Source organism: Hibiscus syriacus, unplaced genomic scaffold, assembly GCF_006381635.1.
Source record: "Hibiscus syriacus cultivar Baekdansim isolate YM2019G1 unplaced genomic scaffold, ASM638163v2 tig00110177_pilon, whole genome shotgun sequence".
In the NCBI taxonomy this organism is placed as follows: domain Eukaryota; kingdom Viridiplantae; phylum Streptophyta; class Magnoliopsida; order Malvales; family Malvaceae; genus Hibiscus; species Hibiscus syriacus.
In genome coordinates, this window is record NW_024062613.1 from 47,314 (window position 1) to 119,402 (window position 72,089).

The 72,089-nt window shown below is 34.7% G+C and overlaps 1 protein-coding gene and 2 pseudogenes across 2 annotated transcripts; 2 read left to right on the forward strand and 1 right to left on the reverse strand.

Annotated features, from left to right (window-relative positions):
* Positions 1 to 12,602: 12,602 nt before the first annotated feature.
* On the forward strand, positions 12,603 to 20,185 carry LOC120217044 (trihelix transcription factor GT-2-like). 2 transcript variants are annotated; one of them, XM_039214270.1, is made up of 3 exons: positions 12,603 to 13,062; positions 18,203 to 18,326; positions 18,769 to 20,185. In XM_039214270.1, exons 1-3 carry the CDS (start codon positions 12,825 to 12,827, stop codon positions 20,174 to 20,176), a joined length of 1,770 nt encoding a protein of 589 aa, XP_039070201.1. In that variant the 5' UTR covers positions 12,603 to 12,824; the 3' UTR covers positions 20,177 to 20,185. The 2 variants fall into 2 exon arrangements, with proteins under 2 accessions (XP_039070201.1, XP_039070200.1); XM_039214269.1 differs by lacking the exon at positions 12,603 to 13,062 and having other exon boundaries at positions 18,214 to 18,318.
* Positions 20,186 to 25,185: 5,000 nt separating this feature from the next.
* On the reverse strand, positions 25,186 to 36,004 carry LOC120217045 (annotated as a pseudogene).
* Positions 36,005 to 47,306: 11,302 nt separating this feature from the next.
* On the forward strand, positions 47,307 to 64,763 carry LOC120217046 (annotated as a pseudogene).
* Positions 64,764 to 72,089: the final 7,326 nt, after the last annotated feature.

Consider the following 72,089-nt stretch of genomic DNA (forward strand, 5'->3'; position numbering starts at 1 on the left):
GAAATTAGTGAAGGAAAGGCTATGACGAAGTATGGGGGACACACGACCCTCTACCAGGGTATTTATTGAGGGAGACGTAGGCTATTGTTTTATTATTATTATTAATATTGTTTGAAGATAATTCTCAAACATTGAATGATCACACACCTCTAGTATTTTTTGTGCTCGAACTAAGAACTTCAAGAAATAATAACAATTTCTTTACCACGTCGCTCTCACTTCGTGCTAGACATAGGCTATTGAGGATGCAAATGTGGGGTACAATAAGCACTAGCGAACAAAGTAGCAAAAAATATTTCACATACGGATGTTTAAGGATGCCTACCTGGTTGAATATTTAGCCAAAAACTGGAAGCTCTTCCGCTCACCACAATACTCAGTCGAGTCCTCAAATTTGTTGGTAAAAAGAAACTACTTTGGTGCCAGATTCTACATGGGATAGTGCTTCTGCGTCAAATTGTTTGAAAAGCCAAAGGAAAATAGAAAAGATTATAAAGTAAATGGACGTTTGTCATGTAGGAAATTAAAGAGCGATGACACATTGCGTCCCGGAAGAAATTGTTATTTCAGGGATGCAGTTACACAGGAACACAAATTCATGAATAAAGCAAGACTTTTGAACCACACAGAAACAAAGTAGTAAGCGTTTCCATCCCTTCGGTTATCCATTTCTATTTCTGTTTTCTTCCTTTACTACCAATTTTCCTCTTTCTTTACTCTACTCCATAGCAAAAATGTGATTTTCAATAGAAAAATTATTCTTATAGTTTTCAAAAACACGAAAAATAAATGACATTTAAAGGGAGAAAACTATATGATTGTTTTAAATTATATATATGTTCTCTCTCAATCTATTCTAATTTAATTATATTGAAGATACTACCAAACATGTAGTATTGGGAACATCTTTTTTCATTTTTGTTTCTTTTTAAAGTACTGTTTGGAATCAAAGTCCAATACCTTTCAAGAAAGCTCCACGTACAAAGGTTGGGCTCATAGCCATATAATTATAAATACAATCAAAGCACCTATCATTTTATTTAATATACATATATGTGGGGATCAACTTGAGAAAAAGTCCATTTAGACAATGAAGTTCTTTGGCTATTTAGAATTAAAGTTTATTAATTTTTTAATAATCTAAAATGATGATAAAATGATATATATTTAAGAAAAAACAGTTAATAACTCTAAACAAAGATAGATTGATGAAAATTTTATATGTTAATCATAAACATGCAATATCCAAGTTTAGTGTTTTTAATATGTTAATAATTTATATAATATTTTTATGTATACCACAACATAAAAAGTAATACATGAGACACTTATAATTATCAAATTAATATATTAAACATATTCAAAAGGTAACCCTAAATTAATAGATTACTGAATGCGAGAGTACTGAGTCGTGGTGGGGGAGGGGGAAGAAGAGTGGGAATCAGATAATAGTATTTTAGATAAAGGAGTGTGCTGTCCACGCGACTACCACTTTCTCCATTAATTTTATTCATATATGAGAAGTTACATATTTTCATATCCTATATTTTATTATTAATAGGTGAAAAGTTATAAATAAAATTAAGATGATAGTATATATTATATTTATTTATTCCATAATTTAGTAAGAATATGTGTCATCTTCTCAATAAAATTTATTTGATTTTTCTTTCAACTAATAGTAATACCAAATATTACTTATAAAAGAATAATATACTAACTATTAATCATTATATTATATGGTAAAATATCTTATACTTAAATATATTTTATTAAAAGCATTTATGAAAAATTTAATACATTTATAATTGATATTTATATAATTATATATCCATAACATATTGGTGTTATTATTTCTCCTTCAATGCTTTTTTTTTTCCTTTTTCAACTTTCCACTCAAACACTAAATGATTATCAGTTCGGTCATAACAACAATATATGTTGTAAAGTGGAGGTCTAAAAAGAGACAATGGCACACGATAATATTATTAATGGTCTCAATATCGTTCCTTTGCGACGATAAATAATTGCCTTTTTGTGGCACGTTTTACGTGTACGTCTCTCTTTCCTTCTATTCATTTGTCTATCGTCCGGTTAGTCTCCCGGATCCACCTCATCGTTTGTTATTTGTATTTTTAGTTTTTATTTGTTGGAATTTAAATCTAATAACTGTTCTTTTAGATAATTGATTTTTGAATTCTAAAGGCTGAAATTTGTTAAGTTTTTCTACTTTTAATTTTTTTAATTTGAAGGAGTACATTTTTTTTATTAATATGAGATAAATACAATATCTGTTCATATATAATTCTTTATTATTTGACATTGAATAACTCACACTATTGACATTCTTGATGCTCGGATCCATGATATTAAGAAGGTGGGGTTGACTCACCTCTATTTTGCGGATGATTTATTGATTTTCTGCAAGGGGACTTTAGACTCAGTTTCTGATGTTCATAGTGTTCTGGATAGGTTCTATTTGATGTATGGATTGTACCTTAATGCTTCCAAGAGTGAGGTTTGTGCGTCTGGAGTTGCAGCCGAGAAAGTGGATGCCATCAGATCTTTCTCGGGATTTAAGATTAGGTCACTCTCAGTTCGCTATTTGGGGGTGCCACTGGTTAGAAGGAAGCTGACTAAAAGGGATTGTCAGCCCCTTATTGACAAAATTAAAAGCAAGTTAGGTTGTTAGGCTAATAGGCGTCTTAGCTATGCAAGAAGATTGCAGTTAATTAGATCGATTTTGATAAGTATTACTACTTATTGGTGTAGACAGCTTATCTTGCCCCAATCTGTCATTAAAAGGGTTGATCAGCTTTGTACTCAATACTTTTGGAAAGGGGAAGACTCGACTACTGGTGGGGCTCAGGTCAGCTGGAAGCAAGTATGTTTGATAAAGTCGGAGGGTAGCCTTTGTTTAAAGGACATCAGGTGCTGGAATAAGGCTTGCATGTGATGGTTCCTTGTGGGTTGCATGGATTAAGGCGTATGTTCTTAAGGAGAATGATTTTTGGAATGCTGGAAAGAAGGCTAATTTGAGCTGGAGCTTACGCAAACTGATGGATTTGAGGAGTACAACGCATGGTCTATTTGCTTCTACTCCTACCTTGTAGGGTGTTACCTTGAGGTAGGTTAGTGAGTCCATTCGTCCTAAGGAGACAAGGAGGACTGGCACAAAACGCTCTGGTTCCCCTTGCACGTTCCTAAGAACTCCATGATTAGGTGGATGGCCTTCCTAGGGAGGCTCCTACCAAGATGGGCTTGTGAGAATGGGGATTGTTGTGGAAGATAAATGTGTTTTTGTGATGAGATGGAGACCAGGAATCACTTTTTTTTTTAATTCTATTTTGCTCGAAGCATTTGGGAGTCTATTTTGGCAATTTGCAACCTCCACAGGTCGGTGATGAGTTGGGAGGAGGAATTGGAATGAGCCTCTTTGCATCTTAAAGGTAAATCTTTAATCTCTTTTATCCTTATGATAGCTAGGCATGCACTTGTGTATTGTGTTTGGGAGGAGAGGAATGGTAGACAGTTTATAAATGTTGCTCGGGATTAGCAGGTTATCTTGGGAATTATTTGTGGGATTGTGCAAATGATACTTGTTTATAGAAGGATTGATAGAGAGGATGTAGTTAAAAGGAATATATGTGCTTGTTTTGGTTTTGATTTGTAGGGTTCTATTTTTTTTTTGATTTGTAGGATGTAGCAGGCCCTTCCTGTTTTTTCCTTGGATAATATACAAAACAGTTTATTAAAAAAAAAGTTAAATTTATAAATAAAGATTGAGGTCTAATTTATTTAACTTTGGAATTATAAGATTTTAAAAAATATTTAAATTTAAGAAAGAATTAATGCTTAATTTAACTAATTATAAAATTTATAGAAACTTAATAAATATTTTAGAAAAATGAAAGGGAAAAGGATTAATCTTTTAACTCTAACATTCATAAGATAAGAACCACGTTAACTAAAACAGAAACTTTGATCCCCTCCCACCCGGGCCTTAGAAAAACAAGGTTATAGAGATGAGAAAAGCCCAACAGTTCAACATTTCAGTGATCTGCTCTGTCTGTACTTGTCTCTTTACTTTTTTTTCTTGGTTAAAATTCAATGAGTAAACGCTACACGTTTATTATAATAAAATTGATATAATATACATGAAAACTAACATTAAGATGATATAAATATAAAACTATGTCAAAATTAACCTATTAATATTTAATATTAATTGAAATTAGTATTTAAACACAAAAAAATAGGAACACAATATGTACCATTTTATGTTAAAGTTTATTACGTCCGTATATTCGTGGGTATGATATTTGTGTGTTTAATTAGAATATTATAAATATATTTTTTTTTATATTTTAGATAGCGTCAAATAATAACATTTTACTGAAAATAATATTTTACCGAAAGTAATAACATTTCTAGTAAAAAATAATAATATTTTAGATAATGTTTTACCAAAAATATTAAAAAAATAATAATAATTTCGATAACATCGTTCTTTAATCTTATATTGCGTTGCCGTACTAAAGAACTGCCCAATGATGGTATACTTCCCATGTTAGTGTTAATCTCTTGTGATTAGTGCATTAAATGGTATATTGATTGAATGGGCCCCACTTTATTGATTTATTATTAAATATATTTTTTACAATCGAATTCTTCTCTTTAAGAATTCACTTCCCACTCTTTATGTTTTGGACTGAACATCAAATGTATTAAAAGAAGAAGAATAAGCAACAATTGAGTTACTAAATTTGATGGCAATGACTATTTTTCCCAAGTCTTGCTCAGTTGGAGGTTTTTTTAATCATCTTTTAATAGATATTCTTTTCAAATTTAATTGGAGCTAAAAAATAGTATTAGATATGACTACATTTTATTTGGGTTCACTGTCGAAATGTCATTTTAGTTTAATTTTGTTTATTTTTTTATTATTGATTTTGAAAACAAAATTGATCACTCATGTTTTTTATTTATTAAATTTTTATCACTTATATTATCGATTGTTATATTTTTTATTTATGAATTATCATTAACACTTATTAGTTTAATGACCGATTGTTATATATTTTTTATTTATGAATCATCATTAACACTTATTAGTTTAATGACGTGATATATTAGTATAGTAAATTATTTTTTTAATATGATCATTGAACTGTAGATGAAATATTATTTTGACCTTAAATTTTAGATAAAATATTAATTGAACCCATAAATTCGATCAAAATTTCATACCACCAACTCACTCACCACCTTTGCTTCTAATAACCACCGGCTACCGTTATCGATGATCATTGTTTCCTAAAAATTTTAGTTCACTCATTTTTTTGCAATATTGATGTGAATCAAGTGTATATTTTCATCGGAAAATGCCTCTAAATCAATAAATTTAACCTATAACTTTTTGACTTCCTTTAAAATTAAATCATAATAATAATATATCATTAATATTCTTTTAAAAATAAGGACCCCAAATTTAGATTTACATCATAATCAAATCCATACTTTTATTTATAATATTGTTAAGTTATAATTTTTTTGTTATATTTACAATATTAGTTATAATTTTTAATAATATTAATTATTATATTAATTAATAAATTTTTAATATTTAAAATAATTGTATCATTCATGCTTATATATTTTTGCTATGTATTTCAATAGATATTGCTCATGGCAAGTGTTCAATGTTTTAGGAAATCTAAAAAAACAATTTCATTACTTTATAGCTACAATTGTTAAGTTTAGGGTATTTTTCAATGAAACAAATATAAAATTCATATTTATGAGACGAAAAGGAGTGAATTAAACATTTTAGGGTCCAACAATCTTCAACGATGATAGTGAGTAGTGGCCGACGATGGAAGATTTTTGTTGAATACAATAGTGAAATTGATATTTTATCTAAAGTTTATGGTAAATATAATATTTCATCTAAAACTTATGGGTCAAATTAAAATTAACCCCTTTTACTAATGTATCATATTATCGAATTAACGAAAGTTATCGGTTAAATGACCAAAATTTAACGATCTATAATATAAGTGACTAAAATTTAATAAATCAATAATATAAATGATTACATTATAAGCTTTCTAAAATAGATGATCAAAAGTGAACAAAATTGTTTAATTTTTATTGAATTGAGAAAAATATCACCTATTTCACTAACGCTACGTTCATCTTTTCACCAACATACCTTATCGATTTCCTGTGTAACAGGTTAGCTTAGCAAGTCTTTTAGATTTGATCTAAAACTTTTCTATTTTTAAATGTAAGATGTATTTATTGACTTTATACATTTCATCTGATATTTGATTATTATATAAATAATAATTATATTTAAAGTTAAATTGAATAATCTTTTAAATTATGATAAATTGTTTTAACATTTTTTTTGAAATAACCATGATATTTATTTATCGAAGCCGTATCAACAAACGTCTTATCAAATACCGACTTAACAAATACAGTCGTGACTATTGAAAATAACATATAACAATGATCACTTAGAGATAGCCTAAAAACAAAACCATTAACAAGTGAAGCAACAACATACAAAAATTGAACACACCAACGGCTCTGAGCATTAAACATGGAGGAGAGAAACTTGAAGAAGCATCAAATGGCCAACGAAAAACACGATCTCCCCTTAACAGCAATCCCATCTGACACCTTTATGTGATAATCAACGAACCGTCTTGAAAAAATGATAAAAGGAACCATGCATCGAGAAATCAACAAACATGAATTCAGATAAAATAAAAAACTGAGAAGAAAATTACCAAATAAAAAACCTAGACCGGGAGTCTAAAAACACCGGTAACCATGATATCATTTACTAGAGAAAGGGTCAGGAGTATTATTATAATAAATACGAGAAAACATAACTAAAGATGATAGGATGGTGGCCAGAGAAGATCGCCATCGCTGCCGAACGAAAAACAATTGAAAATTGCCTAAGGGGGTGTTTGGATGGGGTGGAATCCACATTCCCCCGTTTGGTTAGATCGGGAATCTCATTTCCGGTAATGTAAGATTATCAATAGTGAATTTTTTGGGGTATATTACTGGGAATGTCATTACCTCCATTTCCTTAGGTATTGTTGGATTCCCGATATTTTGGATTAAAATGCCCTTAAATTTTTTTAAAATATCATTTTTCTATCATTGAATAATAAAAATTATACGAATGTTAAATTATATAAATTTTATGAATTTAAATTTTTTAAAGAAAATATATAAATATTTTCCAACTTGTTAAAAAAACAAATATATAATAAGGACAATTTGGTCAAATATACATTCCAATAATCTTTTATACTTTTAACCAAACACAGTAATCTTATATTCCTGCTAAGTCAACCAAATACAAAATACAACATTCTCAGTAATCCTATTCCCTGGTAATCTTATATTCCCACTGGTAATTTTCCATTCCGTGAACCAAACGCACCTAAGGGGGTGTTTGGATTGGGGAATGTGGGATTCCCATGGGAATGGAATCCACATTCCCCCGTTTGGTTAGCCCGGGAATCCTATTCCCGGTAATGTAAGATTACCAATAGTGGATTTTTTGGGGTATATTACCGGGAATGTCATTACCTCCCTTTCCTTAGGTATTGTTGGATTACCGGCGTTTTGGACTAAAATGCCCTTAAATTTTTATTTTTTTTCAAAAATATATTTATTCTGTCATCGAATAATAAAAATTTTACGAATGTTAAATTACAAATTTATCCTTAAATTATTTTAGATTTACAAAAAAAATCTATAATTAAAATTTTATATAAAGTTCAAGGGTTTAAATAAAATTTTACCCTTTCATTAAACCTTTTTTTATTTTTAATTTTGTAAAAAATATATAAATATTATGAATTTAATTTTTTTAAATAAAATATATAAATATTTTCCAACTTGTAATATTACACAAATATATAATTAGGACAATTTGGTCAAATATACATTCTAATAATCTTTTATTCCTTTAACCAAACACGGTAATCTTACATTCCTGCTAAGCCAACCAAACACAAAATACAACATTCCCAGTAATGCTATTCCTTGGTAATCTTACATTCCCACTGGTAATCTTATATTCCGTGAACCAAACGCACCCTAAGAGTATTAGTAACTGCCGCAAAGAGTTTGTGAGTGAGTGAGTTGAGTTTTTTTTTAACATAATTTTATACACAACTAGGAAATATATGAAAAAAAATAGAGATGCCCCTAAAACACATTAGAAATATTCAATTCTAAATCTCAGTTTTTTTATTAAAATAAGATAAATTAATAAATTTAATAAAACTTGAATTGTGGCACTTGAAACAAGGTAAGAAACATGTCTCATAAACGTTATTTTTTAATAGAGATTAAGTAAATAAATAAAATTGAACGTGAAATGAAAAATCTTATTCCAAAAGTAATGTTGGAAAATAGCTATCAATAATCTTATCACACCAACTCATTGGGCATTTGCACTAAATAAAAAGGGGCCGTTGAATTTGAAAACTACGTAACAGAAAAATAATGTAACGTTACATTCTACAGGGGGTCATGCGAGTCGATGTTTTTAAAAAATAAAATTTAAATATTAATAGAATAAATTAAATAAAAATCATAATTTAATTTATGTATTCGAAAATCAATTTTTATAATTTTTCCAATATTGAAACATTTAATATTTTTTATCGTATTGAAAGTATTTGAATTCAAGAAATTATCAAGTTATTTTTAAATTATTGATATGGACGGGTAGGAATGGGAGTCACATCCCACACTAATTGTATGGTACAAGTCACCTCTCTCAAGACAGAATTAATGAAACGATCCAATTGACCCAACCAAGTTAAATGGTCCCAAAAATTCACAATTAGTTGAATATGTTTTTAAAAAAAAATCCAAACCATGGACAGAATTGATAGAATTAAGATCGATTTATAGGCATGAAAATATAAAATAATAATTACGGTAGGTTGAAAACTAACAGAAAATGGACACCAATTCACTTCAATTCATAAATGGTTTGGCCCTAATAACATGACCTACAACGTCTAACATGTTTTATTCCAAAAATTGATCCCACTAATGTCTTATTTTTTAAATTATTACTATTATTATTATTATTATTATTCCTTTAATTATAAAATTCTAACACAACCTACACTGTAGCCAATAAATTTCAATGATTATGCTAAAAAAATTCCCCAATATTTTGTCACCATCTCCACAGACCCTTTTGGCCACGATTTTAATTTATTTTCAATTTCTCAAAAAGAATTATTTTAGCGGTTATTTGAGATAATATATATATATATATATATATATATATATATATATATATATATATATATATATATATGAAGGAGTAAAGTGAAAACAACAATATTAATAAAATTATGTAAATATTTTATTATTATAATAAACTACTTGTCTATCTTTTTTTCATTTTATAATCAAGTAATCGATTTGTATTCTAAAACACTTTAATCAATTAATTGTTAGAATAACTTTTTGTCTTTTTCAACAATTAAATTGGGTTATATATATATATATATTTGATTAATATGGGGTAAATACAAGGCATTATCTGTTTTAAAATAACTCTCAACTTTTTGATATTGAACGTTCATACCCCTGGCATTTATGGTGCTCGAATCGGATACTCAAGAATAATAACAATTCATTTATCACGGGGGCCACTTGATTCGTGTTGGTTTTTTTTATATGTTTAAATTGTTTAAAATATATAGGAAAATATTTTTACATATATTTTTAAATGTTATTATAATAACGATGTAAATTAAATTAAGATTTATTAATTTTTTTTATTAAATTATAATCTATATTAAAATTAAACTTCTAATTAAATTGATAGCACGAGCAAGGTAACATGTTTAAGAAATAAAAAAAAATAAAAAAAATAATATTTGATGCATCAATAGTGTATAATTTTATGCATATTCAATTAAACAAATGATTATATAATCTTGTAAAATTTTAAAATTAAATTAAATCTTAATGATCTGCGCCACTTTTACTGACAATGCATAAAATTGTATTTTAGTAATATATTAAATAATAATAATTATAAATCAAGAGATGATAATTATTTTTAATATTTCCAAACAAATTTAGAGATGCTTGATTCAACCGCAAGTCTTCAATTTATAAGTATTTAACCTATTTTTGTTAAACCGGTATCTCAACTATAAATTCATAAAAACCTTCATCGAATCATATATTGCCACGTAGAGGGGGAGTAATTAATAAAATTATTTGAAAATTGGAGAAAAATAATTGAGTTAATAGCAAAAACAGTCCACTTACATTTTTAACCTTCTGACCTCCTCATTATCGGCATTGTTGCACCTCTCTTCATCACCATCAGCCAACCTTCTACGCCAATATTTTTTTATAGTGAATAAAGCTCTTACACTCGTATCTTTATTTCTATATTCAGCTCCATTTTAAAAAATACTTCTCATATTTATAAAATCTCTATTAATTACTCATTTTTTTCTATATTTTGAATAACAAATTTGACAGTCCAATAATTCTAAAAGTATTCTAATGGATTGCTAAAAGTTTGATGGATTAAAGTTTTTTTCTTTCAAATAATTCTTATTTAAACGAGAATAATAAAAATTTTATTCTAACGGATATTGAATTCGTAATTTAAGAGAAAAATGAGATATAAATTAAAATTTTCATCTATATACTCTAGATATTATTAACGATAAACTAGACTCTTTTTAACGTAAATGTTAATAGAGTATAAAATAATTATAAAATTATAATTTAAATGGCTCGTTTAATGAAAAAATAATTTAAGTTTTCAACTAAAAAATAAATATAATTTAAGAATTTACCGTTGAATTAAGCCATTGGAAAATGTATAAATATTATATAATAAATTAAACTTCTAAGATAAAATTATTATTACTAAAAAGATTGTTCACAGTTCACCCGAATACAAATTTTCAATAATAATTCGTGCTTCAATGTTTAAAGGTTTCACAGGGGATTTAATGGATCCATATTAGGGGTATTTTAGCCACTTAGGTAAAATGTTTGCCAATGGCCATTGGCATTATGAACCCCCCCTAAAAAAAATTGAACATCAATTCCATCTATTTCGAAAAAAAAAATCTTTAGTCACGGAATGTAAGATTAATTTTAGAAATAATATTATTGGAATGTAATATTATTATAAATATATTTTATTATTTTATTTAATTTGTTTAGTAATAATGTAAATTTACAGTGTTTAGTTAAAAAATATAAGATTTCTTAAATGTATATTTTATCAAATTATTGATATAATATATGTTTTTTTTAAAAAGTTAAACTTTAATATTAAACTATAAATATTTTAATGAAAATTTATAAAAAAATTAATTGTTGTATTATCTAACTTTTGAAAAAAAAATAGATTCAATGTACAACTAGTATATTAAATTTATATTCTTAAATAATTTTCATAAGTATCATATTTATTTATATAAAATATAATATAATATAAAAATAATATTTTAATCTCGAGTGGACAAAGATATTATATTTTAATGTACAAAATCCATTTTTTAATAATTTGAAGTTAGATATTATTTTAAATAATTACATTTTTACAGTAATATTGTTTTTCATCACATAAGATTATAAATAATTAATATATTAAATATTAATAATATAAAATAATTTTAAATAATCAAATTTATTAATATTTTTTTAAATTAAAGTCTTTGAATAGTATTATTATATTTATAATTTTGAGTAAGTACAAATAATAAAAATTGGTAATGATTCTTATAGAAAGAATTTACTAATATAAGGACATCTTTAATTAAAATTATTTAATACATAAGAATTTGAAAGTAATAACTTTCCTACTATTCTAATAAAAAACTAATATTATTAGAAAAATATTATTTTTTATAATAATATAAAATTATTTTTATTGATAATATTTTTTCGCAAAGTACAAGGCCACTTAATTCTATGATTTTCTCTCTTCACAACGAGGGGAAAAAACAATTTCAAATATATATAAACAAAAGTAAATATATTTTTGAAAAAAAAAACGAAAAAGTAAAAGAAAATTTGAAGAAAACGGGTCGGCTTTTAGCTAAATATAGGAAAACAGACAAAAAAAAAACAACTACTAATTATCACAATCGTCTGTTTAGGCAACTGTTTGGAATTTTATTTTTCATTTTTATTTTCTCTATTATTATATGATTATATCCTATGACTTTCAGTGCAATCTTTCAATTATTACTGAGAAATAAAAGGAAATGATAATTTAAAATAACTAATAAACGCATTATGTTATTTTTTTCCTAAAGTTTATTATATTAGTAATTATATGCTTTATTTATATTTATACAGATTATAAAATCCTATATTTTATTTCATATATCAATAAAACCCATACCACTCGTTACTTTTTTTTAACAGTCTGTCTTTTGAAAAAAAAAATTAAAACCTTAAGATTCCAATAAAAATAAGAAGGAAAAATCTTGAGATTGACAAGCAATCCCAAAAACAAAAATAAATTACTAATAAATTCATCCAAAAACAAACTATTTTTGAAAACGAAGAAGCAATTCACTACCCTCTTTTCTCTGTCCATAGAGATAGGATCGTAGGAATAGAGGCATACGAAGTTGATTTTTTTTTCATATTAGTTTATTAATTTTCTCCCTTTCTTCATTGAAAGCTGCAAGTAAATCGCAAGCTCTTGCCAGTGGGGTGGGGGAAAAGAAGTGAAAGAAAGGAAGGAAGTTGTCGTATCTGCAAAATCATATATGCTGGGTGGTGGTGACACAACTGCTAGTGCTCTTGGAAGCGGCGGCGGTGGCACCGATGGAAACGTCGCTGCTGCATCTATGGTTAGCAGCGGTGGAGCTCGTGATGGCAGCAGTACTGAAGGAGGCGGTGCAGTCGTAGCGGCCAACATGTTTGGCTCCAATGGAAATAATAGCAATTCGGGTGACGACGGGAGAGTTAGAGTTGAGGAAGGCGAGCGTTTTTACGGGGGCAACCGTGTTGGAAATAAAACGCTCACACAAACAACTTTTATTGAAACTCAAACAAATATTACAAGAGTACTCTCACTCAAAAACAAGAACTACAACTCACTCTTATAAGACTTTGCTTCTTCACTCACTTAGAAGCTCTTAATTTTTCTTGATGCTTAAAACTAAAATGGGAAGGGGTATTTATACTACTCAAGAACAATCCTACACCACACAAATAAACTAATTTAAACCATTACAAATTCAACAAATATCTAACTCTCACCTAACTAAATTGATGTAAGCAATGACATCATTAATTAAATGATGTAAGCAATGACATCTTTAATTAAATGATGTAAGTAATGACATCAATTTAGTTTGGGTTTGGGTTTAGGCTCCCATAATGGATCAAGTTTATGATCCAACACCCTCCCTTAAACTTGATCTCGTGACCCCTAGTAGGTTCCTTAATCTTAAGAAGTCTTCGCTGGTCAGTGGCTTGGTAAAAATATCAGCAACTTGATCTTGTGACTTCACATATTCAACTTCCACATCTTTTCTTGCAACACACTCCTTATATAGTGGTAGCGAATATCAATGTGCTTGCTTCGATCATGGAATACTGGATTCTTCGCTAAGGCAATGGCTGACTTGTTGTCGACACAAACCTTGGTAGGCTCTTCTTGTATCAAACCATCTCCTTCAATAGATTTCTAAGCCAAATTGCATGACAAACACATGAGGTAGCAGCAAATATTCCGCTTCACAAGTAGATAATGTGACAATCGGTTGTTTCTTTGACATCCATGTGAATGCAATATCTCCCATGAAAAATACGAATCCAGTAGTGCTCCTTCGATTATCTATGTCTCCACCCCAATCACTGTCGCTATATCCAACAAGCTTGTAATCATTAGAAACTGAATAGAACAAGCCAAAGTCAATTGTACCTTTCAGATAGCGAAGAATTCTCTTTGCGGCTTTAAAATGGGTGGTTGTTGGGGATTCCATGTAGCGACTAACCAATCCAACTGCGTGAAGAATATCGGGTCTCGTGCAAGTTAGATAGCGTAGACTTCCTACCAAACTTTTGAAGAATGTTGGATCTACACTTTCGCCTTCTTCATGTTTGGTCATCTTGATCCCGTATTCTGCCGGTGTGCTTATTGGCTTACAGTTCTCCATCTTGAACTTCTTCAGTATCTCCTTTGCATAGCTTTCCTGTGGAAAATTCCATCATTTTGTTGCTTAACTTCAATGCCAAGGTAGTACGCCATGAGCCCCATGTCTGTCATCTCGAATTCTTTCATCATCACATCCTTGAATTCATTAAACATGCTTGGGTTGCTTCCAGTGAAGATCAAATCGTCCACGTAGAGGCACACGATCAAAATATCTTCATCTTTGATCTTGATATATAGAGCATGCTCGTAGGGACATTTGTTGAAGCCATTCTCTTGGAAGTACTTGTCGATTCGGCTATTCCATGCCCTTGGTGCTTGTTTTAGCCCGTAAAGAGCCTTCTTCAACTTCAACACCTTGTCTTCATGCCCTTTGACTTCATAGCCTGATGGTTGCTGAATGTAAAGTTCCTCTTCAAGAACTCCATTTAGGAAGGCGGACTTTACATCCATCTGTTGTATCTTCCACTTGTTTTGAGCTGCCAAAGAAATGATTAGTCTGATAGTCTCCAATCGAGCAACAGGAGCAATACCTCATCATAGTCAATTCCAGCCTTTTGACTATAGCCTTTAGCAACTAGCCTCGCCTTGTGCCTTTCAATCTCTCCTTTGGCGTTTTGCTTTGTTTTGTACACCCATTTGACACCTATCGCCTTATGTTCCTTGGGAAGTGAGGTAAGTTCCCATGTGTCATTCTTCTCGATGGCCTTGATTTCTTCGTCCATCGCATCTCTCCATTTCTTTCTTGTACCGCTTCTTGAAAGCTCACTGGTTCACAATCGGCAACAGACAAAATAATGTAAGATTATCTTGTCGTTCAGTTACCTCATAGAGATCTCTAAGGCTTCTTGTGCGTTGCACAACTCTTTCACTTTGACTCCACTTGACGATGATGAAGGTGATGAGTCTCCTTGAGTGGTTGATGTTGGTGAAGTGGGTGGAGTTGCAAGCTCTTGTTGAGATTCATCTAGTTGCTCCCTCATTGTCTGCTCATCTTCTTCAAACTGAGGAAAGAAATTGAAGTCATCTGTATGGGAGTTAAAATCCCATTCTCCTTCTTCGTTGAAGACCACATCTCGACTAATCACAAACTTCTTATTGTCTGGATTGTACAACTTGTAGCCCTTCGAATTAGCATCATAGCCGATGAAGATAAAACTCTCGCTTTTATCATCAAGCTTCGTTCTTCTCTCGTCTGGTACGTGAACATGGGCTATACTTCCAAAGGTTCTCAAGTGGGAAATGCCAGGCTTCTTCCACTCCATGCCTCTTGCGGTGTCTTTCCCCATACACTTCTTGTTGGAGATCGATTGACAAGTAGACTGCACACGATACTGCTTCCGCCCAAAATTCTTTGGGTAGTTTCTTGCTTTTGAGCATGCTTCGTGCCATGTCGAGGATTGTTCTATTCTTTCTTTCTGCCACACCATTTTGCTGGGGGATCTAGGAACTGTCATTGGTCGACGAATTCCATTTGCTTCACAGAACTCTTGAAACTCCCTGGAAGTAAATTCTCCACCTCGATCGGATCTCATGGCTTTGATCTTTCTACCGCTTTCTCTCTCCACTGCTGCTTTGAACTTCTTGAATACTTCAAAAACTTCTGACTTCTGTTTCAAGAAATATACCCAGGTTTTTCTTGAAAAATCATCAATGAAGAGAAGAAAATAGTTATTGTTACCGAGAGAACTTGGCTTGATCGGTCCACACACATCGGTATGGATGAGCTCAAGTGGCTTCTTAGCTCTTGTCTCTGACTCCTTTGGAAAGCTTTTCCTGAATTGTTTCCCGACTAGACACCCTTCACAGAGTTGGTCAGGATGGTTGATGTGAGGTAGTCCTTTCACCATCTCCTTCTTAGATAATAGCTCTAGACCTCCAAAATTGAGATGCCCAAATCGAAGATGCCAAAGCCATGATGCATCTTTGTAGCAAGCTTTCAGGCACTTTGCAACATCATTTTGTATGTTGATCAAGAACATTCTATTCTTTGACATCGGCACTTTAGCAATGAAGTTATTCTTATCATCTTTTATAGAAAGATTATAATTATTCATATGAATATCATAACCTTTCTCTACCAGTTGCCCTAAACTTAAAATGTTACTTTTCATATTGGGCACATAGTAGACATTTGAAATAAATTGATGTCTCCCATCTTTCAAACGGATAAGAATGTTACCTCTCCCTTTCACTGCTATTGTGGAATCATCTCCAAACGAAACATTTCCACTTACTGACTCGTCTAGCTCCACAAACATGTCTTTCCTTCCACACATGTGATTGCTTGCACCACTGTCAAGATACCAGGAATTTGCTTGGCCACCATCAGTTTCCTTTCGTGCTAGAAGAAGAGTTTCTTTGCCATCTTCCTCCACGTAATTGGCCTTCTCCTCAATTTTGTTGTTGGGAGCTCTACATTCTGAAGCATAATGCCCAAATTTTTGACAATTATAACATCGAATTTGAGATTTGTCATACTTTGAGTTTGGATTAATTCTTCCACGGCCTCGTGTTGAGCTTTCTCCTTTCTCATAGTTGTTGTTGGAATTGTTATTGTTGTAATTCCAGCCTCGTCCACGACCTCGACTTCCACCTCGTCCATGGCCTCTACCTCTGCCTTGGCCACGTTGGTTTCTATCATTGCGTTGGCTCTCATGCATATCCTTGAGTTGCAGCTTGAAGAGTTGCTCAGTAAACTCATGCTTCTTTTTATGCTTCTCTTCGTATGCTTGCAATGATCCTTGGAGCTGTTCGATCTTCATTTCTTCCAAGTCTTTAGTTTCTTCAATCGTCACGACGATGTGCTCAAATTTGGGATCCAACGAACGGAGTATCTTCTCTATTATCCTCACATCGTCTAACTTTTCACCATTTCTTTTTAATTGATTAGAAACAGCTACTACTCTTGAGAAATAATCTGAAATAGACTCAGATGCTTTCATGTTTAAGGATTCGAATTCACCTCTTAATGTTTGGAGACGAACCTTCTTCACTTGCTCGGATCCTTTGTAAGAGGTTTGCAGCTTCTCCCACGCTTCCTTGCTAGAGCTTGCACTTGAAATCTTTTCAAAACCATCATCATCTAATGCTTGATAGATGAGGTAGAGAGCCTTCTTGTCTCTCTTTCTTGAATCCTTCAAAGTTGTCTTTTGATCTGGTGTAAGAGTAGCAAAAACATCATCATCCGCAGGCTCATTATAGCCTTTCTCTATGATATCCCACACATCTTGTGATCCAAGAAGTGCCTTCATTTTGATACTCCAATTGTCGTAGTTGTTGTTGTTGAGTGTCGGAACTTGGAATGGTGCCATACCATTTGCCATATCTCTCAATATAATGAGATTTTGTAAAATCCGATTGCACGGATGAATCCGGAACGATGAAAAAAAAAAACTTTGGAGGGACTTGGACACCTCGGTCAAGGGCTCCAACTCGGCTGAATCGGCTCAACTCGGTGAGTCAACTCGATTTTCTGGCAGCAGTCTTCCGGCGGTGCGTGGCGGTGCGTCAGAACTCAGATTGAGAAAATTCTGGCAGCGGCGTATTCCTCTCGTCGAGACCTTCGATCTTTCCAACTCTCTCTGATGCCACTTTGTTGGAAATAAAACGCTCACACAAACAACTTTTATTGAAACTCAAACAAATATTACAAGAGTACTCTCACTCAAAAACAAGAACTACAACTCACTCTTATAAGACTTTGCTTCTTCACTCACTTAGAAGCTCTTAATTTTTTCTTGATGCTTAAAACTAAAATGGGAAGGGGTATTTATACTACTCAAGAACAATCCTACACCACACAAATAAACTAATTTAAACCATTACAAATTCAACAAATATCTAACTCTCACCTAACTAAATTGATGTAAGCAATGACATCATTAATTAAATGATGTAAGCAATGACATCTTTAATTAAATGATGTAAGTAATGACATCAATTTAGTTTGGGTTTGGGTTTAGGCTCCCATAATGGATCAAGTTTATGATCCAACAAACCGCTGGCCGAGGCAAGAGACTTCGGCACTCTTGAAGATAAGGTCGGACATGGATGTTACCTTTCGTGACGCTAGCGTCAAGGGTCCATTATGGGAAGAGGTTTCCAGGTGATTATTATTATTAAGTTATTCCCTTTTTTTGGATGATTCAATGGAAATTTGAAGTTCGTTTATGTTTAATGAGTGGAGATCTGTGTTTTCGAATTGTATTCTTTCTGTGTATAAGATCAAGTTGAGAGAATTTAAGCATCTTTCAGTATCCATATGTTTAATATATTTTGACATTTCGGGGGCATATGTTTATTTTATCATCTCTGGCATTTGCTTTTCCCAATATTTTCACAGGGAATCTTAAGCTGGATTTTGATCATAAATTTTAGTCCGTTTCTCTCTCCCTCTTTCCCCTTATCGGTTCCCCATTAATATATTTCTTCTTTATGCTTCTATTAAAATTTTATGTGTGGAATTCAGTTCGTAGGTTATTTTATGTGTGAATCAGCGTTTTTTTACTGCTGAATTGAAGTATAGTTTTCTCTAATGTCGATATCAGGAAACTAGCAGAGCTTGGGTATCATCGAAGTGCCAAGAAATGCAAGGAGAAATTCGAGAATGTTTTCAAGTATCACAAGAGGACCAAAGATGGCCGAACTGGTAAATCAGATTGCAAGACTTATCGTTTTTCCGATCAACTTCTAGCCCTGGAAACCCATCTTTCCGCTCAAACCCCAGTAACAACTGCAGCAGCGCCGCCGCAACTAAAGCCTCCAGTTCTGTCTCAGGCGACAATAGCAGCAGCTAATAATCCTCCGACTCAGACTAATAATGTCACTGTTCCATCAGCAACAACAGTATTACCCAGTTTGGCTCAAAACATTGTACCGACAAACATAAACCCTACAATTCCTTCTTTTCCTAACATTACCGCAGATATAATATCGGATTCGACCTCCTCATCCACCTCGTCGGATTTACAATTGGAAGGTCGGAGGAAGAGGAAAAGAAAATGGAAGGGCTTTTTCGAGAAGCAGATGAAGAAGGTGGTTCACGAGCAGGAGGAGATGCAGAAGAAATTCCTGGAAGCATTAGAGAAACACGAGCAGGAAAGATTGGCTCGTGAAGAAACTTGGAGAACGCAAGAGATGGCCAGAATAAATAGAGAACGTGAATTATTAGCCCAAGATAGATCAATAGCAGCAGCAAAGAATGTAGCTCTAATGGCGTTCTTGCAAAAATTATCCGACCAGCAACACCCGGGGCAGGCACAAAAAAATCCACCGCCACAACCGCATGTATCGGCTGTGGCACAAACACCGCCGCCATTACCAGCGGCAGCAGCAGTGCCTGCTCCACAGCCTCCGCCGAGAGTACCGGAATTATCTTTATTGAAGACGGAGAATGGGGATCAAAGTTACCAGGCAAGCCCATCGAGATGGCCTAAAGTGGAGGTTCAAGCATTGATTGAGCTAAGGAGTAGGCTGGACAATAAATACCAGGGCAGTGGTCCAAAAGGACCATTGTGGGAGGAGATATCAGCTGCAATGAAAAGGCTGGGTTACAATCGCAACGCCAAGCCATGCAAAGAGAAATGGGAGAACATAAACAAGTACTTCAAGAAGGTTAAAGATAACCACAAGACAAGACCCGATGATTCCAAAACATGTCCCTACTTTCACCAACTTGATGCTTTATATAGAGAAAAGAACAAATATGACAGCTCCTCCACTCAAATAAAACCACAAAACTCAGCTCCCTTGATGGTACTCCCCGAGCAGCAATGGCCGCCGCCTCCTTCCGAGGCTTACCAACAGCACCACCAACGTGATGACGGACTCGAATACTTGGGAAGCGATCAAAACCAAGACGAGGAAGGGGATGAAGACGAAGACGAAGACGAAGTCGAAGGTGGTGACTACGAAATTGTAGCCAGCAGACCAGCTTCAATGGGGTCGTGCGAGTGATGTTTAGAGGTAAGTAAACATTATCAGTGGGGTTTGTAGCATAAATTCTGTAGTGCGTTTTGATAATTATTTATTTTTTGGGCTAAAAAAATAAGTAGAGAAAGAGATTCAAAATCTCATTCCTCGAAATAATGAACAGGTAAAAGAAAGAGAGCTGTGGTATGTGTTTGTATGTGTCAGAAATGGTAATTGTTTCAACCATCCTTGTTATTCTGGTTTCATTTTTCACTTTCATCATGTCACTTAGCTAATCGCGTGAGAGAAAAAAAATGCAGAAGAAATAAGGGGTAGAATGAGAGGGGGGAGTCTTTTCACTGAATATCACATGTAGTATCATGGGGGACCTCTTTCCACTTCAAAACGAATCTTCCAAAAACCTAACAAATCGGTACTTATGACTTTTCTATTAAAAATATTAAAATTCAAATACGTTCATCATTAATAAATAGTGTTAGCTTTTTCATATTTGTCGGCAAAATAAACCTGTGACATACTTTAATGCCATATAGGATAATCTCAACTCAAAAGGTTGTTTGGTTGCAGTAGTGATTCATGATATTTGTCTAGTAATGTATTTTCTTGTTTTTGATGCATAAAATGAAATATGAATAAATCGCATCATTACTCCTTGATCTTCATAGTTTCCAATGGTACGTGTTCTCTAAGAATTTAAACAGAATATGAACCGCTTTATTAGATGATCCGTTAGTTCATTACGTTATTATATCATCACAACATATTATATTATAAAGTATTATTTTTTCCAAGAACGAAGGTACATCTCATATATAAATTATGTATAATTATATTGTACATACTCGAATGGTTAGAAAGTAATAATAATACAATGTGATTGATTCTGATTAATGTGATTAGGAAGCATGAATAATAGTATGTATAATGATTGAGATTGCTTGTTTACGTATAGTGACGGCAGGAGCTTTTATTTGGTTTCAGTGCAGAAAAAAAATAGTAAAACTCACAATTTGTGGGTATGAATCAATCACGTGTGGGATTCCCTACAAAATGGGTAGAGCAACAAAAATGAAGCATGACCCAGAGATCATTTAAGAGTTGAAAAAAGTAGGAAAAATCATCAAATGTAGGATGGAAATGTAGCTCAATGAAATGATTTGACAGTTGATTAATCTTCTGAAGATATGTGTGTATGCATTTTATTATTTATTTTAAATTAATAAATTTTGTTATAAAGAAAATTCTATTCCACTATAATCATAATTCAGAAACAATCCTACACACGACTAATTGGCTTTTATTGATTAATCCCACCGTAGACTCTTTTTCTCATGTTGCGGAAGACGGCTATCAGATAGAGTAAAATCGTAACTGATAATTTGAGAAAATAAAAATGAAGATAAAAAGAGACACAAAATTTACGTGAAAAACCCCTAAATAAAATAGGGTAAAAACCACGGGCAACGGTAGAAGAATTTCACTATGAGAAAATAGGAATTACAACCTCTCTCGATTTACCAAGGAGATAACAATGATAATTATCTCTCGATAAAAAGGAGAAAACAACTCTCAAGAAACTCTCTAAATTCTCTCTAGTATTGGAAGAAAGCTAGAATGCTTTGGGATGATTTTGAAGCTAAATGAGCTAGGGTATTTATAGTTGAAACTTAATGACTAATCTTATAAATACCCTAAATTACAATGACTAAAATTAATTATCCCATTACCCAATTTCAACAAAAATTAGGTGCCTAATTTTTGACTTTGACAAAGCACCATTTGGTGCCTAAATTATTTGACTTTTAACAATCTCTCACTTGAAGATTTGATTGGAATAATCATATCTTCACACCATTCTTTCTACCTTGTACCTTCATGTTGCTTACGTTTCTGACAGGCCACAGGAGGATCGACACTAGGTAAATTTATCAGCATTGATTGCCTTCGTCATGAAATCTGCTATGTTGTCTTTGGTATGAATCTTCTGCATATCTACCGTTCCTTCTTCCACCTTTTCACGAATGAAATGGTACTGAACTCGTTCTTCAAACTCTTTTTCCACATGTATCTGAGTAGTCTCTGACTTTTCAGCGCTATCATCGTCTTCTTTTCTTTGTAGTTTATCTTCTACAAAGATAACATCTCTACTAATGATCACTTTGCGGGCAGTGAGATCCCACAAGCGATACCCCTTTACTCCATCAGCATACCCCAAGAATTTGCATTTCCTGGATTTTGGATCCAACTTTGAAATTTCTTGGGAGTTGTACATCACGTACACTATACTTCCAAATATATGGAGGTTTGAATAATCAGCTGGTTTTCCAGTCCACATCTCCATTGGTGTCTTCAGCTCTATTGCAGTTGATGGAGCTCGATTCACCAAATAACAGGCGGTATTGACTGCTTCTGCCCAGAATGATTTTTCTAGGCCTGCATCCCTCAACATTGCTCTTGTTCTTTCTAACAAGGTTCTGTTCATCCGCTCTGCCACTCCATTTTGTTGAGGAGTGTTCGCCACTGTGAACTGTCTTTTGATGCCTTTTTTCCTGCAAAAGTCATCAAATTCTTCACTTGTGTATTCTCCTCCATTATCTGTTCTGAAACACTTGATTTTATTTCCAGAATCAAGTTCCACCCGTGCTTTGAAGTTTTTGAAAGTTGAAAACACATCGGACTTCTTCTTAATAGGGTACACCCAACATCTCCTGTAGTAGTCATCAATAAATGAGACAAAATATTTTGCTCCGCCTAGGGATGTAACTGGTGTTTTCCATACGTCAGAGTGGACCAGTTCTAGAACACTTTTGCCTCTAGAATTTGATGTGTTGAATTTCAACCGGTGCTGCTTACTTGTTATGCAATGCTCACATAAAGTAAGTGATACCTTTGTTAAGCCTTGAAGTAACTTTTGCTCCACAAGGACTTTAATTCCTTGTTCTGACATGTGTCCAAGTTTCTTATGCCATAGCATTGCAGAATCTGAACTACATGAGGCAACAGAGGCTTCTGCTTCTAGCAATGTCTCTCCCTTCAGCATGTACAAGTTTGCAGCTATCTTTTCACCTTTCAGCACCACAAGCTCTCCACGGAACACCTTCATGATTCCTTTCCGTGTTTCAATCTTGCTAGCATTATTATCCAACAATCCGTAGGATAATAATTTTTCTTCAAACCTTTCACGTGCCGCACATCTCGAACAACTTTAATTGTTCCACCATACATCTTCAATTTGATGGTTCCCATGCCAACGATCTCTAAGGCATGATCATTGCAACTATACACAGATCCTCCTGAGACAGGTTCATAATGATGGAACCATTCTCTTCTTGGGGTCATGTGATATGTTGCTCCCGAATCAATGAACCATATATCTGCAAATCGTTTTCTTCCTTCCACGGTGGTTGACGCTTCACAGCATAGAGCATCTCCATCATCTGAAGTGTTTGCGGTATTGCCTTGTGGATTGGAGTTTTTATTTAGACTCCAACAATCCTTCTTCAAGTGACCATTCTTTCCACAGTTGTAACACTTTAAATTCTTCTTGCTTCTCGACTTCGATCTACCATGTTTGTGATTGCTGCTTTGGCCACGTTCTGTTGATCTCCCTCTCATCGTTGTCATCGTTGTCAACGCTTCTGCTTGTTGCAGATTTACTTGTCTGTCTTCCTTGTTCTTGCGTCGATTTTCTTCTTGTAGAACAACAGCTGCAACATCATCGAAGACTAGACTGGTGACATTACTGTTTGTCAAGTTGATGATGAGTTGATCATATGAATCCGATAGACTTTGAAGTAGAAGTTCAGCACGTTCTTGTTCTCCTATTTTACAGCTTAAGGATGTAAGCTGAGAAAATAAAGTGTTCAGTGTATTTAAGTGCTCCGTCACTGAAGTAGATTCTGGCATACGGAGAGTGTACAATTTTCTCTTAAGGAAAATTTTATTGTGCAACGATTTGGCCTCGTACAGTTTGGTGAGATGATCCCATATCTCCTTAGCTGTCTTCTTCTCCTCGATACTTGACAATACTTCATCTGCTAATGCTAGATGAAAGTTTGCTATAGCATTTCCGTCCATTTCGATCCATTTGTTGTCGTCTGTGAAATCTACTGGCCTTTAGCTGATAGCTCCTAGACAACCGTCTTTCCTCAGGATAGCCTTCATTTTCAATTTCCACAATGAGAAATTTCTCCCATTGAACTTTTCAATATCAAATTTCGTTGTCATTGCTTCGTTTACGGATAGCTCCCACTATTTCACTATCGCGAATAGTTCTCTGGAACCTTCAAAGAATGGGTAATAACTTCTTACTTTCTTATGTTGGAGGATCCACCTTTTGGTGGCAACCACAAAGACAATAAGCAGATATTACACACTCTAATCTAGCTCGGATACCAATTGTTGCGGAAGACGGCTATCGGATAGAGCAAAATCGCAACTGATAATTTGAGAAAATAAAAATGAAGATAAAAAAGAGACATAAATTTACGTGGAAAACCCCTAAATAAAATAGGGTAAAAACCACGGGCAACGGTAGAAGAATTTCACTATGAGAAAATAGGACTTACAACCTCTCTCGATCTACCAAGGAGAAAACAATGATAATTCTCTCTCGATAAAAAGGAGAAAACAACTCTCAAGAAACTCTCTAAATTCTCTCTAGTATTGGAAGAAAGCTAGAATGTTTTGGGATGGTTTTGAAGCTAAATGAGCTAGGGTATTTATAGTTGAAACTTAAGGACTAATCTTATAAATACCCTAAATTACAATGACTAAAATTAATTATCCCATTACCCAATTTCAATAAAAATTAGGTGCCTAATTTTTAACTTTGACAAAGCATCATTTGGTGCCTAATTTGATGTCTAAATTATTTGACTTTTAACCCCTCATATATTTATTTAGTAAACAAATAATAACAGAAAAACCATTTTAACCCCACTGTCAAATTACATCCCATGTGCAGGTGCTGATAAACCAAGTCATCCCCACTGGTTCCTGATGACTGCACCAGAATCTGACTGATCACTATTCCCCGTCTTCAGACCAACTGGAATTTTTTTCACTTCTTAGTCAAAGACAAAAAAAAAAATCATGTTTTCTTTTTTACCATCATATGTATGTATTTACATATTATAACCACGGTAAATATAGTAGTATAGTAAAACCACCTTTGTCATTGAAGATGCCCTCATCTTTGATTAGAAGTTTCCTTTTGTTGTCTCAGTGGCCGCCACTGCCAGTTCCAGCAGTTTTCGCTACTAACTCGAAATCATTCCTTCGTATTCATCGGCGGTATCCCCATCGTCTTCGTTATCTTGAGCCTGATCCGGGTTTTCCCTGTCAGCTTCTTCTTCCATCAATGCCGCCGCCTGACGTACGACTTCTTGCTGCAGTGGCCATTGCTGTTCCGGCCGTACCAGTTGTGGGCCTTGTGGCACCATCGTGCTTTCGGGCTTGGATAACTTCTCTTTGTAAAGAGCATCCAGCTGGTGGAAATATGGGCATGTCTTTGAATCTTCGGGCCTCATCTTGTTGTTTTCTTTTACTTTCTTGTAGTATTTGTTGATGTTTTCCCATTTCTCTTTGCATCTCTTCGAGCTCCGATTATATCCAAGATTTCTCATGGCGGATTAGATCTCCTCCCAAAGAGGACCCTTCGTTCCATTATCTTGACACTTGATGTTAAGATTGGTTCTAAGCTTTATAAGAATATCGATTTCAGCTTTTGGCCATCTTGAAGGACTTGGTGAAAGTGAAACAGGAACCACATTATAATAATTATTATTATTCCCTCCAGTATTGAAATTCAAGGCTTCGGTTGGCGGCGGTTGTTGTTTCGGCGGCTGCAAAGGTGGCGGAGAAAGCGATAATGGTACAGACATCGTCTTCACCGGAGGAGGAGGTGGTTCTGGTGGAGAATTCTCTTGTCGTGGCACCTGCACCGTTTCCGGTACTTGCTATCCGGATATCTTTTGCAAGAACGTAAGCACAGCAGCGTCTTTGGCAGCTGCCTTGGATCTTTCCTGGACTAAAATCTCGTGTTCTTTATTGATCCCAGCCATTTCATGAATCCTCCAAGCTTCTTCTCGAGCCATCCTTTTCTGCTCGTATTTCTCTATGGTCACCAAGAACTTGTTCTGCAGCTCCTCTTGCTTATCAATCACCTCCTTGGTCAGCCTCTTGAAAAACTCCTTCCATTTCCTCTTCTTCCCATACTAATCGTCGTTGGACGTGGTCGAAGAGGAGGTGGAAGTCGAGAAAAGATTCGACGATAGATTAAACAAACAAGGATTCGTAGAATGCATAGGAACCGCCTTGGTCGAAATGTTAGGGTTCATTACCGGTACAATGGAGTTGTTTGTGTGAGGAACATCCGATATCGGCGTTGGAGTATGAGGCTTTGGAGTTGACAACGATCGGAGTGAATGAAAATTATTGTTTTGAAAGGCTTCTAATTGATCAAAGAAACGGTAAGTCTTGGCCTTGCTTGCTCGGCCATCTTTGGTTCTGTTGTGGTACTTGTTAACATTCTCGAATTTCTCTTTGCATTTCTTGGCACTTCGACGATAACCAAGCTCAGCTAGTTTCCTGATAAAAACAGCTTTATTTTCTCTTGTGACAAATCAATCTCAAATTCGGCAATGGAATAGAATATGGGTTTACAAAGGCACTTTGGGACATTAATAAAAGAGAAAAACAGCCCCCGTGGGCACTCACAAGAAAGTAAAAGATCTAAGTAGCTAAGATCACATGGGAAACTCACAACCCATGTGGGCTAAACTCACGATATAATGCTTTGGAAATAAATAATTCACGAAATAACGTTCTCCCAAGATTAATTGATGAAGTAGGGTGAATTGCACAGTTGGCCGTAGGTCGCCATGCCTTCCGGGCGACCTACGACGTGGCTTCCGACGAGGGTCGTGTGCATGAGAATGATCGTGTGCATGGGACATGCACAACCCAACCATAGGTCGCCAAGCACTCCCAGCGACCTACAAGGTCGCCATGCACTCCCAGCGACCTTGTAGGTTGCCAAGCAATCCCGGCGACCAAGCTAGTAGGTCGCCATGCACGCCCAGCGACCTTATAGGTCGCCATGCATGCCCGGCGTCCAACGTTCTGCCGCCTGCTGCTCTGTTTTGGTGCTTTGCATGGGCCATGCACGTGGCATGATAGGTAGCCATACAATCCTCTCCTCGCGTGTGATTCCACTTGCAGCTGCTCAGGAGAACCTATTCCTCCTGCTCCTCGCGTGATTCCTCTTACATCTGCTCAGGAGACCTCATGCATGCAGCTGTAATAGCTGTATTATTGCAGCATGATTTGAGCTGCAAAGTGTCATAGCTTCGTGCCCTAGCTTCGAGCCCCCTCATGCCATAGCTTTGAGACTGTCCACTCTTGTTATCATAGTTGTATTGGTGTAGCATAAAATCAGCTGTTGCATGCAGCAATTAGTGTTGTATTATTGCAGCGTTCAACGGTTGAAAAATTTACAGCCTTCAACGTGAATTATACAGCTCAAATTGATTGCAGCTTACCAACCGTGCAAAGATCATTATATATTGGATATGAGGGGTTTAGGGTAGAATCATAAGAAAGAAAGAAAATTTGGCGAGAGAAAGAAAATGAAAGGAAAAGAAGAAGAAGAGGAAATGAAGATAAAGGCTCAAACATCGTTCGTGAGGTAATTTTTAATTTTTTAATTTAGTTTTATTAATATGAAATTATGAAATAATTAGTTTGTTAGTTTAGGGTTTAGGATAAAACAGAAATTTAGTTAATTAGTTTGTTAGTATAAATTATTAGTTTGTTAGTTTAAGTTATATTATATTAATTTGTTAGTTTAAGTTATATATTAGATTATATAAAAAATTAGTTAATTAGTTTCTTTGTTTAAGTTATTAAATGTAAAAAATATTTAATTAATTTGTTAGTGTGTTTAAACGTATATTAGGTTGTTTGTTGAAGTTTAAGTTAAAATATTAAAAAAGTTAATTAGTGCTTAATTAGTTTGTTAGTTTGTTATTTTAACTAAATTATATTATAATAAAGAAATAGTTTATTAGTTTAAGTTATATTATAATATATTAGATTATATAAATTTAATTTTTTTAATTTATTGTTGTTTAAAGAAATAATTTTTTTTACACGTACAGAGCATTATTCCACAACATTTTTCCACGTACATATTGATTCAAAGAAAGAAACAATAAAGGAAAGGAAATGAGCAACAAATTTTTCACGATTGTCCATTATAATGGACAGATTATGGAAAATGAGATCGGAGTAGTTTTTCAGTATGAAAAACCAATAAATTTGATGTTCAAAAAAGACATCACATTTATAAAATGAAGCATAAGATAGAAAGAAAAATTTGAGTTGCAGTTGATGGTTTGAGGAGCTGACATACAGGTTCCCGAACAGTTTTATGGCACTATTGGAAAGTGTAAATGAAGTCGGGGGGACATCTGCAACAGAAGAGTATGAGACGAGAAACATACCGGAATTGGTTGTTGATATTGACGCTGAAAATCGATGGGAGAAATTCATGATGATTCAACCGAAGATGAAGAAACCGAAGAACCCGTTTTGGGCGGCGACAAAAATATTTTTGGTGGAGGTGCAATTGATGAAGTTCCGGCACCGTATGAAGCTACTCCTCACATGTACAAGATAGACTATGATGAGATGAGGGCACCTGAATTACCAGACATGTCACATTTACCTCCATACCAAATGACTGAATCATTCAATAATTCTGGTGAATTTTCAGTTGGGGTGCAATTCAGAGGAAAAAATGAAGCTACCCTGGCGATTAAAGAGTACTGCATAAAATGCCATGTTGATATCCATGTTGCAGAGTCCAACCAGAAAACCCTATACGCGAAGTGTGTAAAATATGGCCTAGAGTGCAAGTGGAAGATCAGAGTGTCGAAAAATCAAAGGCACGATGTTTGGGTCATCACAAGGTACAATGGTCTGCACACATGTTTGTGAAACTTCATCGAACAAGACCACCGACTATTGGACTCCGATGTAATATGTGAATACGTGAAGGCGATGGTTGAAAAGGATCCAAGGATATCTTGTTCAGTGTTAGCTGCATCTATTCGAAGCCAATTTGGATATCAAGTAAAATATGGCAAGGTATGGAATGCGAAGATGAAGGCAATGAAGCTGACGTATGGAGATTGGGATACATCGTACAATGAGCTACCACATTTGCTACAAGCAATGAAGCGATTTATCCCAGAAACCATAGTGAAGTCTCAAACCATGCCCGCATATGACGAAGAAAGTCAACTTCTGCCAGGGAAGAAAATATTTCATAGACTATTTTGGGCATCCAAGGCATGTATTGAAGGATTTCCATTTTGCAAACGTATGATCCAAGTAGATGGTACGTGGTTGTATGGTCAATATAGGCATGTAATTTTGATGGCAGTTGCTCAAGATGGTGAGCGAAATATCTTCCCAATTACATTCGCCATTGTTGAGGGAGAGACAACAGAGGCTTGGGATTTCTTTCTGACCAATCTACGTCAATATGTCGTTCGTGAAGATGGAGTTTGCTTGATATCTGATAGAGGAATGGGTATTTTGGCGGCAATTGAACGACCAGAAGTCGTTGGATACCTCCGTATGCATATTCGACATTTTGTATCCGTCATATTGGCAAGAATAGTATCGACCAATTTCATAACACACACATTCGTAGCGAGATAGTCAGCATGGGTAAGTTTTATTTTCAACATTTGTGCATTTTTTACATGGTTTTTTAATTGCGGTTTAACACAGTATATTATGAAACAGGATACGAACTACGTCGACCAAATTTTGGCAAGAGATTGGAGAATTTGAAGGTATTTTACGATGATCAGTGTGTTTGGAAGTGGGCTTCAAAAATACCGCGGGAAAAATGGTCACAAGCATACGATGAAGGTCGGAGATACGGACATATGACCACAAACCTTGCTGAGGCCATTAATTCGGTACTAAAAGGTACACGCCATCTCCCAGTTGCGAGTGTGATGAAAGAGACGTACTTTAGATTGGCTAAAGTTTGGTCGGACAAAGGCAAAGAAATAGAGAGTCTTATAAATAGAGGTAAAACTTGGGCTCATACAGTGGTGGAATCAATGGAAGCAAATGAGCGATTGGCAACATCAATGGTTGTTCATAATTTCGATCGAGTTGGTCATACTTTTGTCGTGTCATACATACGCCGTAACGTCGGAGGAAAAGACCAAACATTTAGAGTTGATTTACGACAGAAATGGTGTGATTGTGGTTGTTTTCAGGCATGGAAATATCCATGTGCTCATGCAGTCGTTGCATGTATGTATGCTGGTGTAAGCGCATACACTTATGTTGATGAGTGCTTTCACCTACGTAGGATATTAAATGTCTACAGCTATGCATTCAGACAAATACCGAATGAATCATATTGGCCCATAAAAGATCATGACGAATGGCTGCCAAATCCAATGCTTCGCAGAAGTCCAAAGGGTCGACCTGAGTCCACTCGTATTCATACCAGTATGGATTTCCATGCTAGAGAGAGAGGTCAAGCAAAGAGATGCGGATTATGTAGGGGTGAAGGCCATTCAAAAAACAATTGTCCTAATTTACCAAGATGTAGGCCTCATCATTAGTAATGATATATGTATTTCTATGAATTTCTATGTATTTATAAGATTTAGTAATGATTAGTAATGATGAAATTATTATTAATATTTAATGATTTGATAGTAATGATTTAGTAATGATTAGTAATAATGAAATTATTATTAATATTTAATGATTTGATATTAATGATTTAGTAATGATTAGTAATAATGAAATTATTATTAATTTTTAATGATTTGATAGTAATGATTAGTAATAATGAAATTATTATTAATTTTTAATGATTTGATAGTAATGATTAGTAATAATGAAATTATTATTAATTTTTAATGATTTGATAGTAATGATTAGTAATAATGAAATTATTATTAATTTTTAATGATTTGATAGTAATGATTAGTAATAATGAAATTATTATTAATTTTTAATGATTTGATAGTAATGATTTAGTAATGATTAGTAATAATGAAATTATTATTAATATTTAATGATTTGATATTAATGATTTAGTAATGATTAGTAATAATGGAATTATTATTAATTTTTAATAATTTGATAGTAATGATTAGTAATAATGAAATTATTATTAATTTTTAATGATTTGATAGTAATGATTTAGTAATGATTAGTAATAATGAAATTATTATTAATTTTTAATGATTTGATAGTAATGATTAGTAATAATGAAATTATTATTAATTTTTAATGATTTGATAGTAATGATAGTAATGATTAGTAACAATGAAATTATTATTAATATTTAATGATTTGATATTAATGATTTAGTAATGATTAGTAATAATGAAATTATTATTAATTTTTAATGATTTGATAGTAATGATTAGTAATAATAATTTATTATTAATATTTAATGATTTGATATTAATGATTTAGTAATGATTTGATAGTAATGATTTACGACTTGAACAATGAACAATGTTTGGTTCAATTAACCATATTTTCGTTACATAACTAGTAATGAAATTATAATAATGATTTGATACTAAAAATCATTATAAATATGTCGAATTTGTTAAGGTTTGAAAAAACTAGTCTAATGTCAATATTAAATTTGTAAAAAATAACAAACTAGTTTACAATTGTTGCCGATGTCGGGGTGTTGTTGAATGATAATGTTGGGGCGGACGTCTGATGCGTTGTGGCCGTTGCGGTTGCTCAGGAGTATGGTACCCATCCTCCTCATTCGTTGGGGGCATTTGAACTGACATGTGTTCAAAGTCATACGTCGACGAAAACATGGGAGAGTAGATGGATGCATCAGGCTGCACAAACTCTGGTATGTATGCATCGCCGAACGGTTGTGGTGCGCTATTATCCACATCGGTCATTTCTGCTTCAGGTTGTTGAGATGAACTCCCACTCCCACTTGGTAGAGAGTATTCAGCTTTACCAAATCTTTTCTTAAACCTCAAAAATTATCGTCGCTCTACAATTGTTTTCAAGAATGGCTTTCCATTATCCAAAAAATAAGCAAGGTAAGCCGAAGTCTCAAAATTAAAGTCGTCGTCTTGAATGTCGTCAAGAGTTGGCATGAATGAAGCCCTATTGTTCCAAGCATTAATGTAGGTTGCATGCTTCTCAACCCAATTAACATTTTCTTTACGACGATCATCAAATCTGTGCAGCTGGTCATGCGTCTCAACCCAATTCACCTGACGACGACCATCTAAAATTTGGAGGAGGTCATGATCCCATGGACTCCGCGGAATAGGTTGGTGGAAGTGGAATTGCCTCAACACTCTATCCCCAAATTGGATCTCAACAAACGCAAAATTGATCAATGGTGTAACAGCACACCAATATTGAAACCCATCTAAAATATCGTGCGGTATCAACGCAAGTATTTCTTCATTCATGTATGGTCTCCAATTAAACTGTAAAATTACAAAAACAATAAAATTTATTTAAATCAAATAATATAGTTAATTTAAATAATAATTAAAAATAACAGATTATACATACCTCCTTTTTTGCCTTAATGTCGATCTTCAGCCTGAACTCTTTAATGTTGTTGTGCACCAACCCCGTGCCTTCAATTTTATGCCTCCATCTGTATATCAATCAAAACAAAAATATGGTCATTTTTATTTTATAATTAATATTTTATATTAAAATAGAGAATTCATAGCAAGCGGAAAGTCAACCACAGTCTGACTAATCGGTGTCAGAAACGGAAGTCTATGCCAAGCCCATGACTGTAGCAGCAACAAACATCCATCGATTTCTGCTATATTATTATCATTCACGACTAATGACACCTTGCACATCTCACGATACAAGAACGCCAATATCGCCGATCCCCAGCTATATTGCCTACTATTCTCAAAATTTCTTAAAAAAAGAAGATATTGAGTGTGAACATAACTACCAGATTTATCCGGCATTAAAATACCCCCAATCAACTGTAATATATATGCTCGTGTTGCATATATAATTTCGTGCTCCGTACTATTTGGTTGAAGCTGAAATTCATTCTTCAACCATGACAACCTCACACGCCACCCTTTACACTCTGGTGGTACGGGCGTTTTCCCAAGAAACAAGCTACAAAATTGTGCCACATTATTAAACTCATGTGACATTACCACTGGCATCCCATTTGTTTGGACCCCGAGTTGCAATGCCACATCCTCCAGAGCTATCGTACATTCGCCACACGGCAAATGAAACGTGTGCGTTTCTGGTCTCCAACGCTCAATCAAGGCACTGATCAAACCTGGGACCAACTTGTAATCTCGCACAAATGTTACAAACCAAAATCCAGCCTCCTGCAAGTTTTCTTCTACCAATCTGTGTGGCTTGGGCACTTTATGTAGCTGAAGACAAAGGACTCGCTGCTCGTCCTCCTGCAATTAAATATTTCAAAAAATTTATCACAATCATAAAATAATATTCAAATATTTATTAATTATAATTCATTAAACAAATATTTTATTCACCATTATTCCCAAATGACTTGAAATATGTTCATTGTAGTCTCAGCAGTGGAATTTGGTCAGCCATTGGAATGAATCTGTAAAAAAAGTAAACAACAATATTTAAAAATTCATTTAATATAACTAATATAATCTAACTAACTAACTATTTTACAACACAACAAAAAAATTTAATATAATAACTTATAATATATTAAACTAATAACTAACAAACTAAACTTTTTAAAATATAAGTTAAACGTAAATTTTCCCTTAAACAACTAATAAACTATTCTTTAATATAACTTTAACTATTCTTTAATATAACGTTAACTAATAAACTATTCTTTAATATAAATTAAACTAATAAATGATTTTTAATTATAATTTACTACTAAAAAACTAATTAACTAATTTTTTTATATAATATAAATTCAACAAACAAATATAACTTAACTATTTAACTAACACAAACTAATTACATATTTTTTATATATAACTAACGACTAACAAACTAACTAAATATTTTTATTAATATGTAACTATCAAACATGCTAATTAAATAATTTTTTATTTCTATATGATATAACTTAAACTAACAAACTAATTAACTAATTTTTTGTTTTACCCTAATTTATAATAATAAACTAATTAACTAATAATTTATAACAATAAACTAATTTAAATAATTATTCTTTTATATAACTTAAACTAATAAACTATTTTTTATTATAATAAAACTTAAACTACTAATAAACTAATTTTTTATATAATATAAATTCAACAACCAAAATATAACTTAACTATTTAACTAACTACAAACTAATTAAATATTAGACTAACTAACACACTAATTAATTATTTTTTTAATATATAACCATCAAACAAACAAATTAAATAATTAACTAAAATTTTGTTTTAACTTAAACCATAAACTAACAAACTAATAATTTAAAATAATAAACTAATTAAAATAATTAAAAAAAACTTACCTCGATGTTGTGCTCTCTCTTTCTTCTTCCTCCTCTTTTCTCTGCTATCTTCTCCTTTGCTATTTTCTCCCTTTCTTTCTCTCTTAATTGTTTCACTCATTAACCCCATCCATCCAATATATAATACAACAACCGGACATACTTTGCTTCAATTATAGGTGGTCGAGTCATTCACGTTCACGGGCTGCAATAATGCAGCAATAAGTGCTGCAATAATGCAGCTGATTTCACGCTGCATGGGAGCAGAGGCGCAGAGGCAGCAGAGCACGTGAGAGCTTGGGGCGAAGGCATAGGTCGTTGGGATCCCTTGGCGACCTACAATGTCGCTGGGATGCCCTGGCGACCTACAATATCGCTGGGATTCCCTGGCGACCTACCCACGTTGCCATGCTCCTTGCCATGCTGCCACCAGACCCATGCCACGTTGCCATGCCGCCATGCACAACCATGCAGAGACTCCAAGCTCGCCCAGACCCATGCCACGTTGCCATGCCGCCATGCACAGCCATGCAGAGACTCCAAGCTCGCCCGGATGCCATGGCGACCTCCAAGCTCGCCCGGATGCCATGGCGACCTACGGCAACACTGTGGAGATCACTCCATTTGAGCAATTAATCTGGAGAGATCATTATTTCGTGAAATAAACAATTTGAGAGCATTATCTCGTTGATTTTGTCATGTTAGAAGTATATGTAGACATTTATTAGGCTGACAATGGACAAAAAGCTATTACAAATCATCTCTGAAATCACCATAATTATCACCATCTGGGCTTTTTCTGTGTAAAACTTTAAGTTTTAAGTGCTTGAAAGAAACCTAAGTTGAAATCGATTCTCAGTCTGTAAAGCACTGAATTCCATGAAACGAAAAACTGAATTCCACTTTCTCGGATTCCGAGAAAAATGATCAATACTAGTATATATCCTATGAAGCTATGCACTGTATCTTAAGATAGAAACCTAAGCTAAGCTTGGAAATCAAAATCCATGCATGATCAGCTGAACAGATGGATTAAATTCTCCATCCAATGAAGCAAATACCAAAGAAAAATAAAAACGAAATATAGCTCACCTGGAAACCTCTTCCCACAATGGACCTTTGGGGATCGAGTCCCGGAATACAGAATACATGTCGGAACGTATCTTTAACAAAGCTAAAGTCTCTTGCCTCGGCCATCGGTTTCCTCCAAAACTCCGGCCACCTTCATTGACCCGACCTTTTTCTTCTTCACCTTCACTTCCGTCATGGATTCCAGGCACCGTTGCTGCTTGGGCAGAGCCTTCTACCATAGTTGAGTCCCCCATCACAGGAGTCTCCCTTGGCAATTTCAGCACCAAAAAAGGAAAGGAAAATAAAACAAATAGTACAACAATTAGCGCAAGGTTAATATTATCAATAGGGTTTTATGTAAGATAGATATATGATGAATTTATTTTAGTTTTTAGTATGGATCTGCCTGTCAATCTCAACCCCTCAATAAATAAAATGAAATGAAATAACACGCAATTTGCAAAAAATAATTTTTTTTGTAATGTTTAATTTACATGGGACCTTACAGCTATTTTTCGCTTTTGCTGATGGAAAAAAAAACAAATGATTATTTGGATTCTTATAGTAAATAAATATAAAAAGAGGGAAGAAGATAGATGAATTATAAATAAAAAATAGGGATAAATATATTTGTATTAATTTTATAAAAAAATAGTAAAAGAAAATTTATTAGTAACAACGGCTACGGTTATGGCTACAGACATCGAAGATGGGAAAAATGAGTTGGAGGTAAGGCCTGTAGGTCAGCTTCACTTTTTATGACGTTTCAAAATTAAATTGTCGTTGCAACACCTAAGACTGAAATTACTAATAGCCCCTTGCTCGTATCTCGTTGTTTAATGTGTATTTTTTTACTATATTCTTTTTAATTTATAGATAATCGGTATCCATAAACATGAATGTTAAAATAAAGTCATTTAAAGGCGAAAGAATAAGTGGTAAATTTAAAAATATTTTAAAAGTGAATACATATATTAATGATATTAGATTTCTATATATAGAGTAGGTATAAATAAAATTTTAAAATAAACATAATCAAAATAATATAAATAATTAATTAAATAAAATTTAAATTTTAAAACACATCCACAAATATACGGATTCAAATAGGAAAATTCCCTCCCTACTCGACACCATTATCTTGCTGAGTAAAATTCAATATAAATTTGAAATACCTTCAATTTAGAATTTACAATATTAAATTTAAATAAGACAAATTTTAGTTTTCATTTCGAGAGAATTGTACATATTACTCCTTTAACAGATCGTTAAATTAATAACGGAATATCTTATCGATCCATCTTCCAACCTAATTTTTTAAGTAATAAAAGTATCATAAATATACTTGGAGGTATAGAATTTTGACTTCCATCAATTTTTAATTAATATTTTTTTCTTATGGCTTGAAACGAACCCCACAATTCACAAATAGTTGAGGGACTAATTTGTATTAAGAGAAGAAATTAAATAATGTGTAGTTGAACCCTCAAAGGGTGAAAATGCCATATCTCACGTTTTCTACTTAATTATTGATATAGATATTAACAAATTGAAATAGGCGTGCACCATATTCTTGTATGTATAAAAAAGAAAACGGGACCCAATAATCAATATGACATTATAACCATAATATATGCTGGATTATTATTATTTTTTTTGGTAAAACTGAAACAACTAGAAAGTCTAGAATAATTAGAAATTAGACAATCCTTATTCAAGATATCATAAAGCTTCTCATGTGTTTCCTCGTACTCTGTTATTCCAATCCTTGAACCATAGGCCATAGCAGCAAGTCTATCAGCGACGGTATTCTGCTCGTGTCGAATATGCCAGGGCGTTACGTTCCAATCACAATCCTGGAGCTGATAAATAGGCTCGACCAAAGCATGACCAAGTAAAACCTCGGATGAATGGTTCCAAATCCTTGTAACTTCAATATTATATGTTTCCACTTCAACATAGCGAAACCCAAGTCTCCAAGCAAAAGCTAGGATATCATGAACGCCCCCAAAGCTCAACAACGAGGACCGAACATCTACCCAAAGTACGAGAGAATCCATAAATTCAATTACCTTGTGAATTCTGCAGTAAACCACCCGTGGATACCGTGTTATCACTTGTTCGGACTGCCCCGTCCGAGTTCGCATTGATCCACCCCGAAGCAGGTCTTATCCACGTTAATCGAGTATTTGCCACTACTATCCCGGTGTTCTCAAGTACAACAGCTGTCGTATATGTTAGATTTGTCTAGAAATTAAGTTGACAAGTTGGAAATTTCATCTTGGTTGGTGGCCAACTTATTGGAAATTTCATCTTGGTTGGTGGCCAAACTTTAAACATGTGAATTTCATATTTGGTGGCTAACTTGTACACATTGGAAAATTCTTTGGTAGGTGGCCAAACTTTGAACATATTGTTCTTGAAACTCAACTATAAATAGGCCTAAGTATTTCCATTAGAAATCATCCCAAAAACAAGTTCCCTCTTCCTCTTGTATTCTTCATTCTCTCACTTTGGGAATTCCAAAGAATTCCATTTGTTGTAATATTGGCGATATAGTGAAGTTATCATCCGGTGTGGTGCCCGAGGAGTAGACGATATTCTCGTCGAACCTTGTAAATTTGGTGTGTTCTCTCCTTTATTGTTTTTTTATTCGGTTCTTTTCCATTATGTTTCAATATTCAATAGTTTGACAGGTTTATCCGCTGTGCAACCTTTGGTGGTTTTAATCTTGACATTTTAGGTCAATTTTAAAACTACGTTCGTGTGGGAAATAACCCATTTTCCCCAACAATTGGCATCAGAGCTTCGGTTGAGGTTATCCTGGTGGTTCCGTTGCTGAAAAGATACAGTTCGTGATATTGAATATTGTTCGTTAGAATTAAAATGCCAAAATACGGATCAGTTGAGACATCAAGCTCTTCATCTGGACCGGTGAGGATGGTGATGTCAAATGCAAATTTCTCGGTGGAGTTGTTCGATGGATCCGGTCATTTTGGCATATGGCAAGGCGAGGTGTTAGACGCTTTATTCCAACAAGGTCTAGACATCGCCATTGAGAAAGAAAAGCCCGAATATATGAAGGAGAAAGAATGGGGAACAATCAATCGTTTGGCGTGCAGCACGATTTGATCTTGTCTTTCCAGGGAGCAGAAGTATGGCTACAAGAACGAGACTTCTGCAAGTAAGATGTGGAAAGCTTTGGAGGAAAAATTCCTGAAGAAAAGCTCTCAGAATCGTCTCCACATGAAGAAAAGATTGTTCAGATTTGATTATCAACCAGGCACCAGTATGAATGAACACATCACTGTGTTCAATGAGCTAGTGGAAGACTTATTGAGCATGGATGAAACCTTCAAAGATGAAGATTTGGCTTTGATGTTGTTGTCATCTCTTCCAGATGAATTTGAGCACCTTGAGACAACGTTACTTCATGGTAAGGATAATGTTACCCTTAAAGATGTAACTGCTGCTTTGTATAGTTATGAACTCAGGAAGAAAACCAAGAAGAAGAGCAAATACGAAGCAGTAGAGGCCATGGTGGCAAGAGGTCTCTCGAAAAGTCAAAAGCCAAAGTGGAGAGGGAGATCAAAGTCGAAGTCCAGACTGGGAAAAGATGAATGTGCCTTTTGTCATGAGAAAGGCCATTGGAAGAAAGATTGTCCGAAGCTGAAGAAGAAAGGAAAAGCTGCTCCAGATGCATGTGTTGCAGAGCATGATGCACATGACTCTGACATATCATTGGTTGCTTCATCAACAACATTCCATTCCAATGAGTGGATATTAGATTCGGGTTGCACCTATCATATGTCCCCTAATCGGGAGTGGTTCTCTGATTTAGTGGAACTAAATGCAGGAGTTGTTTATATGGGCAATGACAATGCATGTAAAACTATTGGGATAGGTTCAATTCGATTGAAGAATCAAGATGGATCAACCAGAGTTCTGACGGATGTCCGATACGTGCCCAGTTTGAAGAAAAATCTCATCTCGTTGGGAGCCGTAGAATCCAAAGGCTCAGTAGTCACTATGAGAGATGGAGTTTTAAAAGTCACATATGGCGCACTTGTGATGATGAAGGGCATCAGGAAAAATAATTTGTATTACTACCAAGGTAGTACAATTATTGGAGCAGTTGCAGCAGCTTCCGGAGGTGATGATTTGGACGCAACACAGTTGTGGCATATGCGGTTGGGACATGCTGGAGAGAAATCCTTGCAAATTCTGGCAAAGAAAGGATTGTTGAAAGGTGCAAAGGCTTGCAAATTGAACTTTTGCGAGCATTGTGTTCTGGGAAAGCATAAGAGAGTGAAGTTTGGCACCACTATACATAATACAAAAGGTATTGTATATTATATTCACTCAGATGTATGGGGTCCTTCAAAGACATCGTCTTTGGGAGGAAAACATTATTTTGTAACTTTTTTAGATGACTTTTCCAGAAGAGTTTGGGTGTATCCGATGAAGTCTAAAGATGAAGTGCTTCAAATTTTCCTGAAATGGAAAAATATGATCGAGAACCAGACTGGTAGAAAGATCAATCATCTTAGGACGGACAATGGAGAGGAATATAAAAGTGACCCATTCTTTGACGTTTGCCATGAGTATGGTATTGTTCGACACTTCACTGTTAGACATACACCACAACAGAATGGGGTGGCAGAGCGTATGAATCGAACACTATTGGAGAAAGTTTGATGTATGTTGTCTAATGCTGGGTTAGGCATGGCATTTTGGGCTGAGGCTGTGACATATGTTGGCTATCTCATCAATCGTCTGCCGTCATCAGCAATAGGAGGAAAAACACCATTGGAGGTATGGTCTGGAAAACCTGCTACTGATTATGATTCCTTACATGTATTTGGATCCACTGCTTATTATCATGTGAAGGAATCCAAGCTTGATCCGAGAGCAAAGAAGGCTCTCTTTATGGGAATCACCCATGGAGTGAAGGGATTCCGCCTTTGGTGTTTAGACACCAAGAAGGTAATTTGTAGCAGAGATGTTACCTTTGATGAATCTGCCCTAGTAAAGAAGGTAACAAGTGAAGATGTCCAGACAAGTAGTACTCCGCAGCAGGTGGAGCATACTCCAAAACAGGTGGAGTTTCAGCAGATGATGATCCAGAAGTTGATGCAGCTGATTCTTCAACTCCAATAGAAGAATCAGAAGATGAAGAGGTTCAAACCCAAGAACCATTGGAGACACAAGAAACACTTGCAGTTACAAGGCCAAGGAGAGAAATTCGTAGACCTGCTCGATTTGTTGATATGGTGGCCTATGCTCTTCCAGTTGTTGATGATGATATCCCTATCACTTACCAAGAAGTAATACAAAGCTTGGAAAGTGATAAGTGGAAAAGTGTCATGGATGAAGAAATACAATCTCTCCAAAAGAACGACACTTGGAAACTGACACAATTATCGAAAGGTAAAAGAGCCATTGGATGCAAGTGGGTATTTGTAAAGAAAGATGGATCTCATAACAAGAAAGATGTTCGCTACAAGGCATGGTTGGTAGCTAAAGGCTACGCTCAAAAGGAGGGAATCGACTACAATGAAGTATTTTCCCCTGTTGTGAAGCATTCCTCCATTAGAATATTGTTGGCCTTGGTAGCACAGTTGAATTTGGAGCTAGCTCAACTTGATGTAAAGACGGCTTTCTTGCACGATGATTTAGAAGAGGAGATCTATATGACTCAGCCAAAAGGATACAAAGATGGTGGTCGTGAGAAATGGGTTTATAAGCTGAACAAATCGCTATATGGATTGAAGCAATCTCCGAGGCAGTGGTACAAGCGATTTGATAGCTTTATGAGGAGGCAAAAGTATACTAGAAGCAAATATGATCATTGTGTGTATTTGCAAAAGCTCAAAGATGGATCTTTCATTTATCTTCTCTTGTACGTTGACGATATGTTGATCGCTTCGAATAGTCAAAAGGAGATAGACAAATTAAAGGCTCAGTTGAATCAAGAGTTTGAGATGAAAGATCTAGGTGAGGCCAAGAAGATTCTTGGTATGGAGATAAGCAGAGATAGACAGAGAGGGAAGCTTTGTTTAACACAAAAGCAATATTTGAGAAAGGTATTACAATGTTTTGGCATGAATGAAAATACCAAACATGTAAGTATCCCATTGGCTTCTCATTTGAAACTTAGTTCTCAATTATCTCCTAAAACTAATGAAGAACGAGTGTATATGGCAAAAGTTCCATATGCTAATGCAGTTGGGAGCTTGATGTATGCAATGGTGTGTACGCATCCTGACATTTCACAAGCAGTTGGAGTTGTGAGCAGGTACATGCATGATCCTGGAGAAGGACATTGGCAAGCTGTGAAATGGATTCTACGGTATCTCCAACAAACCATAGATGTTGGTTTAGTTTTTGAACAGGATGAAGCACTTGGTCAGTGTATGGTTGGATATGTTGATTCCGATTATGCTGGTGATTTGGATAAGTGTCGATCAACTACTGGGTATTTGTTTACTCTTGCTAAAGCCCCAGTAAGTTGGAAGTCTACATTGCAATCTACGGTGGCCTTGTCTACTACAGAGGCATAATACATGGCAGTTTCAGAGGCTGTAAAGGAAGCAATTTGGCTTAACTGTCTCTATTGTGACAGTCAGAGCGCTATTCACTTAGCGAAAAATCAAGTCTACCATTCAAGGACTAAGCATATCGACGTGAGGTATCACTTTGTGCGGGAGATCTTTGAAGAAGGAAAGATTCTACTTCAGAAAATTACGACATCAGAAAATCCTGCAGATATGATGACCAAGGTGGTAACAGTAATCAAGTTCAATCATTGTTTGAACTTGATTAACATCCTGAAAGTATGAACACCTTCGGGTGTGTGGCGCTTGTGAGCGCAATTAGAGGCACTACAAATTTGGGGAGTTGAAGAAGTTGAGTAGGCTTGGTAATTTCAAGCCAAGGTGGAGATTTGTTAGATTTGTCTAGAAATTAAGTTGACAAGTTGGAAATTTCATCTTGGTTGGTGGCCAACTTATTGGAAATTTCATCTTGGTTGGTGGCCAAACTTTGAACATGTGAATTTCATATTTGGTGGCTAACTTGTACACATTGGAAAATTCTTTGGTAGATGGCCAAACTTTGAACATATTGTTCTTGAAACTCAACTATAAATAGGCCTAAGTATTTCCATTATATATCATCCCAAAAACAAGTTCTCTCTTCCTCTTGTATTCTTCATTCTCTCACTTTGGGAATTCCATTTGTTGTAATATTGGCGATATAGTGAAGTTATCATCCGGTGTGGTGCCCGAGGAGTAGACGATATTCTTGTCGAACCTCGTAAATTTGGTGTGTTCTCTCCTTTATTTTTTTTTATTCGGTTCTTTTCCATTGTGTTTCAATATTCAATACTTTGACAGGTTTATCCGCTGTGCAACCTTTGGTGGTTTTAATCTTGACATTTTAGGTCAATTTTAAAACTACGTTCGTGTGGGAAATAACCCGTTTTCCCCAATAGTATATTCCTCTGCTAATTTGTTACATTTTACAATGAAATCCTCATTTTGAATATATTCTGCGTTGAAAAGAAGGCTGCAGCGATTTTCCACAAATTCCAACAGTAGACTGCAAATCTTATATGCCAATTACCACCATCACAAGCCATCTTCCTCAACGATCCAAGGTTTTGTCCAAGTCACTCCACATATGAAAAAGAGAGAAATTCCTCTAAACGATCCATGTGAATCAATTTTGACCAAACCTGTTTAGCCATATTACAGTGTCTTAAAACATGATTGACATCTTCAGCTCCTCTACGACAGATCGTGCACTCATTCGAGATGGTCATGTGACATTGAGTTCGTTACGCATTAGTAACTGTTCATGCGTTGCAAGCCAAATGAAAGTCTTAATCCTTTGCCAGTCAACACGAACATCTTCCTCGTCATTGTGCATAAAAGAGCGTTATGTAATCCTGGTAGAGAAATTCCGATCAAGTTCCCACCTCTATCCGGGAGTATCAGGCTCCAAATGGGCACTGAGATGAAGAATAGTTACTATTTGGCGAGTTACACTTTCAGGTGAAACTTCCGAGAGCCTATCCCATTCCCAATCACCCGATGGATGGGTCATCACACACACAAGAGTAAGAGTAGGTGAGTTCAGACCCTTATAAGAAAATACTAGTTGATTTTCTGCCTCAAGCCAATGATCATACTAGAAGTCAGTGGATCTACCATCACGGATGTTCCAGGCAATACTTTCATGTAAATTCTTCCAGAAACAATGAAACCCTTTCCACAATCTTGAGCCATTTTTATAATTAAGTGTAAAAGGAAGTGCATCCTCCCATTTATACTTAGCACGCATGAAACTCACCTAAAGTTTGTCTGGCTGTATAATTAGCTGATAGCCAATTTTCATTAAAAAGGCTTTATTCTAAGTTTAGAGGTTTCGCAATCCAATACCACCATCTTTCGTAGGCTTCTGGACTATTTCCCATTTAACAAGAGAGATGACAACATTAACAAATCTACGTATGATCTTCTCCATTTCATCAAATAATCCTTTCGGTAACCACGTGGCTTGCATGAATTAAACATAAATTACCTGCAACACAACCTTGCAAGCGTAATACAACCTACAAAGGAAAGGGTTTTCGCCACCCAGCCTGATAACCTTTGGTTCATACGATCCAACAAACAACCGTAGGTGGCTTTCGAAATCCTGCCATGAAGTAAAGGAACCACAAGATACTTCCCCAATTCAATCGCTTCCTGAAAACCAAAGCTTGTAGCAACAGTCTCCCTTCAGTCAAGCAAACAATTTTTAGAGAAAATTAATATTTTTTCACACTAATACAATGCCCCTAATATTACAAAAATAATCAAGAACCTCCTTAATGGTATTAACTTGGTCTAGAGTAGCCTCAGCGAATAGAATTAAATCATTTGCAAAAAATGGATGTGATAATCCGGGGTTATTCTTAGAAAGCCGAATTTGTTTCCAAGTCTAGAAAGTACACCTGGTTTCAATTGCCTGCGATAACCTCTCCATGCACAACACGAAAAGATATGAAGACAAAGAATCTCCTTGGCTGATCCCTCTCGTAGGCTTAAAAGTGTTCGTTAATTCTCCATTCCAAATCACCTGGATAGAGATCGATCAGAGACACTTCATTATGCACGTAATGATCTTCTCAGGCAAACCAACAACATTTAAAGTATCCTCAATAAAATCTCATTCCAAACGGTCATAGGCTTTCTTAAGAGAAAATTTGATGGCCATCCACCCCTTCCCACCAGAATTCTTTGATATGGAATGAATCACTTCTTGTGTTAGGATAATATTATCTGTAATTTGACGGCCATGGACAAAACTTTCTTTGGTTGGAGCTACCCAAGTTGGAAGATAAGGTTTCAAACGATTCACAAGAAGCTTAGTAGTTAATTTATATAGAACATTACATAAGTTAATTGGCCTGAATTGACTTATCAGCATGGTATTAGTGTAATACCCTAAAATTTAACTAGTGACTAAAATATAATTTTTGAAAGTTTAGTGGCTAAAGTAGAAAATTGGGAAAGTTTAAGGATCAATGTGATAATTTTCTCAAAAAAAATTTTATTCCATAAATGAATAGTTCATCCTTAATAATGGATTCCATATGAAATTTAGATTTTGGTCAATAGATTTTGTAAATATTTGAATAATCGGATTGAATCATAAAATTAGAAAAAATTAAAGGATGATTGAAAAAGGTTAGAAATATTACTTCTATATTTTAGAATGTTAAACTTTGACATGAATCCCTGGAATTTAGATGAAATTTCCATGTTAAACTGAAATTATTAATTATGGTGACTAGTTTGTAATTTTAAAAAATTAAAAGGGTAAATTAGGAAAGTATGAATAGTTTGTTCATTTTTTACTTTGAAAATGATAAAAGGAAGATGATATGGACAAGTGGCATGGTAATTAGGTAATTATCATTATTTTTAAAGGATAAAGTTGTAATTTTACATTAAAAGAATTTTATATTCAATTAAATAAATTTTTACAAGTATACAAAAGATATTTTATAGGATATATCTAGAAAACTTATTTCTTCCTCTATATATTCGTGAACTACAAAGAAGAAAGAAGGCAAGGTAAGTTTTCTTATTTTCTTCATTTTAATTATTTTCCTTTAATTTTTAGATTATGCTATGAAATAGAAAAATAATTTATATTAAATTCTCTATCAATTGGGGGTAATATTTCATTGTTTCCATGCTTGAATCATGGGTTTGATTGTTAGAGTGAATGATGAACAAGTTGAATGTTAATGATTTAAGGATAGATTGTTGTGTTGTTAATATTATAGAGTTATTCTAAGCTTGAATAATGATTAAAATCAATTGAAAATGTTTAAAAATGAATTTGGTAAAGGTTAGAGTTTATGTTCATTTGATAAGCTAATATAATTAATGAATAAGCTAAGAAATGCAAATGAGTAAAATCTGTTTAAATGGGAAATCAGAACAATAAATTTATAAATTCACCATAAATTCTAAAAGAATTATTAGAAGATGATTTTTATACTGTTGGATTTGTATATCAGTCTAGTTTTATTTAAAACAAATGGCTACTGATTTGGAAGTGTATACAAAATATATGAATTTTTAACCGATGAAATGTCAGAAATTTGAGCAACATAACAGATTCTGTAAGATGGATTAGAAAATTCTCCATAAATTGTACAAGTTGAATTAGAAGAATTAACTTATATGGTTAGATTCGTATTCCAGTCTAGTTTCTAATAGTACGAACAGAATAATTTTTAAGTGCATATAAGTGTTCACTTAATGACTCGAGTATCATATATTCTCATGATTTTGTATTGTGCTATAAAATGAAATTAAAGAAATAGTACAATAAATAGTACAATATACGAAACAATACAGTAAAAGAATTAGTACAAAAAAGGAATGATATAGGAAAAAAAATAATACAATGAGAGGATTAGTACAACAAAAAGAGCAAGTATAGGAAAAGAAACGGTACAAGTTTAGTTATTATATTTTACAGTAAAATTTTATAAACATAATATAAATTACACTGAATGGTTTATAGATAAGGAGTTATATTGGGTTGAATAGCAGTTTGCTACACATTATTTCTATTTGGAACTGGTCCAATGTAATTTTTCCGCTAGAATAAGTTGAACTTCAACATGTGTTCGCATGCAACTTAAATAAGGTTTTGTCAGTCTTCTTTGCTGCATGATGACCTGGGATCATTTTTTGTTTTTGAATTTTACTCGCCATAAGGTTAACTATTTCTCTTATTTTGTCTCCTTGTTTCCTACTAGTTATAGATAGCACATTATCATGGTGTTAGTTTTCTCATGTACTATTCTGACCCTCCTGTCTATGGAGATATAATTTCTTGCTTTTTATTTATGTACCATATATATTTGGGTGCGTGACCCTAATCTTTGCTATATTTCTCTATGCAGCTTTGCTTGTTGAAAATGGAAAGTTTCTTCTTTCTGCAAAACGGACCAGTAGAACTACTTGCACAGGGTATGTAATCTCTATGGATGCAGATAGCATATCGAGATCTAGCAGCAAATACATTGGAAAACTCAGGTAGGATTTCTGGTCCCTTCCTAGATAATGTTGCTCTGTTATTTTATCAGGCTTTGAATGCAAAATGTGCTAAACCACATATCGTATTATATTTTATATTATAAGTTAGGTACTTGACAATTTTGAGGAAGGAAACAATGTAATATTCTCCTGGAAATGCTCGTTAGTTTGTTTGTTGTCGACATTATTTGTGTCGTAACCGGTTTTCGTCCGGGCACGAATTTTTATACTTGGTGGGAAAAGTGATGTGAATAAATGATTTTCAAAATAATTTGGGAGTCGCCATCGGCCTTTTGGGTCAGGTAGGTCGATTACCTAAAAATTATCTTTTAAAAGAGTTTTTAAGAAAACATCAGTTAAAAGATGAATTGATCTGCGTTTTAACCAAAAATTCGTTCTTTTTAATAATAAAAAGGGATTCGTGGTCGGTTACGTTTAGGGAAGGATTAGCACCCCTACAACGCCCAAAATTGGTACTTTTTAATTATAAATTGCCTCTATTATTAAAAATTTAAAATTCAAAATATATTTAATTTATAATCCTATTATTTCAAATAATTTTAAGAAAATATATTAATATACATAAATAAGATATTTACTTATTTAGAAATATCAGAAAAGGGCTTCTAGGTGCCTTAAGACAGCTCTTTTTTTCGATATTAAAAATAAATAAATATCAAAATATGATTATTTTTCTTAAAAGTAATTTATAAAATTAAATTTATAAATAGGAAAATAGAATAAATAAATAAATATTATATATATTTATAAGACTATATATATTGACATAATTAAATAATAATAGTAATAGTAATGATAATTAAATATAGATGAACATAAATATATAAAAGTAACATATGATTAAACAATGTTTAAAATAAAATTAAAACATGGTATGAAAAAAATAAAAAGTAATAAAGCTTGTAAAATAAATGAAAATATTAAACTTAGGGACTAAATTATAATCTAATAAAATTAAATACCTAATTTGTAATTAATTATTTAAAATTACAGGGATTAAACATGCTATTTTGCCCATTTATTTATTTAGTGACTAAAATACAATTATATAAAATTCGAATATCAGATTAAAATAAATTAAAAATATATACTCAAGATTAAAATATTATTTATTAAAACTAAAGGACTAAATACGTATTTATCCTAAAATATATATAAACTGATGCAGTGACCAAAAAATAATAAAGTAAAATTCGAAGATAATATTAATATGCTCATAAATGTAATTTCAGTGACTAAAATGAATAATTACAAAACTCGGATGGCTGCGGAAAGGGTTTGACCATGCGCGAAATTACACAGGTACCCTCCCTAAAACGACGTCGTTTTGGGGAGGGATTTAATTACCCTTTTAACCGGCCTCTTTGGCCATTTGCTTTCATTTTTTCTTTTTTCCTCTCTCTCTATCAGAGAGATTTTTTTTCTCTCATTTCGCTTTTAAAACCTCCGCCCGGAGGGAGCCCAAGCACCGATCGGCCGCCCGTACTCCGACGCCAATGACCACCGCCGGCGGTGGTCGGCGACTAAATTTATACCTCAAAATGAAGATCTTTAAACCCTCAACCTAAATCCGACCTTATTTACCCCTAAAAGCCATTTGATAACTCTAGATCTACAATAAACCGAGGGTTTTACCTTCGGTTCTCTATGGTTCCCGGTGACGTTTGGGTTCTCCGAGGGTAAGTCTCTTTCTATCTTCTCTTTTTTATTTTGATTCGCTGTTGTGGGGTTTATTTTGTTGTTGTCTCTCTGGTTCTTGCTCTCTCCTCTATTTTTTTCTTTTGGGTTCTCTCTGCCTGCTGTTTCGTGGCTGTCTGTTGTTGTCTGTTATCTCCTGTTCTTCCTCCCCTTCTTTATTTTGCAGGCGAGTCGAGGCTTTTATAGCCTCGACGAAACACTCCTCGGACTGGTCACAGAAGGGTTTCTCGGTGAGTCACTATAGCTATGGTGGTGACTCACCATAGAGCTCGACGTGGGGTGATGACGAGGCGTTTCTGGAGGCTTCTTTGAGACGGCGGTGTCGTGGCTACAGTGGGGTGGAACACCTGATAGAGGCGTCGGCTGCTGCTGGAGACTATTGGAATCATCAGAGGCGGCTGAAAGCTGAACCGTTGGCTGGGGCGGCTGGGATTTTTAGAAAACCCTAAAAGGGTTAGGGTTTCTCAGTCTGGGCCACCAAGTTTGTAATTGGGCCTCGATTTTGGGCTTGTAATAATATATTTAATAATAATAATAATAATAATAATTTATAATAATAATAATAATAAAAACAAAAATAGAAAAAAATTAGTGTTTACAACTGCCCCTCTTTGCTTATTCTTGTGTTAACAAGAATAGAGCAAAAAAGGAAAAACAATAATTTTTTTCATTTTCTTCTTTTGAGTAAGACTGAAATGTTGAAAACATCATTCAAGAGGTCTTAAAAATATCATGCGCTGCAGGACTTACAGATGACCCTAAGGTTTTGAAAACATCAAAAAGCTCCTGAAGGCTTTTTGGAAACATCATGCACTGTAGGACTTACAGATGACCCGAAGGTTTGAAAACATCAAAAAGCTCCCGAAGGCTTTTTGGAAAAACATCCTGCACTGCAGGGCTTACGGATGACCCGAAGGCTTTGAAAACATCAAAAAGCTCCTGAAGGCTTTTTGGAAACATCATGAACTGTAGGACTTACAGATGACTCTAAGGCTTTGAAAACATCAAAAAGCTCCCGAAGGCTTTTTGGAAACATCATGCACTGTAGGACTTACAGATGACCCTAAGGCTTTGAAAACATCAAAAAGCTCCCGAAGGCTTTTTGGAAACATCATGTACTGTAGGACTTACAGATGACCCTAAGGCTTTAAAAACATCAAAAAGCTCCCGAAGGCTTTTTGGAAACATCATGCACTGCAGGACTTACAGATGACCCTAAGGCTTTAAAAACATCAAAAAGCTCCCGAAGGCTTTTTGGAAACATCATGCACTGCAGGACTTACAGATGACCCTAAGGCTTTGAAAACATCAAAAAGCTCCCGAAGGCTTTTTGGAAACATCATGCACTGTAGGACTTACAGATGACCCTAAGGCTTTAAAAACATCAAAAAGCTCCCGAAGGCTTTTTGGAAACATCATGCACTGCAGGACTTACAGATGACCCTAAGGCTTTAAAAACATCAAAAAGCTCCCGAAGGCTTTTTGGAAACATCATGCACTGCAGGACTTACAGATGTGGGAAATAGTTTACTAAGTAAAAAAACTAAGGAAATCGCTTTCTTACTTTTCAACAATTTCATTTTAGAAAAGATAAAATGAGAAACTATGGAAATCGTTTTCTCATTATTTTTCAAAATAACAACATCAAAAAGCTCCCGAAGGCTTTTTGGAAACATCATGCACTACAGGACTTACAGATGTGGGAAATAGTTTACTAAGTAAAAAAACTAAGGAAATCGTTTTCTTACTTTTCAACAATTTCATTTTTAGAAAAGATAAAATGAGAAACTATGGAAATCATTTTCTTATTATTTTTCAAAATAACATGTTGATTGGTAACATGCCCCAATCTCAAGATAATGCTCATTCTTGTGGATTGCGTCCATCTCTTCTTCAGATGTTTGCGTGATTCCTGTATTTTTGGTTTTGAATACCTTCTTCTTGTAAGGTATTTTTTACCATGAATCTTCTTGTTCTTCCGAAGATCTGTAAAACTTCATGTTTGAATGCACTAAAATGTATCAATGTAATGCATTGTCTATTGTGTAAATGATATTCTTATGAATGCATGAATGTTGATGCAATCTTCATTTGACTTCAAAGTGGTGAACTTGGTCTTCCTTCAGTTCATCATTTATTGCCAGGGTTACCTCTGGATATCAGTGTAGCAACTTATGCTATCAAGCTTGCATTTCTGCAGAATCATCTGATCAACTTGTATCGTGGTGCTGTCTTCTTTGCTTCATGAAAGTCTCAGAAGAAATGTTTCACTTGTGGAACTCTTGTCGTAGTCAAAATTATGACCCTGATGCCCCATTTTGTCTTGGATAAAACCAACTTTATTTGCTTGGACTTGTGTAGAAATCCCATAAAGCTTTCATCTTTGAAAAGAGAATCTATCATCTTTAAAAAGAGAATTTATCATCTTTGAAGAGTGTAGATGTAGATATGCCTGACTCAGCAGGGATTAATTAGGAGAGTAGAGTCTGTTCCAATTTAACTCTTGAAACATATCACAAGGAGGATTTATCTTAATTCCTTTCATGTCTCCACATATAATCAGATCTCGAATAAGGCAACTTGGACCAATATCATGTCGAGATGCTTAACAACAACATGTAGTTCAACCTTAGTTGACCCCATTAGTTTCTTGTTTAAAATTTCAACTTTCCTTGGAAAGAAATCTTCATTATATCTCACTTCTAATCTTGGGGTTGAAGAAGACAAACTTCATCTTGGATCAATAAATGGAAACCATATGATTGCAACATTGGTTCAGCACCATAATCACTGGTTCGTAAAACATTTGACTATACATTCATCTTTTCCTATGGTTTCTGCTCGGATTATTGGTCAAGGAAGTATTTGACAACACATTCATCCTTTTCTGTGGCTTCTGCCAAGATTTCTCAATCATTGAAGCTCTTTGCCTAATGTTCAAAGCTTTTGTATGATGTCACAAGACCATTTGAGAACAAAACTCAATGGGGATACAAGTGATATGTTGGTATGACCAAAAAGTTGGTCAAATTCACAAAATGTGCTGGTGTTGAATTGAATAGGAAATACCAACTGATCTTGATATCATCTATGGCAAAGGCAAATGTAATACTGATTATGTTTTCTTCTATAACTAGCATTGTAGGAATTAGAAACACACCCACTATAAGAGCCATGTATGAAAAGATATACGTAGAATTCTTGATGCTGGGGATGAAACGTACATGATTAACCAAATAGATGAAAACTCGGTTCAGTCTAGCTGGCAATGATAACCCCAGTAACATCGGGGAAGAGCAATATACATGAGCTTCTCTCTTCAATGTCATCAAGTAAACAAAACTGATGTGAAAAACAGCTTCGTAACCTCAACAGTATGGTTGAAACTAACTGACAGGAATCTTAAAGAAATATTTTCAATTATCACCGACACACAAAAGGCCAAATTCAGAGTTTGAAATCTCGAGGAACTAATCCTTGGATCGAATAGTCTAAAAGGGGACCATCTTTATTCATGTAACCGTGATGTAGCTTAACAAAGAACACGATGTCATATGAAACACGGTTAAGAAGATTGGGTATTTGAAAACCATACTTGCTGAGTAGATATTTGTTCAACAACAGGATTCTAATGCAACTACCTGATGAACGAAACAATTATGTATAGTCAGCTCGACTATCACTGTTTTATCATTTTTATTCTTCATATCTTTCTGTCCCATTGGAAATATTTGTTCAAGTCAATGATATTGACACAGGATGATATGGGCCTTCAGCATGCCCCAATAATTGCTGATACGAATGTTCAACATTCTTGATTCTGATTAAAATGGGCTTTCAGCATGCCCCAGCATTTTGCTGATACAGATGTTAAAAGTGTGCTCAACATTACTTCTTGTTGAGATGAGCCTTCAAAAATGCCCAGATATTCATACTGACGTAAGCCTTCAAAATGCCCCAATATTCTATATCTGTCTGAATTGGGCTTTTGAGATGCCTCAATATTCTGCTTCTGATTCACTCTCAATGTATGTTTGACTGGAATATCATGATCCTCATGAGGTCTAATTTTGACAATGCACTGTTGTAGGTACTTGTGGCTTTATTCATGCCCCAAATCTGTTTATCTTGAATACTCTCATTCTGGTGTCACTAAACAGTAGTATCGTCATGTAACTGGAGAAATTCTCTTCATGTTGTCACAAACTTAAGAAATACTCAATTATTCTGACAGAAACGCCTGAGATATGTGTCTTCTGAATGAGGTGACCATTTTCTATATCTGGAGGGATCTTAGTCAGACAGAGCAGTAAAAATAACTTGGTAATCTGTTCCAGGCTGACGCAGTGGCTTATCATCTTTCAGTGAAGGCCATCTCTGAAGTATACTTTTCCATAGGAGAGAAACCAATTTATGCAAACATAATCTGATGTACTGGCAAGACTACATATATAATGCTCTGAAAAAATCAACACCCATGTAACATGTTGATTCTGATAACAACTCATCTGATTATGAAGCGATCTTTCAAGATGATTTCACAGATATTGATAGTTCTTCTGATACCGAGAAAATCCTGAATTCTGATTCTGATGAGGAGAATAAACTGTTATACTTGACAAAAACAGGATATTCATAGGTTAAGGCTTCAATAGCCATGGAGAGATGTGGTCTAGATTCATCAATTACAGATTTGACAGATTTTATATGTGCTGCTCAAATGGCTAAGGCTGCTGACGCACTTCTTTCAGGAGAAGATAGGAAGCCATTATATAATGATCCCAATTACAAGAAAAGGCAAAACTCGAGCTATGATTTTTGGGAAAGGAATAAGCAGAAGAAGCTTGAAAAGAAGCTTCTTAATGAAGACGATCATGCAGTTCATCTTTTAATTCTAATGATTGGTTCTGGGGTTCCTACCGAACCAGATCAGATAACTCAAAGAACACTTCCAGAAGATGCTATTGGGCCTCCTTATTTCTACTATGAGCAAATTCATCTTTCAAATCCAATGATTGGTTTTTGGGGTTCATACCAAACCAGATCAGATAACTCAAAGAACACTTCTAGAAGAGGATATTGGGTCTCCTTATTTCTACTACGAGAACGTGGCACTTGCTCCAGTTAATGTTTGGACTGGGATATCACAATACTTATTTGATGTAGAGCCAAAATTTGTAGATTCGAAGCATTTTCATGATGCTACACTGAAAATAGGCTATATTCATAATCTGCCAATTGAGAACAGATTTTCTCTTATTCTGCTTCCTCCATGTGCTGATGTTTTTCCATTGACAAAGAAATGATGGCCTTCCTGGGATCTAAGAACAAAGTTGAACTGTTTACAAACATGTACAAGAAGTGCTAAATTGACAGAAAGGAGCTGTAAGGTTCTTGCAGCTTATGACGATGAGCCATCTTCGAGTGTCCAGAAGTATGTTCTTGATGAGTGCTGAAAATGGAATCTGGTATGTGTTGGAAGGAATAAAGTTACTCCAATTGAACCTGATGAGGTGGAAATGCTTCTAGATTTCCCTAAAAATCATACACGAGGAGCTGCTAGAGACACGTTCTCCGGTGATACCCATGTCATGTCTTTCTTTTTCTCTGGGATCAATGATGCAGAAGTTGCCTTTTACTGTCTTGGCATACTTTTGAAAATAGATGTGCAAGAACTGAATGATGATCGGTTGGAGCAATTGATGAGTAGATTTGTCGAATTCGACTTTGTTGTCGGTGGTATCCAGCGTAACAACCTTACTGGAAGAAATAAACATCATCAGGATGAACTAAAAGATTGGTGCATTTTCTTGCAATGATTGCTACAGTGACTGTCTCTTCTGCTGTTTCAATATATCCCACTCTTTTCAAATCATGGAACAGTTTAGTTAACAGTAAAACATGTCATTTTCAACTTTTGGAATCTTGTAACCAATGTTACCCTATATAAAAAGGCCTATAAGGGTATATTCTGTTCCAATGTCTTGTTATGTGCCATAAGTCCTCAAATTCAAATTCAGCAATCTTCTGAAGGACATAATGGATATCATATTGACAAAGAAAATGATCGGCATAGAAGAAGTAGCAATGATGTATCAAGACTTGAGCCAGCATCACGGTATAACCAGAGTGCAGGTAGTGACTTGTTCATAGCTCTATGATGTAATCTTCTAGAGAACATGAATTAATGGTTGGGGAAAATAATCTTTCTGGTGATTCTTATCATCCTCAGCATGGGATAAACGATAATCTTTCTTGATGAGCTACTAATAATGTCATAGGAGAGTGTCATAAGTTTAATTATCCATACTTTCTGGCTTCTTGGACCACTTGCCTTCAAAAATGTGAAGTGTTTCATCATTCTAGCCTCATTCATTCTTTTTCTTCAACAGAGGTAGAATAAGCAACAATTTGCTTCAAGGACCTTCTCCATTTGAGACTGTCGTGTTTGAAAATGTTTTTTCTCATTTCTTTATTGAAGAATGAAAGAATTTTGCAAAGTATTACCCCTTTCAGGTTCACAATATAATCAAATTATAAACAATGAGTTTAATGAATATCAAATAAATCAACTACACTTTTAAATCATTCAAAAATCATAGTCCTATGGCAAGTGTCAAAACTATTGACTGATTTAAGGTGTAGGTGGATTCTGGTAAAGTAGGTTCTTTCAAGTTGGTTCAGTATGTCGCTTCGGCTTCCACTAACTTGAAGAAATGGTTGTTATGTTCATCTTGTAGAGATGCTTCTCGATTCCAGAATCTCAGGAACGTCTTTTGAGATGTGCGATGCTTCATTTATGATCATCTCTTATGTCGTTTGTTGCACCATTCAATATTCGAGCCGCCTTTACAGGTTTTCAACACGAATCCTCCTTTGGTTTCAAGATATTATTTAAAAATTTATATCTTGAACCCCCTTTTATCATTTTTTTTATTATATCATGCTTTAAAGATTTTAAAAACCAATTTTTGCAAATAAAAATCAATCTTGAGAGGCGGAATGAATTCTAAAGATAATCTCTTTTACTTAGAAATCCATGTATGATTAAAATGGACTTTTCAGGTACGTAACGTAGGTCATGGCTTATAGTTATGAAAGAAAGGGATAAAAAGGCCCAAATAAGTGTTTAAAGGTAATCAAACCAATGATCAATTCATTATGATGCCTTCACTTTGCCTTGCTTAACTTGGATCTGCTTTGTTGGGGATTTTTCCATCATCTGGTTCCCTCTAGACTGCAAAATTTTGGATTCGTTTCCATTTTCTCATATCTCCAACATTTCTTTCTCTTATTGTTTGTACTTGATCAACCTTGTAACTTGAGGCTCAATAAGTCACTCCTCTTGATTCAATTTTCCTTTTTTTTCTTTTTCTTTTTTCTTTCTTCTTTCTTTGCTGGATGAGTATAATACTTTAATTTCTTTGAGCACCTCCTTTTCCTTTTGCATTTTGGAGATTTTCCATTATTCTTGATTGGATTGATCTTCAAGCACTCTGTATTTGACATACCTTGTAGTTCAAAACTTTCATGACTTCATGGAAACTTGTCTTCGTAATAAAAATGTATTGAAAATCTTTATTCTTGTGAGCCAATATCCTTTACCTTGCCCCCCAATGTAGAGGGTGATCCTTGGTTAGGGTTGAATTAGAAGAAAAATTATTCAGGCTCAAATGGGGACAACAAAGGATATATATATATATATATTAAAGGATAAATGAAACAATGCCGTTCATCATCTCATACACAGAAACCTTTGTAAAAAGAAGTATCCACAGGGGGATGAATATTCAAGATTAACTTTATTTACATGAAAAAATGTAATTAATGCATGATATATTTATTTTAATCAATCACTTTCCCCTTCTTCTTTGAGTATGCCCTAATCACTCGAAATTATCATCAATGAGTTGGTCCATGATGCCTCATCTCGTCTCTTCTTGCAGTAAAATTCATGGATAATTGAAAGTTTGGTTCTTCTGAGGTCTTTTGGTTTATGATGGTTTTGTGTTTGGAAGGATAAATGTGTGACTTTTAAAGTCATGTATATGGTGGAAGGGATAATATCATAAACCAACCAACTCTATCCGAGAAGGTAAACATCTAGAGTTGATGTCTCAAAAACAAGTAGAGACATTTCTTCAGAATCTCAGATAAATGTAGTGTTAGGATTTAGTTTTGGTAAGGGTCGAGTAATTGGCATTGGATGAGATATTGAAGATATAATTTTACCACTTGCCAATAGATCTATAACTCTTGAAAAATTAAAAGAATATTTAATCTACTTGATACTTAATAATCTCAAGGTTAAAACTTGATTCCTTGTTCATAACCATAAAAGCAAAACATATTTATTTATTGCACAAAAGGTGGAGGAAGGAAAAAAAAAAGTTCAAACAAGATGCTGAAAACAGAAAGTACTACAGTGGTAGATAACACTTCCACTTATTTATTTTATTATGCCTCATTACTCCTATAATGGTATGTAATAGGATCAGGGTTCTTTTCTTCATTTGCCCCCCATTTCTTGATCATTTCTTGTGTCAAAACCCCTTTGTCAACAAGCATCTCAATTTCTTTTAACAGTGGCCTATAATTGCCTGTAGAATGCCCCTTTACCCCCAATTGGAAATTACAAACACTATATTGATCATAGCTATGAGCAGAAGGGTTTGATGTCACTTTAGTTGGTCTTGGTGTGATGTATTGACCTTTAACCAAATGAGGATACAAGTCTGAAATGGAAGTTTGGAATACTTCCAAAGTTTTTCTTGATCTCATGACTTTCTTTGGTCGATCCGAACAGTTACTTGCTCTTTTTCTTTTGCAAATGCGAGGACTTTGGATGTGATACTCATTCACATTACCAACTTTAGCTCTCTGATCAATCGAGCTATTGGATGTGACTTTTGAGTTTCCTTCACTGATTACATTCTCAATTAAATCTCCACTTGTCATAAGATTCTTGAATTCCTTCGTCGGATTTGCCTGCATTAACTCGCAGAAAGGAGCAGGAATGGAATCCCGAAACATATGTGATATCTCTTCTTCTAACATGGGAGGTTGAACTTGTTCTGCCATTCCTCTCCATCTTAAGGCATATTCTTGAAATCTTTCATTGGTTTTATTCTTTACTCTTCGAAGATCCATACGTGTTGGAGCTAAGCCTTTAACATACCGATATTGTCCCAAAAATGCTTCAGCTAGATCTACCCATCTCTTGATCTGTTCTTGGGTCAACTGATTGTACCAGACTACTGCTGGGCCAATAAGGCTATCATGGAAAGAGTGAATTAACATATCATCAGAACTTAAATATCCTTCCATTTTTCTGCAAAACATTCTCAAATGGATTAAGGGACAACTGGTGCCATCATATTTCTCAAAATCAGGCATTTTGAATTCATAGGGAATAATCAAATATGGAACCAAACTGAGTTCTCTTGCTTCTAGTTCTTTGTGGGAATTACCAACACATTTCATATTTTTGATTGCTTCATCCATCTTCTTAAATCTTTCCTCATATTGTGAATAATGAACAAGGCTATTCTTTGGGTTCAATTGGGATGCCCCAGGGTATGCTATATTTCTTGACCCTTTAATCTGATAGCACGATTTCTCTTTAGCAATTATCTTTTCTTTATCAGATGTCATTCCCTGAATAATTTGATTTGATCCATCTGGTACTGAATCTGATGTTTTTTTCCTTATATCCTGAGGTAACCCTGTCAATTGTTCTGGCCACTGATCTTGTAATCCCTCATAAGATTGCTCCATTGTTGTCATGATGATGGTAAAGTAAAATGAATGAATGACCTTGGTTTTACTGTTACAAAACCTTTCATTAATTACTTACATGTTTTTATATTTAATGTATATAACAGTACTTTAAAAAATGTAATGTAAATGCGAAAATGCATAAATGCAAAAATAAGAATGCAAACTGTGTAATGCAAAGATGTAAAAAGTAGGAATACAAAATGGAAATGCACAGATACAAAATATAAATGCATGTATGAAAAGGTGTTACTCAAGAGTGATCATCTTAGAACAGATTTCATTGAACACAAAAGTTTCGGTACATCAAACAAAACTTTTACATGTAGGGAATAGCTTTCACTCCTAATTTCTCTATTTCACTTAAAAGCCAAACTAACTTCTACTCATACTCAGGTGTGGAGTTATCCATCTGCTTTAATTCTCTTGTGAAGCCAGCTAAGTCACCAGTTTATGAACCACATTGTTTGCTTGAGCAGCAGCTTCATTCATGACATTGTCTTTTTCCTTTATCCTTTGTGTCAATTCTCGAAGTTGTAAACAATGTTGTTCATTTTTTCTTGTGAGAGAATCTTTGTGTTCAAAAAGTCCTCGTACAAGATCTCCATAATCATCTAAACATTTCTTCAATGTCTTGTTCTTGGCCTGTGTGGCTTTCAATTCAGTATCGATATCATGCTGATGAATCTGATATGATGCTTCCATGTTGGTCATTGCACTATTTAACCTTTGATTTTCGACTTGACATCTTTTCAATTCATTAACAGACGTATTGCATCTTTCTTCTGCAACTCGTGAATTATGATAAAACTTCTTGGCTCGTCCTTTATGTATGTTACAGTTCTTCTTTAGTTTGGTGACCCCTGTTATCCACTCTTCTGGGGTGTTCCCTATACTAGCATTTTGAAAGGCTTGACTGACCTTCTGGAAATATTCATGTATGGTTTCCATTTTGGTGCTCAATTTATCGTTTTCAATCTTCAAATGACGTATTTGAGCTTCAAATCTCAGCAAATCTTCTTCTTTCTGGGCGCCCCTTCTAATATTCTTACCTTTGAAGACTTTTGGTATTAATCTAACAGGACCCTCGGTTACCAAACTAGGTCGATCATTTACCATAAATTCTAAGGTTTCATGATCCAAAAGACTTTGGACTCGACGTTTGAAGGCAAGACAATTCTCAATGGTATGTCCTTGAGCTCCGGCATGATATTCACAATGAACGTTGATGTCATACCAATTTGGAATCGGAGGTTGGAACGGTTTTATATAATATGGATCCACTTCTCGTGCTTCAAGTAGCTTCTCATATAACTCTTTATATGATATGGGGATAGCATCAAAATGAGAACCACCTTTTGTTTTGGATTGAACCTGAGTTTTAGACGTCGGGAGCAGACCAAACTTTGATGATTTCTGATTACATGATTTCTTCTCATCTCTGGGAGCTTTTACAGTAGTCAACATTTCTTTAATATCTCCATACGATTTGTGAATACAAATGATGATTGTCTGTAACTTCTCCAATTGGTTAGGATCAGAAGTCCCTTGCATATCTGAAATTGCAGGATTATCTTCATTAAGCTTTCTCGCTTTCTGTGCAGGAATCTATTCTCTTTTGGCCAAAACAGATATTCTATCCATCATCTTGGACATCTGCTCTCTTATTTCTCGTATCTCCTTTTGCTCCTTAATGGACACATGATCTCTAGGTGCATAGCTCTTCTCTATCTTCAGAGTTCCCTCAGGATGTCTTTTCTTGGCCGCATCATATTTTGTTTGATCATAAAACTTTTTGTCCATTTATGACTTCTTTCTAATTTGATGAACAGTCTTTTCAGTTAACACCTTTTGGTCATGATCATGCAATGCAAACAAAAGAAAATAATTTAAACAAATTAGAGCAAAAATAACATACATGGGAAAATAAGAAAAAAATAAAATGGTTAATACCAACTAATTGAAAGAAAAAATTTATTTATCATGGTATATAATAAATCCTAACCTCATGCTTTCTAGTTTCCATGCTTTGTTTGGAAAAATTAACCTAACCGCATGATTTCTAGTTCGCATGCATTTATTCAGGAAAAAGAAAAGGAAATAAAATAAATTAAAAGCTAGAGCTTATTTCTCCTTTGTGTATACCTACTGACAAAATTTTGGCATGGTTTCAGATCGGGAGAGTTTCTAGGGTTTATTATATGCAGGTTTTCAGTTCTAGGAGTAAAAGTACTCGAACTGTTCTTGTTGATTCCCCCTTGGGCTGTCAAACCCTCAATCCTAGTCCATTACAGACTTAAGCGGATCGAGTTCAATTCGAGGGGATACATTTCTCTATGACTAACACGGAGAATAAATTCTCACGAAGACATAGAGCATATGAACCCCGAAAGTTACTTGCTAGGTCTGACACGGAGAATAAATTCTCACGAAGACGTCGCTTTCACTCCCACTTAAAAGGGACAAACTCAATTATAGAGCTTTATGTTATGCAATGCAAGTGTTGTGTGTGAGGATAAATGTTCAAACCTCTGACAGAAAAATAAATAATGAAATAAAATACTTGCAAATAAAATGAAATATTAATAAGAAAATATATAAATACTATGAAAATAATAAGTATATAAAAAATTTGAAAAGAAAGAATTATAAATTAAATATATGAATTTTTAATTTATAATTAATAGAGACAATTTATAATTGATTTTAAAAGTTTGAACATTATCCCCAGCGGAGTCGCCAAGCTGTCGTAACCGATTTTCGTCCGGGCACGAATTTTTATACTTGGCGGGAAAAGTGATATGAATAAATGATTTTCAAAATAATTTGGGAGTCGCCATCGGCCTTTTGGGTCAGGTAGGTCGATTACCTAAAAATTATCTTTTAAAAGAGTTTTTAAGAAAACATCAGTTAAAAGATGAATTGATCTGCGTTTTAACCAAAAATTCGTTCTTTTTTATAATAAAAAGGGATTCGTGGTCGGTTACGTTTAGGGAAGGATTAGCACCCCTACAACGCCCAAAATTGGTACTTTTTAATTATAAATTGCCTCTATTATTAGAAATTTAAAATTCAAAATATATTTAATTTATAATCATATTATTTCAAATAATTTTAAGAAAATATATTAATATACATAAATAAGATATTTACTTATTTAGAAATATCAGAAAAGAGCTTCTAGGTGCCTTAAGACAGCTCTTTTTTTCGATATTAAAAATAAATAAATATCAAAATATGATTATTTTTCTTAAAAGTAATTTATAAAATTAAATTTATAAATAGGAAAATAGAATAAATAAATAAATATTATATATATTTATAAGACTATATATATTGACATAATTAAATAATAATAGTAATAGTAATGATAATTAAATATAGATGAACATAAATATATAAAAGTAACATATGATTAAACAATGTTTAAAATAAAATTAAAACATGGTATGAAAAAAATAAAAAGTAATAAAGCTTGTAAAATAAATGAAAATATTAAACTTAGGGACTAAATTATAATCTAATAAAATTAAATACCTAATTTGTAATTAATTATTTAAAATTACAGGGATTAAACATGCTATTTTGCCCATTTATTTATTTAGTGAATAAAATACAATTATATAAAATTCGAATATCAGATTAAAATAAATTAAAAATATATACTCAGGATTAAAATATTATTTATTAAAACTAAAGGACTAAATACGTATTTATCCTAAAATATATATAAACTGATGCAGTGACCAAAAAATAATAAAGTAAAATTCGAAGATAATATTAATATGCTCATAAATGTAATTTCAGTGACTAAAATGAATAATTACAAAACTCGGATGGCTGCGGAAAGGGTTTGACCATGCGCGAAATTACACAGGTACCCTCCCTAAAACGGCGTCGTTTTGGGGAGGGATTTAATTACCCTTTTAACCGGCCTCTTTGGCCATTTGCTTTCATTTTTTCTTTTTTCCTCTCTCTCTATCAGAGAGAAAATTTTTTTTTCTCTCATTTCGCTTTTAAAACCTCCGCCCGGAGGGAGCCCAAGCACCGATCGGCCGCCGTACTCGACGCCAATGACCACGCCGGCGGTGGTCGGCGACTAAATTTATACCTCAAAATGAAGATCTTTAAACCCTCAACCTAAATCCGACCTTATTTACCCATAAAAGCCATTTGATAACTCTAGATCTACAATAAACCGAGGGTTTTACCTTCGGTTCTCTATGGTTCCCAGTGACGTTTGGGTTCTCCGAGGGTAAGTCTCTTTCTATCTTCTCTTTTTTATTTTGATTAGCTGTTGTGGGGTTTATTTTGTTGTTGTCTCTCTGGTTCTTGCTCTCTCCTCTATTTTTTTCTTTTGGGTTCTCTCTGTTTGCTGTTTCGTGGCTGTCTGTTGTTGTCTGTTATCTCCTGTTCTTCCTCCCCTTCTTTATTTTGCAGGTGAGTCGAGGCTTTTATAGCCTCGACGAAACACTCCTCGGACTGGTCACAGAAGGGTTTCTCGGTGAGTCACCATAGCTATGGTGGTGACTCACCATAGAGCTCGACGTGGGGTGATGACGAGGCGTTTCTGGAGGCTTCTTTGAGACGGCGGTGTCGTGGCTACAGCGGGGTGGAACACCTGGTAGAGGCGTCGGCTGCTGCCGGAGACTATTGGAATCATCAGAGGCGGCTGAAAGCTGAACCGTTGGCTGGGGCGGCTGGGATTTTCAGAAAACCCTAAAAGGGTTAGGGTTTCTCGATCTGGGCCACCAAGTTTGTAATTGGGCCTCGATTTTGGGCTTGTAATAATATATTTAATAATATTATTATTATTATTATAATAATTTTAATAATAATAAAAAAACAAAAATAGAAAAAAATTAGTGTTTACAATTTGTTAGGTTGTAAATGTGTCTGTGAGGATTGTATTTTGATCATTTGATGCATAGATGTTAGTGTGAAGTATGCACCGTTGAATTCATTTTTCTAATCTTAGTTTTAACGTATTCGTTAATTTTGCAAATAAGAACACCCTAAAGTTTGTTTTTCATCTTCAGGTCGAATTTTCTTGATACCAAATTCATAATTTATGACACGCAACCTCCATACAACAACACTCAGCTTTCACCACCTGGTCGAAGCCGGAGATTCTATTCAATAAGTCTCTCCGAAGGTCCCCACTGGTAGCTACAACATTGCCCAGGTCTAATATGAGCTGAATGTGCTATGCATTGCAGTATGTACTCAATTCCTGCCTCAGCCATTGAGGCAGGTGGCATTGTCCCCGGCCAGCCTGAGCTTCTGCCCCGATCCCTTGAAGACTCATTTCGAAGCATCTCTTTCTCGAAGGCTATTGACAACTCATCTGAGTTTAGTAGTGCCAGGTTCTCGGACATTGTTGGGTCCAGTGATGAAGAGGATGAAGGATAGGATAGACCACTGGTTCTCAAGAACAAACAACCAAGACGACATGAGCAGTTACAGTGCTGGTGCCTGAACTTTAGAGGACGTGTAACAGTTGCATCAGTCAAGAATTTTCTGCTGATTGCCGCAAACCAACCAGCAGCAGGGACACCAACACCATCACAGCCAGCACAGTCGGACCACGATAAGATAATTCTCCAGTTTGGTAAAGATGGGAAGGAAATGTTACCATGGATTACAGATATCCACTGTCTGCTTTCCAGGCGTTTGCAATCTGCTTGAGCAGCTTCGACACCAAATTGGCATGTGAATAAACGAAAGAGCGACACAGACAACACTTAGCTGGGTATTGGGTCTCTTTGCTTTCTAGGATGGGGTGATTGCATGCAGTCTTATGTACAATTGTGAGCAGGAACCAAACATTTGTTCACCTTTTTCATTTTAATCTTCTTTCAGACAGAGTGATGTATCCTGTTGTTTAATGATTTAATCTTCGAAAATTACCTGAAAACAATAGATGAGAAAGTTTAAAGTTATTTACTTTTCGTTAAAATTTTATTACTACTTTGGCAAACAAAGTTTATTATTTTTGTAAGTATACAAAATTTCGAAAATGTCAATATAATGCATCTAATGATTTGGCCTTCCAACTAAAAAGCAAGTGATAATAGGTGAAAGGATCCACCTTCGGTATAAGACCACGTGAGTGATAATACTTTTTTTTTTGGTTACAAGAATGTCGCATACAATCAGCGGTTTAAATCGTTATTAATACTATCTTTATACTTTCAAAAGTGCTAAGGACTTCGCTTGGCATTTGGTGCAAAATCATTATGCCTGAAGACAGGTTCCTTCTCAGGTGGGCAAGTCGGTCAGCAAGGTCATTAGTTAATATGGTTGATCCTAACGCTCCAGTTTAGCTCCAGAAGTCAGTATATGCGGCTGGTAAGGGATGTTTCGAACAATAGAACTTGAAAGTTAAGGCTATGAACTGTTGTACTATTATCTGTCTCAACAATAACGTTCCTCCACCCCCGGTTCCAAGCTATAGAAAGGCCATCTAAGATCGGCAACAATTCTGCTTGATAAGCTGAGCATCGCCCGATGTTGTGATGGAACCCTACAAGCTAGGTACCACTGCTATCTCAGATAACTCCTCCTGACACCGTCATTGTTGACTTTTTCATCGCCCCGTCAATATTCAGCTTTACGACTCCATTCCCGGGTGGTTGCCACTACTTCTTCCGATTATTGGCACCTGTTGCGGAAGACGGCTATCGAATAGAACAAAATCACAACTGATAATTTGAGAAAATAAAATATGAAGATAAAAGAGACACAAAATTTACGTGGAAAACCCCTAAATAATATAGGATAAAAACTACGGGCAACGGTAGAAGAATTTCACTATGAGAAAATAGGAATTACAACTTCTCTTGATCTACCAAGGAGAAAACAATGATAATTCTCTCTTGATAAAAAGGAGAAAACAACTCTCAAGAAACTCTCTAAATTCTCTATAGTATTGGAAGAAAGCTAGAATGCTTTGGGATTTTCACATAAATTTTGTGTCTCTTTTATCTTTATATTTTATTTTCTCAAATTATCAGTTACGATTTTGCTCTATTCGATAGTCGTCTTCCGAAACAATTGGTATCCGAGCCATATTAGAGTGTATAATATCTGCTTATTGTCTTTGTGGTTGCCACCAAAAGGTGGATCCTCCAAAATAAGAAAGTAAGAAGTTATTACCCATTCTTTGAAGGTTCCAGAGAACTATTCACGATAGTGAAATAGTGGGAGCTATCCGTAAAAGAAGCTATGCAACGAAATTTGATATTGAAAAATTCAATGGAGAAATTTCTCATTGTGGAAATTGAAGATGAAGGCCATCCTGAGGAAAGACGGTTGTCTTGTAGCTATCAGTGAAAGGCCGGCAGATTTCACATATGACAACAAATGGAACGAGATGGACGGAATGCTATGGCAAACTTTCATCTAGCATTAGCAGATGAAGTATTATCAAGCATCGAGGAGAAGAAGACACTAAGGAGATATGGGATCATCTCACCAAATTGTACGAGGCCACATCATTGCACAATAAAATTTTCCTTAAGAGGAAATTGTATACTCTCTGGATGTCAGAATCTACTTCAATGACGGAGCACTTAAACACACTGAACACGTTATTTTCTCATCTTACATCCTTAAGATGTACAATAGGAGAATAAGAACGTGCTGAACTTCTACTTCAAAGTCTACCTGATTCGTATGATCAACTCATCATCAACTTGACAAACAGTAATGTCACCAGTCTAGTCTTCGATGGCGTTGCAGCTGCTGTTCTACAAGAATAAAATCGGCACAAGAACAAAGAAGACAGACAAGTAAATCTGCAACAAGCAGAAGTGTTGACAACGATGAGAAGGAGGTCAATAGAACGTGGCCAAAGCAGCAGTCACAAACAAGGTAGACCAAAGTCGAGGAGCAAGAAGAATTTAAAGTGCTACAACTGTGGAAAGAAGGGTTACTTGAAGAATGATTGTTGGAGTCTAAATAAAAACTCCAATCCACAAGGTAATACCACAAACACTTGTGCTTATTTCAAGAGGATAATTTGAGAAAATAAAAATGAAGATAAATAAGACACAAAATTTACGTGAAAACGCCCTAAATAATATAGGGTAAAAACCACGGGCAACGGTAGAAGAATTTCACTATAAGAAAATAGGAATTACAACTTCTCTCAATCTACCAAGGAGAAAACAATGATAATTCTCTCTTGATAAAAAAGAGAAAACAACTCTCAAGAAACTCTCTAAATTCTCTCTAGTATTGAAAGAAAGCTAGAATGCTTTGGGATGATTTTGAAGCTAAATGAGCTAGGGTATTTATAGTTGAAGCTTAAGGATTATCTTGTAAATACCCTAAAGTACAATGACTAAAATGTATAATTTTGCCATGTCACTTTTCAACCATTATTAGTGCCAACTATGAATCATTATTGTTGCCAACTTACAATGCATTATGAACCATTATTATGCATTATGCAACTATTATTAGTTGCATGACAACTAATAATCTCTCACTTGAAGATTTGATTGGAACAATCATATCTTCACACCATTCTTTCTACCTTGTACCATCATGTTGCTTACGTCTCTGACAGGCCACAAGAGGATCGACACCAAGTAAATTTATCAGCATTGATCGCTTTCGTCATGAAATCTGATATGTTGTCTTTGGTATGGATCTTCTGCATATCTACCGTCCTTTCTTCTACCTTTTCATGAATGAAATGGTACTGAACTCATATGTGCTTTGTTCTTGAATGAAATGCTGGATTCCTTACTAAATGCAAGGCGCTTTGACTGTCACAAAATAAAGAGACATACTCTTGATTGTGCCCAAGCTCCTCCAATAGCATTTTCAACCAGATTGCTTCTTTACTGGCTTGTGTAGCTGCTACATATTCTGCCTCTGTTGTAGATGTAGCCACAACTGACTGCAATTTTAAAAGCCAACTTACAGCTCCACCAGCAACTTTGAACACATATCCTGTAGTAGATTTGCTTTTATCCAAATCCCCTGCATAGTCAGAATCTACATACCCATTGATTAGTAAGTTTGATCATCCGTAACATAATGCAACATTTGAGGTTCCTTTGATATATCTCAGATCCTCTTTACTATATTCCAAGCTCTTTGCCTGGATTCTCCATGTACCGACTAACCACTCCCACTGCTTGTGCAATGTCTGGTCTTGTGTATATCATATGAACATTAAACTTCTCATTATTGATTCATACGATACTCGAGACATCTCCATCCTCTCTTATTCACTGCTAGGACTTACTGGAGGATAATTTGAAGTTAATAGAAAGAGGGGTAGAAATTGGCTTACAATCTTGCATGCTGAATTGTGACAAGATCTTATTCAAGTAATTCTTTTGTGAAAGTCAAATATTCCTATTACTTCTGTCTCGGTGAATTTGCATCCCTAGAATCTTGTTTGCTGATCCCAAGTCCTTCATTTTAAATTCCCTAGCTAGTTGTGCCTTCAATTCTTCAATATGATCTTTGTTGGGTCCTGCAACCAACATGTCATCCACATACAACAGCAATATAACAAAACCGTTATCACCAGACCTCTTGAAATAAGCACAAGGGTCTGCATTAAGTCTGCTGTATCCAAGGCACATAATGAAGGAATCAAATCTCTTATACCAACACCTCGACGCCTGCTTTAGATTGTACAGAGATTTGTTCAACCTGCAAACCAAGTTCTTCTTTTCTTTTTCTTCAAAACCTTCAGGCTGGAGCATGTAAATCTCTTCTTCAAGATTTCCATGAAGAAAAGTTGTTTTAACATCTAGCTGCTCTAGATGTAAGTTCAATGTAGCACATATTGTCAAAACTACTCGAACTGTTGTTAGTCGAACCATAAGAGAAAATATTTCATTAAAATCAATATTCTTTTTGAGCATATATTTGACCACCAGTCTTGCACGATACCTCTCAACTTGATCGTCACCATTTTGCTTGATTTTGAAGACCCATTTCTTAACAATTGACTTCATTCCTTGTGGTAGTGGCACAAGGTTCCATGTATTATTTTTATTAAGGGCTTCAATTTCTTCTTGCATCGCCATCATCCACAGTGAAGCATCTGAGCTGTTTATTACCTCCTGGTATGTTGATGGCTCATCGTCCTCTGTTAAAAGGCAGTATGCAATATTACCTTCTATAACATAATCTGAGTGCCAATTGGGACGTCTTCTCACACGATCTGATTGACGAGTTGTTGAGCTTCAAAACTCTCTGGTTCTTGTTCATTATGTGTTGGTTCTGCTTCAGAAGAATCTCCTTGTTCAAACTCTTTTTCCACATGTATCTAAGTATCTCTGACTTTTCAACACTATCATCATCTTCTTTTTTTGTAGTTTATCTTCTACAAAGACAACATCTCTACTGATGATCACTTTACGGGTAGTGGGATCCCACAAGCGATACCCCTTTACTCCATCAGCATACCCCAAGAATTTGCATTTCCTGGATTTTGGATCAAACTTTAAAATTCCTTGGGAGTTGTACATCACGTACACAATACTTCCAAATACGTGGCGGTTTGAATAATCAGCTGGTTTATCGGTCCACATCTCAATTGGTGTCTTCAGCTCTATTGCAGTTTATGGAGCTCGATTCACCAAATAACAGACGGTATTGACTGATTCTGCCCAGAATGATTTTTTCTAGGCCTGCATCCCTCAATATTGCTCTTGTTCTTTCTAACAAGGTTCTGTTCATCCGCTCTGCCACTCCATTTTGTTGAGGAGTGTTCGCCACTGTGAACTGTCTTTTGATGCCTTCTTTCTTGCAAAGGTCATCAAATTCTTCGTTTGTGTATTCTCTTCCATTATCTGTTCTGAAACACTTGATCTTATTTCCAGAATCAAGTTCCACCCGCGCTTTGAAGTTTTTGAAAGTTAAAAAACACGTCTGACTTTCTTTAATAGGGTACACCCAACATCTTCAATTTCCACAATGAAAAATTTCTCCCATTGAATTTTCAATATCAAATTTCGTTGCCATAGCTTCTTTTACTGATAGCTCCCACTATTTCACTATCGTTAATAGTTCTCTGGAACCTTCAAAGAATGGGTAATAACTTCTTACTTTCTTATGTTGGAGGATCCACCTTTTGGTTGTAACCACAAAGACAATAAACATATATTAATGCAGACTATTATTCTTATTTCAAGAGGTCTGGTGATAACGATTTTGTTATATTGTTGTTGTATGTGAATGACATGTTGGTTACAAGACCCAACAAAGATCATATTGAAGAATTGAAGGCACAACTGGCTAGGGAATTTGAAATGGACTTGGGATCAGCAAACAAGATTCTAGGGATGCAAATTCACCGAACAGAAGTAATAGGAAGATTTGGCTTTCACAGAAGAATTTCACTATGAGAAAATAGGAATTACAACTTCTTTCGATCTACCAAGGAGAAAACAATGATAATTCTCTCTTGATAAAAAGGAGAAACAACTCTCAAGAAACTCTCTAAATTCTCTCTAGTTTTGGAAGAAAGCTAGAATGCTTTGGGATTTTCACGTAAATTTTGTCTCTTTTATCTTTATATTTTATTTTCTTAAATTATCAGTTGCGATTTTGCTCTATTCAATAGTCGTCTTCGCAATAATTGGTATCAGAGTTGTTTATTGCCTCCTGGTATGTTGATGGCTCACCGTCCTCTGTTAAAAAATAGTATGCAATATTACCTTCTATAACATAATCTGAGTGCCAATTGGGACGTCTTCTCACACGATCTGATTGACGAGTTATTGGAGCTTCAAAACTCTCTGGTTCTTGTTCATCATGTGCTGGTTCTGCTTCAGAAGAATCTCCTTGTTCAAACTCTTTTTCCACATGTATCTGAGTAGTCTCTGACTTTTAGCGCTATCATCGTCTTCTTTTCTTTATAGCTTATCTTCTACAAAGATATATCTCTGTTGATGATCACTTTGCGGGCAGTGGGATCCCACAAGTGATACCCCTTTACTACATCAGTATACCCCAAGAATTTGCATTTCCTGGATTTTGGATCCAACTTTGAAATTTCTTGGGAGTTGTACATCACGTACACAATACTTCTAAATACATGGAAGTTTGAATAATCAGCTGGTTTACCAGTCCACATCTCCATTGGTGTCTTCAGCTCTATTGCAGTTAATAGAGCTCGATTCACCAAATAACATGCGGTATTGACTATTTCTGCCCAGAATGATTTTTCTAGGCCTGCATCCCTCAACATTGCTCTTGTTCTTTCTAATAAGGTTCTGTTCATCCGCTCTGCCACTCCATTTTGTTGAGGAGTGTTCGCCACTGTGAACTGTCTTTTGATGTCTTCTTTCCTGCAAAAGTCATCAAATTCTTCGCTTGTGTATTCTCCTCCATTATCTGTTCTGAAATAGCACCATCTTTGCAAACGTCTTCACGATGGTTCGTTTTGATTACTTTAGCCCAGGTCCAGTCTGCTTTAATTATTTCAGGGGCAATTGTTTCTCTACTTCCATAAGCTCCAAATAAGAATACGAAAGAGGTGCTTCCACTGGTAGTTAGTTTGAACCCAACTTGCATTCCTAGAGATATTAAAACAAAGCCACTCATCTAAATCCGATGAAAAGAAACTAACCTCAGAAGAATGAGGGATCAATTGCTTCCAAACGGTTTGGACCGAAAAATAGTCACGGAGTACATGGATAATAGTCTCCTCATCATTGTGGCAAACAAGGTAATCCAGATCCGTAGCGATACCACATCTCGCTCGTTCAGAATTAGTCATAGTATGCTTATGAAAGATCGGTCAAAGGAAGTGTTTCACACGTTGAGGCCCATCATGATTCCAGGTGAAGTCTTAAATGTTATTATGATCATTCCAACAACCATGGTGAATTTGTTTATTAGCGAAATTGACGTTGCAGCGACCAGTTGACTCCCAACACCAAGTAGGATGGTTGTTACCAATGGAATTGCACGGAATAGGGTGGCAAGAACCAGTGGCGGATGCACTAAGCCCCCATAGGGGTGAAGTGCATCCCATATTTTGGAAAATTGGTTAAATTTAGTTTAATGTGTTAAGAAAAAAAGAAAAAAAAATATAATTTTTGCATATTCATTACTTTTTAGAAAAGAAAATTAAAATTTTAGACCCTATTCTTAAATTTCTAGATCCGCCACTAGCAAGAACCCATTGGAAGTTCTCATCATCAAGGACCAGCTTTAGCATTTGAACGTTCCAATCACT

Coding starts and splice junctions, on each gene's coding strand:
- LOC120217044 (XM_039214270.1), top strand. CDS start 12,825: ATGCTGGGTGGTGGTGACACAACTGCTAGTGCTCTTGGAAGCGGCGGC. Junction 13,063..18,202: donor GCGTTTTTACGGGGGCAACC/GTGTTGGAAATA, acceptor TAATGGATCAAG/TTTATGATCCAACAAACCGC. Junction 18,327..18,768: donor TTATGGGAAGAGGTTTCCAG/GTGATTATTATT, acceptor TGTCGATATCAG/GAAACTAGCAGAGCTTGGGT.